General features: G+C 48.2%; 2 protein-coding genes across 2 annotated transcripts in view; both read right to left on the reverse strand.

The window, feature by feature from the left end:
* Positions 1 to 19,935: 19,935 nt before the first annotated feature.
* On the reverse strand, positions 19,936 to 57,800 carry LOC144943420 (uncharacterized). Its single transcript, XM_078870819.1, has 9 exons — positions 57,722 to 57,800; positions 45,865 to 46,293; positions 41,642 to 41,852; positions 38,276 to 38,504; positions 36,539 to 36,586; positions 35,764 to 35,864; positions 33,272 to 34,249; positions 30,388 to 30,540; positions 19,936 to 26,746 (listed from the first exon to the last, which is right to left on the reverse strand). Exons 2-9 carry the CDS (start codon positions 46,284 to 46,286, stop codon positions 26,720 to 26,722), a joined length of 2,169 nt encoding a protein of 722 aa, XP_078726945.1. The 5' UTR covers positions 46,287 to 46,293; positions 57,722 to 57,800; the 3' UTR covers positions 19,936 to 26,719.
* Positions 57,801 to 67,773: 9,973 nt separating this feature from the next.
* Positions 67,774 to 72,089, reverse strand: part of ZNF830 (zinc finger protein 830) — a 9,674-nt gene continuing 5,358 nt past the window's right edge. Inside the window, exons 7-10 of the mRNA XM_078870820.1 lie at positions 71,047 to 71,110; positions 69,655 to 69,735; positions 68,930 to 69,006; positions 67,774 to 68,110 (exon numbers count right to left, since the gene is read on the reverse strand). Coding sequence (XP_078726946.1) covers positions 67,942 to 68,110; positions 68,930 to 69,006; positions 69,655 to 69,735; positions 71,047 to 71,110 — 391 coding nt within the window. The 3' untranslated portion in view covers positions 67,774 to 67,941. The remainder of the gene's footprint in view (positions 68,111 to 68,929; positions 69,007 to 69,654; positions 69,736 to 71,046; positions 71,111 to 72,089) is intronic.

Genomic DNA, 72,089 nt, shown 5'->3' on the forward strand with positions numbered 1-72,089 from the left:
CAAAAGAATTCTCTCATCAAAACGCTATACCACAGAGCCCATGGAATTTCTGACCAACACCACCTGACTGATGAATTAAGACATGTACATCGGGCCCTCAGGATGAACGGATACTCTGACCGTACTATCCGCCAAGCTGTCTCTCCCACCACACAGAAACAACCACATGAAACTCCGACCAAAACTATCACGTTACCATACATAGCAGGCGTGACCAAAAAGATCTCCAAAATTCTAAACAAACATAAGATCCAAGTCCGATTCAGCACAGTGCATAAAATCCGTGATCTGATTCCATCTGTGAAGGATGTCGTTCCTGACTTACAGTATCCTGGAGTCTACAAATTGAGTTGCATTTGTGGTGATTGCTACATTGGAGAAACAAAACGTCATGTTGCTGATCGTGTCCGCGAGCACAAGTCAGATCTGAAACACGGCAGAACTGATTCTTCGGCCGTTGCCGATCATTGCTACAACTCGGCGGGCTCTCATGATATTGTCTTTTCCGAGACCAAGGTTCTCTGCAAGCCTCCTGGCTACCATCAAAGGTTTGTACACGAAGCCATACAAATATACAAACACAGACATAATTTCAACCGTGATGATGGGTACAAACTCAGTAATCACTGGAAAGATGTTATTAACCACGCAAAAAAGACTTAATTACACTTTTTGGACCATCTTATCTGACAGGCACTATTTTAATTTACTTCACCGAGTGTTAACATCCCCAGTTATTTTTAACAGTACTCTCTTCATTTTTCAGCCTGCATTGGTATAAACATGGGCATTTTCGTTCCTTTGTTCTATCATGTGTATCAGACCTCCCCTCCCCCCTTTCTGCCCATTGTGTTGGCGTGCGCAGCAGCCGCGTCCAAGCCGTCGCCAAATGTTTTGTTGGCTCCCTCCCCCTCCCACCCCCCCTCCCTCCCGATACGTTCCATTCATTGGCTACCACATTCTGATGAACTCCCCCCCCCTCTCCTCCCCCCCTTCAACTTGCTTATAAGGGATTACATTTTGAATCATTGCTTCACTTGATGCAGCTAATCTGGCTGTGACTGTCCCACCTGATGACGGAGACTTGTGTTGCCTCCGAAACGTCGTGAATTTTATTTTTATTTTTGTTTTGTTTTATTTTACTTTCATTACTTTTAATGTTTTACCTACGTGACTTTACCGAAAAAACCTGAGAATATGAATCATTGCAGTCACGAAAGCTTCAAATCTAGATTGGTAATTAGGTTGCATTTATGAATGATAGATGACTAAGGGATTTTTATGTATGTGTAGTGTAATAGCGCCGGCTGTAGGGCGGCAGCTGTGGTGGACAGACGGCACACACGCCGGTGAGGTTGAGCACGGTGCGTGTTGGCAGGGCGGAGGAACTGGGGCAAGGGTCACGGAGGACCCCGTCTGGAAGTCCCTGGAACTTGCTGGGAGGTTCGAGAAGGGGGCACGGTCAGGGCGGAGCCAGGCCACGCCGGGAGCATAAAAGGAGCCGAGAGCGGGGGGCTCAGGGCTGCCGGTGCTGGGAGTGGACTCGTCTCGTCGTTGTCTCGTCGTCGCTACACGTCTCCGCTAGACGCTGCGCTACGAAGGAAGAGTAGTTGGCTCTGTCAGTCGGCGCCGTCAGTGTTAGACGGCTAGTGTTGTGTACAGGCTGGGCTGAGCTACTGTGGAGAGTGTGTGGACGAGACCGTGAGAGTTGTTAATAAAGAAAGTGCCTCCTAGAAACTCTGTCTCTGAATCGTTTGACACCACACATGTGTATACAAGGTAAACTGAAACTCGGTGATACAGGATACAGTTATACAGAGGTGCAATATTTAATTGTTTAATTTGTGTAATACCAGACAAAAATACGCCCTTAGAAAGACAAGGGCATTTAACGGGCTTGTGGGCACTGTCAACAAGCGCCTCTGAAGGCCGACAAAGCACACGGCGGTGTGGGGGTAGAGGCCACGACGCCCGGCCGCCTTGTCTTCCCAGTCGTGACGTTTACACACCACACCGTGCACTCGTTGGAGGCTGAGTCGACCTAGGAGAGGCCCAGGACCGGCTGGGATAATCGTCACCGTGGTGTTGGCCGTGAGCGGGACTCGAGCTCGGGTTGCCGAGTTCGTAGCGCAGCGTAGCGCTGACCGCTACACCACCGCTCCCCGCAAGTGTTACAACACAGAGACAAAGGTCCTCTGTATAGCCTTAACAGACTGTTGGGGAAAGTGCTGTTAGCGAGCAACCCCCAAGCATTACAAAAGACAAAGACGCGCACTATTAGAAAAGATACGCACACGAACATCATCACTGTGCAGAGCTTCGGGTTCACGTGGCTTTGAGATTCATTCATTCATCCACGGAGCGGCGTTGGGGGTGGGTCGTGGGGGGTGCAGAGTGTGCACGCAGGGTGAGGACTGTGGGGGGGGAGGGTAGTGGGGGGTGCACAGTGGGCACCCAGGGTCCGAGCTGTGGTGGGGGGGTAGTGGGGGGTGCACAGTGGGCACCCAGGGTCCGGGCTGTGCGGGGGGGGGGGTAGTGGGGGGGGGGGTTCGTGGGGGGTGCACAGTGGGCACCCAGGGTCCGGGCCGTGTTCTCTCGGCCAAATGACACGTGACGTCATGCCTGCCCAGCCTCTGCACTCACGCACTGTAATAGCAGCATACATTACGCACGCAATTAGCAGTCTACGTTCCCGTGAGCGTGTGCAGGGCAGTCCAGATGTATTGTGACCCCCCCCACAATGAATTGACCCCGAACATTTGTTTCCCTTTGCATTTTAATTTCTGTTTTAAATAAACCTTACTTTTAAAATATGACGTTTCAGAGAATTCAATATGGGACACAAGACATCTGGGCCCGCCTGTGCACAGCCTAATAGATTCCAATGGCCCTTATAGGTATATATGTGTGTGTGTGTACGTATAAACAATGTTTACATACGAGATGCAGAGTGCAGTCATCACGTTACTAACGGGTCTGAAAGAACGCTGGCGAACAGACCTCCCGAATAAACACCTCCTCATTCAAGACCCAAACATCGCAACCGCGTGGATTTGACATTCATCGAAGACACCGCCGGTGTAACCCTCACTCGAAGACGCTGGTTGTAACACCAGCAGGCCGAGACGAACGTCTCCTTCGTCGGTTGTACAATTAAAGACACGAGCAGCAGCGGCGGTGCAAATTGTAGCCGTGCAAAACCCAAAACCGTGGAACGTGCAAATCGAACGACGTTTCGCTCTGTGCCCCCATCAACTGGAACGGCAAAACAACCACGAACTCCCCGCTCCCTCCCGAATCCCTCTCGCGTGCTAGCAGCAGGGGCCCTCGACGTTGGCACTCAGCTCCCAAGCGGGTCGCACATCGTGTGCACGAACTGAAGGGGGGCATCTCGTCCGCGACGCGTGCATCGTTGTTCGCCGGTTCCCACGTGGAGGCGGTGGGCCGCGAAGTTGCCGGTGGCGGCAACTGGCGCCGCAGGGCGCGGAACGGCAGCACTTGTCCCCGTGCTGAGGTCATTCGAATGGCACGAGCGACAAACCCGCACAGGCCCCCCCCCACCCCCCCCCGGGCGGGGTGGGGTGGGGATCACTGCCATCATCATAAGCGAAGTAAGTTCACGGCGTTCTTGATTGATGCATTGTTTGCTGTTGGGGATCATTTCTACGGTAACGACATCACAGGCACGAGACGCACGCACACCTGACAATCACAACATTTCGCATGACATCTTCCTGGATTGGCTTTGCTAATACTGTAGTTGGCTGGATGTTCTTTCACGGTGTGGGGTGACACACTCAATCTCACTTCGCTGTCACGCTCGCATCGCCCGTGTCAAATCCGGGACCGTGGATTCGTCAAGACAGTATATGTGTAGTGAGTTCAACCGAGTCGCAGACGTACTCTTGGAGGCAACACATTGATTTAACACCAACACACGGGCTAACTGCCCCTTAACAGAATAACAACCTCTGGTGGTGACCACCAGGCTAACTGCACTAATTACCACGTAACTGCTACTATGGACCGGGATCCTAGCTCGGGTCCAGGTCCACGTGTTGGAGACTCGGAGAACGTAGAGCGTAAACGAAGGTTTCTTCAGGATGAACAACAACGCAGGCCCCTCTAGGGGACCCGGCTTATATTCTCTGCAGCGTGGCCGGCTCAGCCCTTGGCCACGCCCACCTTCTAGAATCCTCGAGCAGGATCTCGACCCCGACCACGTGACCACCCCTAGCCCCCACTTGGGGCCCCTTTGTAGATGCAACTGGTCACGTGTCCACTCGGGTCAACCAGAGTGCCATGGCCTTTAGTAACCCCGTTCCTACCGCCGGCACTGCCACACCCTGTCCTGTAGGGGCTGGCACTGCACGCCAAGCGTGGTGCCACTCAGCACTCACCAGGCCCCGCTGAGGCCGGCACTGCACCCACACCACGTGGTGTCCGCGTTGTCGCTACACCGCACGCCGTGACCCTCTAGGGCCAGAATTACACAGTGACATCCCGCGATGACACTCCATATGTATACTATATACGTATACTGTAACAGTGTCAGCTACGTTGTTATGTATCCAAGGAATGCCTCCACGAGTCTCCAGGATCGTGCTCGCTGCACTGGGATGGCTGGTCAACAACGTTGTAAAGAATGTATCCCGTCATGTGTGACAACTCAGCGATACCCAGAGATGAACCCTCGCCTGGGAGAGGATAACACTCAAAGGCGCTCACAAATGGCCCCATGACCCCACTGCCCGTAATTCCATCTTCTGGGCAACTTATTGTACATCGCTTTTGTTTTACTCATATGCGGGGCTTAATTTCTCGCTGAAAATATTCCGATCGCTGGTAGACTGGAGAGAAAAAATCACGTGAATGGTAGCCACAGCCGTGGTGAGGGGTATACTGGACGTTGTGTGCCGGTTGCTGATAGATTCAAGAATATTGTTTTCGCACTACCATCTCCTGGCCACCTCCCTGATAGTTTCATCTGAGTACATTACTCACCAGGCTCTAAACGTCTTGCTTCTGGGATCTGACAGGACAATTTAGGTCACATGCAGGGTGATTTGGTCTCAGCGGAGTTCATAGGTTCCCGTCTGCTTTAACTGATGGCTGTGAATGAATTGTGGAATGATAGATAAATACGTGAATGAGTGTCGTATCAATGGATTAAGCGGGGAGGGCGGTGACACGGGTGAGCTTGCTCTATTTACACTCGCGGGATGGAGTGCGTGGAGCGTGACGCACAAGCTGTCACCACGTGGTGTTGGCTGCCCCCACGTGTGACTCGCCTCTACATGTGAGCGCGTGCGCCTTCAGGATCTGTCCATGGGTGCACGTACACACGCGCGCCGCACATACACACACACACAATGCCTAACCTATTACGCGCCTGCCAACCTGTAAAATGATATCATGGATACACCCTCCAGCCAATGACAACCCACTCACACGCGAGAGGGGGAAACACACACACACACACGCATAAATTCAACACCAGGGAAAAGTGAATAGTTATGGTGGTAAAGTCGTGAATATCATAGGAAGGAATGCGAGTAAAAACACAACACTACTGTTTACGACAGGGCGGTGACAAGGAACAGCAGTAGCTCGTTCGCCGCTCTTGGCAGAGGGTCACGGTTCGAGTCCAGCGGCTGCCCCCATTAACGCTGCGGATGTCGTAATACGAATAATACTGCTACGCGCTTCACAATGCGGGTTAAACATCCCCTGACATCATTTGCCAGAGTAGGATATCGTGTGCTTGCAGATACACAGCACAAATTTTCCAACATTCAAAAAATTACTCGCAAACAGCGCCCCCTACTGGCAAACGAATGCCCCGGGTCGTGCTTGCAAAATGAAGACTATTCTGGCCTCTTGAATTCTCAGCTCGTTAGCCAAAACAGTCTGGTAAACTAAAACACATTGCGTGATTTGATCATTGCTGCCCCATTTCGCGCTCGTGTAAAGCATGGAAAGGGGACGCAACTGCAGGGCCCAGTGGGAGCTCCAACGGCTGATTCGTGCAGCTCAGCTGGTCACCCGCATGCCTCGTTCTTCCGTCTCTTTTCCTCCAAAGGCTTTAACAAAATAAACCGACGAATCGCTCGGTCATCAGAGACGCAGCGAGTCAGGAATCAAGCACAGGCGCTTCTTGTTGTGAAGCACGTGTATGACGCCTGTGCCACCCTTCCGCCCTCCCAATCCCTAATTGTGGTGAAATGGTCTCTCCGCACACACACATCCGCAAACACTATGATTAAACACACGATCATTCTCCTCTCCAGAGCAGGTAAGAGCCCCTCTGGATGCATTGTTCTCGTTCTGCCGTGGGACGTCTGCAGCCAAGGAAGTGTGCGCGCGTGTCGAGGTAGTGGTGTGCGTGGGTTGCATGTCTTGCTCCGAGTGTCATTCAGCAGCCTACGTGCCTCTCTCCACGTAGCAGCAGTGGGAAGCGAGACCATGGTCGTGCTTTTGGCGCATGGTTCCAGCTCTTACCACCCAACCGCCCGTACCAAACTGCGCTAATCGGAGGTGCGGGGCAGGGACGACACACTTAACACACAAAAACTGTTCTAAAGAAATTAGTTTATGAAGCTGCTTAATCTAGACTAGTGGCACACCAGTTACGTGTCCTCAACAGCGCATTTAGAGTAAGTTTTTGCAGTTTTTTCCTGGATTTTTCTGTTTGCGCATAGTCACTTTAAGATGTTTTCTTGTTCATGTTTTTGTTTTTTGTTTGTTGCGGTTGCACCCGATTCTGGAGCCAAATGGCCCACAGGGCTCTACCAAATAAATGAAACTGAAAACGGAAACTGAAGTTAATGAGTTGAAAAGAACATTTCACAAGCAGTATCTTTGCGTGTTTTCATTGGTAGTTGAGCTGTGCTCATCAACTCACTCCAGAGTGCTTGAGTTGAGATGCTGCTTTAATCAAGAGACGACTGAAAATCCGGAATTGAACACACGACGACCTCAGCGCTGCTCGGCTCAGTGTCTCGAACCCCTGGGGTATTGTCCGACAAACATCATAGTTTCAAGACAGACTCTTGAAAAAATCCACATATTAATTTTAGTTAAAACACGGTGGATTGAAAAAGGTTGGGGCACCTACACATTAGCCCACCAGTACAAGCGAGTTGGACAGGACTGCCGCTGCATAAAGACATGTGACCAAAGTTATAAACACCCTGACTTTAAGTTGAACTTGGATGGATTCCATTTCGTGACAAGCACACCAACCGAGGTCTTGAATCCATCACGCAGGATGATATGAACTTTTAAAACACACATTTTACGTGTTGCTCACACCATGTTTGACTCATGATATTACAATTTTGGCTGTTAGCCAATTTCCTTGTGAGCAAACCACATGACAGCCATTCTATAAACATCAAAACACACGCGCATCGTCGGGTGCAATTTCTTTCTCAGGTGACTGCCGGCGGACGGACCTTCACTAAAAGGGAGCCCTATAGCGCTGCTCTACACGGTACATTGGCCTACTCTTCCACACTGGTCAAACGTCTTGCACAGGGTGGGAGTACCCACACCATCTCCCACCGCTGGGTAGACAGAGGTGCGGGATTGATAACAAAGCACTTGCAACATTGTTTTCACTGCCGTGCTCGAGTGACCGACCGACTCGTGGAACACTTTGGATTGGCTGCAGGCCACCAATCAGAGGGCTCCCCTCCCTTGGCCAGGTTGGTTGTGATGCTCTCACGACTTGACCACATGACCGAGGAAGTGAACTTAACGTTGCATAAGATGGCATTTGGACGGCTTAAGCTTTAAATTGGCCTGTCAAAAGCTCATAAAACCCCTGATGCAACCATTGGAGGTGCTCCTTAAAGGTCGCTCCAAACACAATAACGTCATCTAAAAAGATAAGGCCACACTCCCATTGTAAATCGGTAAGCACAAGTTCCTTGAGCCACTGAAAGGCGACTAGAGCTGTCTGCAAGCACATTGGAAGACAGTTGCATTCAGAGTGCCTGGAAGCCCGATTTGGGTCCACAAACAGTGTCAATCAGGTCGTGACAAAGTCCAGAGAGGAGATCTCGGGTGCTAAAAAAATGGCAGAAGAAAAGGGCATCAATAAAGATGTCAGTGCGGAGAAGTGGGTAAGCGTCGTCTACGATAGTAACCGCGTTTCCCGCACCTCCGATTAGCACGGTTGGCTACGTACGGTGCGATAGAAGTTCAACGTACATATGTCAAGGCGACAGAAATCAACGACAAAAAGTGCATGGAGCCGTCAATATTTTTCATGAGCACTACAGGCGGGCCCCACGGACTCGCATCCAGCATCGGCTGAACATTCCGCTGGATGCGAGCTTTTTCCGTCAAACGAAGGCGGTATGAATTTTGCCGAAGAGTTTGCGTGTCCCTCTCGTGGTTCCGTCGTCTAGGCGTGACACGATGCCACCAGATGTAAAGGGCTGAGGAGCACGAGGTATAGCAACTAAACTTGAATTACACTTACGTACAAATGACCTCACTCATCACTTCCATTCCAAGCTCAAGCCTCGAGCCACAGGGCTTCCCTTCTTTTAAACGTCCCGCTTTCACCCCCCATTTTCAAGGTTTCCTCTCTTTGCATTGCATTCTCCTTGTCCTGACCAACCTGCAACCTGCCTTCGTTTTAAACACAAACCGGCCTCTCACTCTATCTCTCCCACGGCGTGCATCGCGTGACGGCTTTTGACAGAGACTTGACTCCTACCCCTGGAATTGGAACTGACCACTCACGAGGCTCGCACAGCAGCTGTTGTTGTGGTGTGCATGAGAGTTGCAACATCAGAACAAGAATATGTATTTATACGGTAGGAGGAATCCGATGAGCTAAAAAGCTCTTTTTCACCGATGTCCAGTCGGGGCACGGGGTAAGAACGTTACAACAACAAACAGTACAACAACACGATAGGAGTGTAAAGTACAAGAAAGGTAAATAAATTACACAAACACAAACAAATATAACTAAACCATCCCCACCCTACCAGGCAAAGCCCACTGAGGCATTAACTGAGTTTTCAGAAGCGACCTGCTCACAAATGATAGCTCAACAAAGTGGCTCATCATTTGGACATTTATAGCACCAAAATAAGCTACATAATCTCAATGCAGATTTCTAGAGACACGCAAACTCCACAGATACAGACGCCAGGGTCGGGATCGAGTCCCCGACCTCCTGCATACCAGGCGAGCAAGATGACATCTCCTAGCCACCGTGGCGCCCCTTTAATAAATAAATAAACGGTACAACTTTTAATTGCATCACCAATTCCAAAGCTTGGGCAAGGCAGTAAAACAGCAGCAGCAAAACCAGTCACCGGCCTCGCCAACACAACGCACTGTCCCTCAATAAAAACATTCACTTTTCGATTTAAAGCTTTCGTGACTGCAGGGATTCATCTTCTTGGTTCTTTCGGTAAAGTCACGTAGAATGGAAATAATAAAATAATCAAAATACAACATAATATAATAATTCTCACGACGTTTCCACCTGAGGACGGCTACTTGCGTTGTGGCCGAAACGTCGTGAGAATTATTTTATTATGTTTAATTTTTATGCTTTTATTATTTCCATTCTACGTGACTTTACCGAAAGAACCGAGAAGAAAACAACATTAACATTGCAAAGCAACTCTCACCACTCAGCGCGCGCGTCTGGATTAACGGACACGTGCCATCAATTCGAGCTTTGACAACGGCCCACGAGAGCGTACAGGGAGGGTGGGGGTTCCATTACACATCTATTGATTCATAACCGTTCACGCCGTCGGGAAGATTGTATATGACATTACCAAAGTGACAGATAGTCACTTCGTAAGCCCAAACTATATCGATATTAAGTAAATTACACACAATTCACAAAAGGTCCAACTTCATTACGAATACATCAAACATGTTAGATACATACACAACACACAAACAAGGACAACGATCCCCTATAAAGTCTTACAAACTGTGTGGGCAATTGATATTACAGATGTCCTACTGGACAGATTTCCAGTATTTATAAATATTATTTCTATGCTGAGTGTCTGCTGCCGTGTCATGCACAGCGCTTTGAGATCCTTGATGAAAAGCGCCAGAAATCAATATTATTATTACTAGATATCTGTGAAAAAGAGCTTGATAGCTCATCGGATTCTTCCGGTATAAATACATACTCTCATTAACAAGTCCTCATTATTAAGACTTGCACAGATCTTGAAGGGCTGGTGTCTCCCCAGTGCTGGTGTTTCACACACGCCACTGAGTGACTCACTGCAGGCTGAGTGAACTTCAATAACACACACACGCATTCATGTTTGAATGTGCAATACAATTTGCATACATGTCACCTAAATTCAACGCGTATCAAGACCCCATACGGCAGAATTCAAACAGAACAAAACACAGCGGACGTTTGTTTTTATAGAGAGAGAAAAAAAGAAGCAGTGAGTGAGTCATGGGCAGAGTACAAACTCAGGTCCATCTTGAGCCTGGCACTTAAACACGGAGGGATTGACACTAAACGTTGACTACTACAGCGGCTATAAACCACTTGTAAATCACGCCCAAAAGTACAGTACACAAATATTTACGACGGTGATGATGATGATGATGGCAAAATAATAACAATTACAGTAGTACCCACTCACGAACATGACGTCAGCTCCTGTGTACGTGTGTGTTGTTGTCACCCCACCTCTGTGTGTCGCGTGATGGTCCTCACCTCTCTCGCTTCTCTCTCTTCGTCTCTGCCCACGTTGGTGGTGGTAGCCGGGGGGGGGGGGGGGGACAAGCCGCGCGTATTTGTGGACGTGAATCACACTTGGACGGTCGTTAAACTTAAGGAAGTGGTGATGTGTGCTGTGTTCTTGTTGACAAGTGGCTGCGTGTTGTGTGAGACCCGAGAAGGCACCCAGAACAACGGCACTGGTGCTCACTTTTGGATGAGTCAACTTCTATAACACACACACACCCCTATAACACACACGCACACCCCTATAACACACACGCACACCTATAACAAGAATGCCCTTTTAAGTGTTAACTACAGGTACTAAGACCTAATATCTATGTACATATAAACAGTTCTGAGTGCATTACATAATTTCCATCGTTGTTTTATAAGCCCTGGGAATCTGAAACGTTGGCATACTCACAGTGCAGGTTATGTGTGTAAGCAGGACACATACGACGGCCAACATTTTACAATATGCGACGTAACAAACATTTATGTAGAACTTTTTTGTTTGTTTGCATTCTGACCACAAGCATTGCGGTTAATGCAGACATGATTCCTTGTAAAAGGTTTCAGTTTGGTGTTTTAACATCTTAACACCGCTGTTTTGTTGCCAGAAAAAAGAGGAAAAACCTTTTATCACCTTTTCTGTGTTTGACCTTAGGGCCAGGTAAAATTGTATCCTGAAGTTTTCAAGGGTGCTGGATCCAAATATAAATTTCTTTCGTATTTTTTGGAAGTGTCATGCTAAAGGACAAAGACCATTCCTGGTTAATCATAAAACGTATCCAGTAGCCATCAAGCAGGGCAATTGATTGAAATGTTAGCCTACTTGATTTATTTCTGTTATAAGGTGATGCAGGTACATAATAAATCACGAACCCTATTGAACGGTTCAATTAAAACCACATCACAGGTCACCTACCCATTCACGTGAGCAAGCATTTGCTTAGATGCCCGGACATGCAGATGCCGAGACATGCACACACACACAGTGCCGGATTATCCTCGTAGCAAAAGTAGCTACAAATGCTACGGGCCCGCACTTTCAAGGGCCCCGCGCTAAATGCTTTCAAGCTATCCATTTTTCTGGTTCAGTCATTCTGCACTTGCTCTATTAATATAGTACTATACTGCCTTCACATTTAATGAACGACTGGGTGTTTAAGGTTAGCCATTTGTGGTATTATCTGGCTGTATAGCAAATGAAAAAATACAATTACTTTACTATGCAAGTTAAAAATGTGTGTGTTTTAATATGTATGTGTTTTTTTTATTTAGGGCTCATTTATAACATATGCTACAGGCCCCGCACTAGCTTAATCCGGCACTGCACACGCACATATATATTGTATATACGCTCTACACACATTCAGATACACATTAACGCGGACACTCCGATACGTAGGCATGCACCCACCCAGTTATTTAAACACACAGCTACTCAGATACTCAGAAACTCATCCAGTCCCCTAAGTCACACGGACACCCACAACCCTCAGACATCCAGACCTTGCAAACTCACATTGTTCTAACCACAGAGACATCCTGATCAGGACACACAGATAGCCATGTGTATGTGACACAGACGTAGACATTCAATCATTCAGGCACATAGATGGGTGCATGCCTCAGATACATACGCCCAACCACACAGCCACACAGACACAGAGACTCCCACAGACACCAACACACACAGACACCCAAAGACAGACACCCAGATGCAGACGCCCATACCCACACGGGCACGCATACAGACGCAGCCACCGAACATGCACTGAGTTTCCCAGACACAGGGCCACGCGGCTGTCGGGCTCAAGACACCGTCGTTTTGAGGCCTTGGTGGACCAGCTGCACTGGTTGCATAATACTCCCACGCCACTCTGGTCAAGACCAGGCCATTGTGTGCCAGTGGTGGACAGGTCACGTCCACACGAATCACTCGCTTTGAAGTCGTGACTCAGCCTTGTAAACCTGGTGCACGGAGCTCTGCGTGGACTTGCCCCAGCTGTGTTTTGTTTCAGTCTGCGTCCTCTGTCCAATCTGGTAAAATCAAGAAGAAATTCGTTCTCTCATTTTGGCCACAGTGATCCGCGTGATCCGTTCGAAAGACACGGCCACTGCAGTAATTTGTATGTTTACGTGAACAGCGGTCAAATTGACTTTGACGCGATGATTCTATGCCGCCAACTTTTGGGAATGGTGGAGCAGGATTTGAGTTGTCCAGTTTACCGCACGTGTTTCATTGAGTGCAGAATTATGGAGCTGTAATAGGGCTCGAACCACAAGCTCCATGTGAGTTGGCTCAACGGCAAAAATATAGATTCTTATATTTTCAGGAACACAATACCCTCAGGGGAATGTGAGATGGGCAGTTCATGTTGACAAATAAGACTCATAAATGCTTCTCATTTATCCATAAAACCCCCCGTTGAGTGTCAAGAGTCGTTGTCCAATTCCTTCGAAGTAGAGTTTGGACTTGTGGGAGGAAACCGGAGTACACAGAGACAAATCTGAGGAGGCAACATTTTAAGTTCCACACAGACTGGTTCCTCTGCTTCCAGCGCCGAAGTAACCTCTCAGCCTAGCGGACTTTGAGATGTTACACATTCATGCGATTCACTTACTCTTGCGATGTTTACACACCGCACCGGGTACTCATTTGAGGCTGAGTAGACCTAGGGGAGGCCCAGGACCGGTTCAGATAATCATCACTGGTGTTGACCGTGAGCGGGAATCGAACCCCGCTCGCCAGGTTTGTAGCGCACACACACACAGACACGCATACAGACACACGTACACACACACGTACACACACACACGTACACACACAGATACAGACACACACACAGACACACACATAGACACACACACAGACACACACGTACACACACACACGTACACACACACACGTACACACACAGATACAGACACACACATAGACACACACACAGACACACACACAGACACACACGTACACACACACACGTACACACACACACACGTACACACACAGATACAGACACACACATAGACACACACACAGACACACACACAGACACACACGTACACACACACACGTACACACACACACGTACACACACAGATACAGACACACACACAGACACACACATAGACACACACACAGACACACACACGTACACACACACAGTGTGTTTTTGTGATTTCGAGCCGCGCTCTCCTCCGCCTCCCATCCGAAGCGTATCCTCATTTTCCTTTCCAGAACAAGCCTTTACGTAACCACGTGCGTGCTTCACATTCCGCTTGTCCCCCCGGAGTACACTTAAAGCTGGCACGCTGTGTGCTCTGTAAGGCAGTGTGCGAGGCACGTGCTCTTGTTAAAAACAAAACACCCCAATCGGAGCCGCTCCAACTCCGCCGTGTGCTGAGCACACCGAGAGCAGCAGGGCGCGTCATGCCGCAGGCTGGCACGCCACGGGTGGTGCCAGTGCCCTCTGGGAAAAAAATGATCCTGCAATGACCCCGTAAAGAGAAGACAACAATTTTTTTAAATCGAATTTATTTGAATTATTGACTGCACAAGAAGCGTTCCCTTCGTCCTAAAAATAATAACAATACAACGGGCTGGCTTTCGAAGGAAGCAGATGCACACGGGTGCAGCAGCTGCGGCGAGTAGAAATGTGTCCATTGGACTTCTTTCGCACCGTACGTAGCCAACCGTGCTAATAGCCCATTCCATGTTTCCCAGGCGCAGGCCAGGCTTCCCGAGAAGATCTGCTCGGGGCTTCTGTAAACCCCGGCTTTGTTTGTTGGGTAATCGTTCAGCGACAGACTTTGGAGTGCTGTATTACACCTCAGCAGCGGATTTCAAGCGAGCACGTTTCACTACCTTCGCTCTCACCCCTTGGCTTGACCCCGAGGGCTGTGATTGAGTAGTGACGACCCCCACGGCTCAGTCTTTTGAATGGTTTGGCGGGGTGGGGAGGTGACAAGGCTAAGACACAATAGGAGAGTGCCCAAGCATTACCAAAAGTGTGAGAGTGTCCACCACTCATTCCATCGCAAGTCACTACAATGCTCATAATTTATACAGGAAGGCCTCACTGACTTAAAGCCCTTTTCAGGAGGGTCCTGCATTGTGGGATGTTTGGCCAATTCCCTCCATGCTTGTTTGGCTTCCGAGAGGACACCAGAGTGCCCAGAGGAAAGCCCCCAGGACGATGACAAGGTGCCGTGTCTGTGAGTCCCCCACTCGACGATGACAAGGTGCCGTGTCTGTGAGTCCCCCACTCGACGATGACAAGGTGCCGTGTCTGTGAGTCCTCCACTCGACGATGACAAGGTGCCGTGTCTGTGAATCCCCCAGGACGATGACAAGGTGCCGTGTCTGTGAGTCCCCCAGGACGATGACAAGGTGCCGTGTCTGTGAGTCCCCCAGGACGATGACAAGGTGCCGTGTCTGTGAGTCCCCCAGGACGATGACAAGGTGCCGTGTCTGTGAGTCCCCCAGGACGATGACAAGGTGCCGTGTCTGTGAGTCCCCCACTCGATGATGACAAGGTGCCGTGTCTGTGAGTCCCCCACTCGACGATGACAAGGTGCCGTGTCTGTGAGTCCCCCACTCGACGATGACAAGGTGCCGTGTCTGTGAGTCCTCCACTCGACAATCGGGGTGTTTGTGGTGGCAGCTTAAAAGCTGGTCATGGAGAAGGATGGGGGTGGGGTGGGGGCTTGACTCAACCCATCATCACTTTAGGGTGATAAAGTTAGTACACCTTTATGAGACGTCAGCAGTGGTTGTTGTATGAATTTACTGGATCCTTGATGTGCCAATGAGGAATTTACCACACCGGCTTGATAACTCGGCCCATTACTTACCCAGGCTGGCCTCAATGAGCTTCAAGACTCTTTCTCAGAAGGGGCCTGCAATTTGTATTTTGTGCTAATTCCGCTAATGACTGTTTGGCTTACCGTGGGAGTGAACCAGAGTACCTGGAGCGAGGCTTTCCCATGTCAACAATTGGCATTATTATTATGATTACCGTAAGTACGGCATTCATTCTAATCCCATCGGGTGAATTCGCTGCTCTCCTCCCAAGTTGAGGATGTCTTCTTCCTCCCCCTCCACACACAATACAGCGACGCAGTTTTTTTTTCCGCCAGTTTCCAGCGGATGGCTCCCCGATTGAAATCGTTCCCGCTGGACGCGTCAACTGTTTGACGCTATCTCGCACGCCCGCTCGAAGCGACACAACCGGGGCTTGTTCGTGGTCATTGACCCGGCTGGAGTGGTCAGGATGTGGCGTGTGAACGCGCACGCCTAATCTGAACATCGGTTTGGGCCCTGCTCCAGCTGCTCCACTGCGAGCACTTATCAGTGCTCTCTTGTTGGGCACTCATGCGAGCCCATGACGTCACCGCGGAGCTGATATTGCCCTGAGTTTTCGGATTTTTTTTTTGCTGACTGGTATATTCTACTTCTGCCGAAGCCCTTTGTTAAATCTGCCCGGCTGCAGCGCGTGGCCGTAGCGCAATCGGAAGGCTGCGGAGTTCAACTGACGATTGGAGGCTCCGGTCAGCTTTTTATTCCTTAACGCGTGAGAAAAACGAGTACAGTACCATTTTGTGGGAATTGAACAGCGGTTGTCCTTAACATATATATTTTTCCGGCCATAGGAATGTGGAATCTAATCAATGACTCAAGGGTAAAAACAAGAGATGAGAGTTTCCCCATGCTTATTGGAGCAGGAGGCCACTTTGGCGTCTGGCTCTTTTAATTTAATTTATTTAGAAAATAACAAAAGATCGTTCTTCACACAGATGTAGCAGCCTCAGTGGTTTCACCGAGACGTTTCATAACGGACGCCCGGACGTTGTAATCTCTCTCCGGCTCTCACGGTAGCAATGCTGGCCCATGCCTTTAACGCAGAGGCTTTAAGGAAGGGTTGGTGGATCACTCAGAGATGGGGTCTGATTGAGACAGCCACCAACACAGCAGCAGCAGGAGCCACGCCCTGATCGAGAATGTGGGACGGTGGGGCAGAGAAAGCTGCCTGTGACCCAAACGCACCGCACACCAACAGCCGAAGCGTGTTCAGTCAAGCTTGCCTTCTCGCAAGGTTAAGTTTCCACATTTGGCAAAGTGCCAATGAAACATGGGCAAAACATGTGTGTGCGCGCGCACGTGTACCCTGCATGTGTATGTGTGTGCGAAAGGTGTTTGAGTCCACATTCAGTACATGCACATTATTAAATGTGTACAATGTGTGTGTACGCGCGTGCGCGTGTGTGCACATGTGTGTAGATATACATGTGGGGAGCGGTAGTGTAGCTATCAGCCCGGCGACCCGTAGCGATTATCTGTACTGGTCTTGGGCCTCCCCGTAGATCGATTCAGCCTACGAGTATCTGCTGCGGTGTGTAAACATCACGTGGTGCTGGCCACCCACCACCTCGTGTGCCGTGCCAGTCTTCATACGTACTCGCTCACAGCACTTGCCCCAAAACTACGTTACGGCTATACGGGCGATCTTTGTATTTGTATGTATGCATGTAATAATAAAATGCCCAGATATGAACACAGAAAAACATCGCTGGGTCTCAAGACTCGTTTCAGCAGAGAGACCTGTTTACATTGAGGCGTATTGGCCAATACCAATCAATCATCGTTTGGCTTTGATTCAGACAGAATCCGGAGAAAACCCAGCATGCATGAGGGGCTAAAAAACGAAACACTTTTATCTCTTTGCCAGCCTTACACCGATAACATGGGGCAAGCCCTCGTGGTCACCCATCCAAGTACTCACCAGGATTAAACCTGGTTAGCTTACAAGATTTGAGGAGATTGAGCACATTTAGGTGTGTTTGTGAGTGCATGTGAGCGTGCGTGTGTTTGCGCACGCCTGCCAAGCACATGGCATTTATTAATGAACCACACTTGTGCCCTGGCAAAGCCGTGCATTTAATACAAGCCAACAATTCAACGTCAGCTGGCAGCATGGTTACCATTTACTGAATTAAAGCGGTTCCTTTATTTCGGGATACTCTATTCCTTTTACATGGTGCCGCGCACGGAAAAATACTGCTTGTAAAGACAACGCTGTAAACCTTTCCTGGAGCAAACAATTGACGACACACAAGAGGCACGAGGCTTCATTTCAATTATGAATTTTGCACAATAAATCACGGAATAGATTTCCATTTACTCGCGTCTCCCCGTCGCCGAACCTGGCAAACGCGTTTCAATTTCAGTACATCTCGTCTGGCTTCATGGCAGTCTTATCGGATTAATATAAATTATAACACCGTCAAGCGTGAGCCTGTGTGTGCAAAGTAAAAATTGGATTTGCGACACACACCAAAGGGCACTTCCAGGTGAACAAAAGGTGAAAAGAAAAGCAACAACGCCCGAACTCTCTCATCGTGGGACCTGGCAGCTTCATCAAGGGACCCTGGTGCGGAGAGAGGCTTTAGTGGCACAGGGCGGGGGGGGGAAGTAATTAACGACGTTACGACTGGAAATGAAATCCCTGGCGTTTGTCTTCAACCGACCAATCCCCCAAATGAAAGTCAGGTGAGAGCACGCCGCGTTACGGGATCTCCCCGGACACGGAGGGTTACGATTCCCGTTTTGTAAGAGAGAGGTTGGAGATCATTGCGACTGGGCGCGTCGCGGTCCGACTCATGCAGTCGTGGCAAACGCAACGACTTGGCAGGAGCAGCACCGCAAAGCGGGGATTGATGAAAGTCGTAAATCTGCCCTCAGCTCCGCGAGTCGTGGAGCTCAAATGAGAGTGTCCCTGCAAGAGCTTATTAGGTCAAATATTTAAGGCAAAACTTGGCACTTCAAATACAGACTTTGTGTACAGTCGGGCTGTTTGTTTTTTTTACTTAAAAAAAAGAGATATAAAGGATTATGATCTGGTAGAAAAGTGAACGGAGGGTCAGTACTGACCAACAAAACTACTTTGTAGCTTAACTGCAAATACGTTGCACCACCGGGCATTGGATAACATAATAGTAATATCATTTATATATCCAGCGAAATCTCAGCGAGTCTCAAGACCTTCAAGAGGATTCTGCATTTTGGATGTTTGGCAAATTTCATTCGGCATGCTTTGCATATGGCAGGAAACGAAGAGCACTCAGCTTGTGTATACGAGCAGTCAACACTGATGCATGATGGAGTTCATGAACCCACTTAAAGTACTGCCAACTCCCAGCCAGTGTGGGAGCCTCACAAATCCCGACGTGATCCACCCAACCCTTGCATTCAAATCGCCGGATCACAAGTGCGCTCCACTGTGCCCGGCTCAATCTCGATGTGCGTGAGCTCACGTCACATTTGAGCAAGTTAACAGCAAAGTCACAGTTCGTTAACTTTACGTGGCTGATCATTGCGGCGTAACTAATGGCTATTTTAAACTGGAGCAGTGTTACGCATCACGCGGCCTGGTCAGAACCTGCCAAACAACAATTATTGTAACGTGTAGCACCTTGAGCGTGGCAGATGTGATTTTTTTAAAGGCACATTTTTTTTTATTCTACCGGGCGATGCAGTGCGGTTGAGGCTGTTTCAGGGGTAAGGCGTTTCACGCGTCAGGAGTTCCGTGTCTGTGGGTAGAACGCAATGGCTACGTCACCGCCTCCACGGTTTCGCGGAAACGTCCAGAAGTTCAGTTCGGGGCTGGCTTGAGCAAACAACCCCACAACCCCACAAACAACCCCACAAACAACCCCACCAACCCACAAACCCCACAAACAACCCCACAACCCCACAAACAGCCCCACAAACAACCCCACAAACAACCCCACAGGCCCACAAACAACCCCACAGGCCCACAAACAACCCCACAAACAACCCCACAAACAACCCCACAAACAACCCCACAAACAACCCCACAAACAACCCCACAAACAACCCCACAAACAACCCCACAAACAACCCCACAAACAACCCCACAAACAGCCCCACAAACAACCCCACAAACAACCCCACAGGCCCACAAACAACCCCACAAACAACCCCACAAACAACCCCACAAACAACCCCACAAACAACCCCACAAACAACCCCACAAACAACCCCACAAACAACCCCACAAACAACCCCACAAACAGCCCCACAAACAACCCCACAAACAACCCCACAAACAACCCCACAAACAACCCCACAAACAACCCCACAAACAACCCCACAAACAACCCCACAAACAACCCCACAAACAACCCCACAGGCTCACACCTTTGCCCGTTACGAGACGGCATTGACAGCGACGACGGTGATTTTTTGCTTGGATACACAATCCCTTAATTACTCGTCCGGGTAGCTGTTGTGCATCTTGCATACGTAGATGTTTGAAACAAACCCACGTGAAACACACACATCAGAATAATAATGATGATGATGATGGTAATAATACACTTGCGGAGCAGAAGCGAATAGTGTTAACTAGTGTTAAACATTCATAAAAAAAATGATGAGTAGAAAAGAATAGTGTTAAATAGTGTTAAATATTCACTTGCACACATCCATTTAGTGTGGATGTGTGTGTCTGTATGCACGTGTGCGTAATAGCGATGTGCTCGCTAACAGCACTTGCCCCAACAGTTGCTTAAAGGCTATAGGGGGGATCTTTGTATTTGCTTGAAACATTCAGGCGGGCCTGCTTTCAATCCATCCCGGGTTTAACGAGACTGGATTATGTGAGGAGCTCACAGATCTTTAAAAGATCTGGACCATGTCTTATCAGTGAGCTCTTCCAGCAGGCCATACTGCGGGGGCTGCTTCTGTTTGTCTGGGTAGATGGGGGCGAAAGAAGACATGGGCTGAAGTGGTACAAGATGATGTGGAGCTGATTTGTACTTTTCAAACGATTGCTACCAGCGGTGTAAAGATATGCCTCCGTGGAAGAGCCTCGTGAAGGACTCTACTGGGCATTTGGAGGTAATTGCCCTCCAACAACAGAGGGCAGAGCAGCAAGTTGGCACAGTGGGAGCTAAGGTTGTGCATCAGCCAGTCATCTCATTCAGCCAACCCATAACACCTGGGTCTGTCCTGTGACCTCCTGCCAGCAAGCCTTTGACACTCACGTGGTCTCAAAGTGCACCTAGCCTGACACAAGCGCTGTGGTGGCATCTCCGTCCTTTCGTGGTGAATGGCGGTTGTTGTCTGTGTGTGTGTGGGGAGCGGTGCGCTACGAACCCAGTGACATGCGTTCGATTCCCGGCCATGGCTGACATCAGTGGCACCTTATATCAGACTTGTCCTGTGCCTCCCATAGGTCGACTTAGCCTGAAGTGAGTGCCTAGTGTAGTGTGGTAAACATCGGCATTGGGGACGATACAATGAGAGTTGGACGTGGTGTTGGTGTCCTGCTTGTTGCCGTGCGGGCTTTAATTGGTGCTCACGAAAGGCACTTCCGTGAACAGTCGACACGGCTCGAGCAGGAATCCGTGTCTTCGTGTGAATTTGCAACTAACACTTTTTCATTTAGTATATTTAAACGTATAAACTAAAATGAATTGTTTTACTATTCGGTGGTAATTGACGTTGGTCATCTCACTGGTTGGATGAGATGCAGGCGGACAAACGCAACAGTTGTCTCCCCATGAAGTGAGATGCCTTCACTCCAAAGTGCAATTGAAAGTATTAATCAACACACGGAAGAGATCGGCTGAGAACGGGAGTTTCACTTTCCTCTCGATCTGTACATTCGGTTTCGTATACAAAACATATTTGCTACGAACCTCAATGGACAGCCTGGACACCCAGGCAAACGAAATGTTCCGAAGAACAGGATTACCCAGGTGAAATGTCTACTTTCCTTCGTCCAACTCGCCTCTTTATTTCCCTCTCCTCTCCATTCATCGGCCGATACCCACATCTCTGCGACTGCCTTAAAACTGGGCATCGTTCGTCTCAACCTAAAATCTCTTCTTGTACAACCCTCACCGCTCAGCGTGTTGCGTTCACCAAGACTACCGCAGCGTGCACTCCGGATTTTCTGACTGAGCGGATTGGTTGGCGTGGAAGGCTGGAGATGCGGGGTTGCGAGGTGGGGGGCGGGGAGCCGCTGGGGATTGAGATCTGGATTTTAAGAGCCGAATGGGCTCATCTCTGCGTTTGGAGGAATGTTATTTTGCCCAAGATCCGATGTCCTAAAATGACTCTGGCGCAACAGCTGTGCGCATGCCTCGGAGCCACAGGGGAAGCGCTCGTTCGTCCCGACTTTTACAGCCCACGCCGCGATGCAATTATTCACGCTCCGCGCGTGATTGGCAATCGCCCTCGATCTTGTTGATGTCGCTTGCTTGCTACAGATCCACACGACACTCATCAGCGTCAATCTGTGAGGAGCAAGGAACTGTGGGACCGGGGAACCACTCTCCGCGCGTGCAACTGGGCTTGTGCTTGATGGTCACACTCTGCACCATCATATGTGGATGTTAAGTGGTTATACACATTGAGCCCTTCCGTCAATCCGCTGCTGGATGAGGCAGTCCTCATCACGAGGGCTACTTGACGGCATTTCACCACGCTGCTCAGTGCGGGTCGGTGAAGGTGGAGGGGGTAGACACGGAAGCATGTCGGTGCAGTACAACACATTGCCCCGCACAAGCCCTCTGACGACCTCTTTCTGGAAGGTGGTCGCCCATCCGAGCAACGTCAAGCCTTGACTCTGCTCAGTTTCGCAGCACTCACGTGGGCCAGGCGCTTTCCAGGTGATCTGCTGGTCACGGGGGTGTTACGATCATCAATGTTTAAATAACAAATCCAGGTCTGGTGTGGTAAAAGCCATTTAGTTGGAAGATCGCAACATTTACCACTGTCATCAGGCGTGCCCGTTTGACCTTATCTTGAAGCAGGGCTCAAGCAACTGCGGCATTCGTACGTACGGCAGATTTATCCTTGGTGTGCAGGCGAGTCAAGCCCAGGGACCTCCTTGCCTGCAGGACAAACACTCACGCCCCGCGCCATCCTTCCGTCTGCCGATTGATCAAGTGTGGGAACACACACGCGCAGCTGGGCCTGACCTTGACATCTCATCCTCCTGTATCAAGTGCGGTTCAAGTGGGGACGGGGGGGGGGTGATACTGTAGGACCAAAGCCTACATTAACGGGAGTGACAACCAAAATGGTCAGTGTGAAGTCGACTTTGGTCCGTGTTGAACCTACAAATGGTCAGGAATGAAATGAAGGTGTAGCTGTAACAGGTGTGTGTGTGTCCAGCTGCGTAGCTGCTGTAAGCGTTGCTCTGCATCGCGCAGCACGATACCTCGTGCTTGCATGAACGTAGGATGGAACGTGTGGTCAAACTAACTTTTGGGTTGTATCGAGTTTTGTTCGGAAATGTTGTCCTACGTTTGACTCAACGTTTAATTTCTTTAGAATGGCATTTTGTGTCTAATTTATTGTCCTTCCCCCGCACCTCCGGTTAGCACGGTTGGCTACGTACGGCGTGAAAGAAGTTCAAGCCACAATACGTACTTACAACGTGCTGGGGGAGCTTCTTCGATTGGGTTGCTGAAGAATCGCCCCGGCATGCGCAGAGAAACGTCGGATATCGTGCCGAACGACGCGCGGTACAACCCAAAAACACATCGGAAATCTGTGCGGCACAACAGCGACGAAACCCCAATCGCCTTGTCGCAGTTGCTTTACAACGTGCTGGATACACCAACACGAGAGCAGCCCTCTATAGGGACGGTGACTTTCTACAGACAATCCCCACCGAGCCCACTCTGACGTAGCCCGGGGGAAGAGTGGCAGTCGGAGGGAGGGGAACAATCGGCGTGGTTGCATCGCCAAAAGGGAGCACGCCCTGCCTGCCGAGATCTGTTGTTGGGTTCAGGCAAGGATTGGCTGTGTACACAAGACCCACGCGGCACGCCCATGCCAGGCGCCTGCATCATTGGAAACTCTCCGCTCATTCGGCGACTGCCAGTTCATCGTCGCTTATGGAACTTTCAGAAAATTCACCCCCGAGTCTGGCTGAGCACCTCCCACGCTCGTAACACTTCACGCTCATTCGCAGTGATCGGGCACAGACTTGCGTGAACTGCCCTGCCGTTCATCTGTCAGCCCGAATCGCCAGGGCTGTAGATCCACTTCGTGGAACGGGCTGATTGTTACAATGCATGTAGGGGATTATCGGTGTCAGTGGGGCTTGTGCTTCTAAGCAAAGGAAGAGAGGATCGGTATTTTCACTGCAGGTTTACGTGCCTGAGAACGGTGGAGTAAACGTGAGATGAGCACGGATGAGGGCACATGTGGAGGGATGTTGGGCGGATGAATATTACAAAACCAGGTTTGACTTGGGCCCAATCTTTGCAAGTGAATGTGTGGATGGATGGGAGAAAAGGGGCATAAATGCAGTAGACAGCAGCCTTACTTCACACATTGTGACCATGTTGACAATTATAATCGTGCGAAAAGGTTTTTTTCAGACAGCAAGTGCAGAAAAGGAAGTCCCAGCATGCTCTGCATGTCAAGATAACGCCACCATTGGTGTATATATTCAGCACGCTGCATACAGTATTTCACTATAAACTTTTCCGAACTTAACATTTTGTTTGTAGCCTACACACATTCCTCTGGGTTTTGATGATGATCATAAGGAGACACAAAACGCTTGAACTATATGGTAAGAAATTGCAAATTGTTTTTGTTTCATCTCTGAATAAAACGAACATTTCACTTCTCCTTTCACACGTCCTGTCATTATTGGAAGGCGCCGTGGCATGAATAACACGGTTGTTGCCAGCAAGCGCTGTGGGAACGATGCCCAAAGTTACCAGGTGAGTGGGGTGGCAATTCTGGCCACGGCGTCTGCACAACGTGGCCCAACCGGGGCACGCTGCGCCATGGCTCCGCTCCCTTCGCGAGCGCGCGGGGTACGGGATGTGCCTTCCCAAGGATTGTTCGTTTTCTTCACTTGTCCCACATGGCCTTTCGGTGAGGGCAGCCAAAATAACAGCCCCTTCGCCCCCCCCGCCTGAGAAACGGGGTTTGTCTATTTTAGGTACGTCATCAGCAGCCAGGCCAGTTGGAAACACCCCGTTGCTGTCTTGAAAAAAACATCTACCTGGTAACTTTTTACGTAAACTGAGGTCGTCTTTTTTTTCTTCCTTCCCACGACACAATTGCGCAAACAGCTTTGCGAGTGTGCAAACATTTACAGACATTTTACAATTTGTCCTCATTGATTTCATAAGCCGAAAGGACCGTCTACATGTTTACAAATGGAAATTATTAGAAACCCTTAGCACCGTTTAACGTTAAACATTTTCAAGAATTGTGGATGTTTTGTCACGGGACAACGTGACATGGTTCTTGCACAACAAAAACCTGCGGTATTGCATATAATGTATCTTCACATCCCGCACACATTTAACTTTATTGCATTTTTTGAGTCGGGTTAAAAATCTGGTTTTCTCTTTTTGTTTTGAAAATGAAAAACAATTGAGAAATATTTTCCAATTCCTTGCTAGAGGGAAAACGAGATCGTAAAAAAGTTAGATTATCATTAGAAGTTAAAAAAAAACGCTCAGGCGTTGCGACGTCTCATTGGAGCCTCGTCTGCGGTGGAAGTGGCCTGACATTTAAATGTAAAATCCACGCCTTTTGTTCCACGGGGTGGCGAGCGGGGGGGGGGGTTACAATAAAATTCCAGCTCTGCCCTTGTCACGGAGGGGAATCAAAGGGGCTCTGTTGAGGCTGCCAGCGAGCAGGGGAGCACACACACACACGCGCGCGCGGCCGTGTAGGGCGTTGTAAATGTCGAGTCAACTGGATTCACCGGGACCACTTACACAAATTCCGTACGCTTTTTGTACAGCGATCACAGGCAATACTTACATTTTTTTTTGGGTTCTGCATCGACTAAATGAAAATGTCTATACTGCAATTTCTTAACCAAAGCAAAGCTAAAAAGGACAGCAGATGCAATTCTATAAGATATGCCGAGTAATCATGATATAAAAATACTTTTCAGTCCTTGTGCCAATCCACTTGCTGTGTCGGTCATGGGGGTTGTTTGACCATACTTCACCACGCTGGTCACTGTGGGTTGGTGAACGGGGAGGGCCCGGAACCGGTTCAGAGATCACTCGCCACTGATGTTAGACGGGCCTTGTATTCTAACTGCAGCACCCGCTCGAAGCATAAGATATGCCTATGTTTGCTCTAGAAATGTAATCTTACATGCAAACTAATATATATAACTATATAGAAATGTAAAGTTGCAGTCATTATCATCAATGAATAAAACATCAGATATCCCTTAAAAAAAAAACCCAAAGCAACGTTGGGTTCTATACGAAATGTCTAAATAGAAATCCTGAAGGAATTCCACAGGATCCTCACACCATTTCATATTTTCATAGTCACCCGCCGGACTGGCTCATGCACCGGCTCGTGCCGTGCCCTGCTCGGCTGGACATGCGCCGTTTAGACTCCCAGCGCCGGCAGCTTCTTTAGGATACCGAATTGGCAAGCTCCCAGCAGGATGCGACTCACCGGGTCGAAACGTCGGACAACCCGAAAACACGCGGGGGCGGCCCGTAGACCATAACCCCACACACCTACACGCCCGCAGTGCGAGCCTCAGGGACGATTCCTGACGATACCGTACAGTATCATTTACACAACTGTGCTCAGTAAATGGCTTAAGCTTCTTTGGTTATGTAGCTGTATGCCCATTAAATAAAAAAAATAACAACGAAAAGCTTCACGAAAAGATATACACGTGAATGAGCTTGTGCGCGCCAAACGCACGGACGCGTCTATATGCGATGAAGCTGTCAGCGGCTGAAAAGGACAGTCGCATGCGGGAACCCGCTGCTAATCATCGCAATGAAATGTCACGTCACGACTTAATGTGAAATAAAGATGGGGGAAAAGGTGAGGAAAGAGTGATGGCTGCAACCGTCCACGGGCACCGGGGCTTCTCCCTTCAGGAACATCACTCTCGCCATGCTCGCCATCGCCAATTTTCAGCTCGCTTGATTGATGTCGAAGACCTGCAGAGAAACACTCAATTACGGTGATGCCGCAGAGTAATAGAAATATCACCAGCACACTGAAGTGTTGGCCCATGTCATTCTCTCATTGCCCTCTCTGCCCCCTCGCTCTGCTGCAACTGTGTACGTCAAGGTAAGGCACTTGCGTCTTATTTCTTGGCACGTATAATCCACTGGGCGGGGCGAGGCTATGACGAAGTGGATGATGTTTCACAGACAATTATCGCGCGCAGTAGTTTCACAGTAGGGGGCAAAGTTGCCCTGCGGTTTAACCCAATTGAGCCATTAGAGAGGAATTTTATACGTTCACAAATTTGGAGGGCGACTCCGACAAACGTGGGAAGCCCGTTTTCCGAATGACGCTGCAGATGTCGTTCACGGCCGCTGTGGAGCAGACGGCACGTAAACATTGTCCGGTCGATACACCCACCGGCGTATTGACCAGGGCGGCCGCAGGGGGCTCGAACCGCAACCCCCTGCAACAAGCGTCACCGCTCGGCCACGTCGCTGCCCCTCGAGTGCGATGAACATCGGAAGCGGCTGTTGTTGTTGTTGTTATTATAATTTAATTTCATTCCTGGAAAATCGTCCGTGTACTCACTCGACGTGGTTATTTTACTCACAAAGAAAACAGCAAATTACTCAGCCACTCGTGCTCGCTGTCGAGCGTGGGCTTCGTGATGAACCCAGCGAGACTCAAAGCCGCTGTTGTGCCGATAAACCCAACAACAAACACTGGACGCGCGGCTCAAGTGCGCGAATTCTCACACACGCACACACACGGGCACCGAGATCCCTCGCGAAACCACGCAGACCGACGGGGGGAAATCCTGTTGCTGAGTACCTATTAAGGGCGGTGCAGAGCACAATGCGCGATGTTGCTAGTGCCACACCTGGCCACCTTTGTTTCTCCAGTGCTGATATTTAAACGCTGCAACAGGTAGACATTTAAGGCTGAGTCAATCTTGAGGAGGCTCAGGACGGGTCTAGACACCGCTTCACCGATGAGTCTACGTCCGTGCGTGACCGGGAATCGAACACGGAGAGGTCACCGGGTTTGTAGCGCGGTGCGCAAACCACCGCGTCACCCCCCATCCCCCCACGCGCGCAGACAGGGTAGGGGGAGATGACGCAACACGAGTCAACGAGCACGTGCGCGTGTTCACACAATCTACCTGCGGCACAGGTGGTGACAAGGCAAGAAGTGGAATCGTCCGGTTCTAGTGTAGGTTTCAGTCACAACAGCACTGACGTGGGACTATCCACAAACCAAACATGACCTCGTGGTAGTTTGAACACACATGCTTTCAGAAAATCAATTGAGGCACCGTGGAATTCCATTTCCCATCACCGCCATCACCTATCCACTGCTTGATGGAGGTCTCCCCAAAGCCGTGGCCACGCGTCTTGGTCTTGAGATGAAACGGTCTATCTGGCTCCTGCACGAGAGAGCTGATGCCATCGCTCCATCTCCACAGTGTACGTGCAGTGACTCATGCATCCAGCTATGGCTGCATGAGTTTGGTGGTACATGTTGTTTACGTCGTTTATTGTGAAAATTCGGTCATAGTTCCTATGATCACTGTTTCATTGCTTTTATGGCTTTATTTTGGTGATTTCGAAAAGTTTTTTGGTTTGGCCATGTTTGTTTATTGTAGTACGGAGTGAGACTGATGGCCTTAATCTAAGTTGTCTTGTGGTTGTTGTTGTTTGACTTGCATCCCACTGGGATTTTTGCACACAGTGTTGGTGTACGGTGCTTTTTCTGCAATATTTTGCTGTCTTTTCTTGGATTTTCTGTTTGCACATAGTCACTTTCAGATGTTTTCTTGTTCATGTTTTTGTTTTTTTGTTTGTTGCGGTTGCACCCGATTCAAGAGCCGAATGGCTCACAGGGCTATACATAATAAATGAACTTGAAACTTGAGTATGGTCACTCCTTTGGCCGCAGCTCCACCGGCCCACGTCCCCTTCTAGAGATGTGTTCTGCGGAGACTCACGTGCTATTCCTAACGGTCAATATGACGTTCACCTTGAGTCTGTGTGTTCTGTGATCCACGTGTTGCTCTTTTTGGTCTCGAAGTTTAATCCAAACACGCACCTCGACATGCTTCTTTGTGCACTTTTGAGCTTTTAATCCATTTCCCATTGCCCAACTGGACGCTCCCGTCTGACGCAACCGCTCTCGCAGAAGCAGCCGCGTGAAATGCACCCCGAGCTCGAGAGCGTGCAGAGGTGCAATGGGGGACAATCGGCAGGAATTGTTGACCCCACTTCACCAACCTTCAAAATCCGAGGAGCTAATCGTTACCCATTGACCGCCCGCAGCAAAACCCTTCGCCCCGTCGCTCCTTCCGCGGCCCGCACGGCCCTCGCGACGTCGCGAGGGCCCCAACCGGCCCCAGCCGGCCCCAGCCGGCCCCAGCCAGCCCCAGCCAGCCCCAGCCAGCCACAGCCGGCCCCAACCGGCCCCAGCCGGCCCGCGCTTAGCAGAGCGGCGCTAAAGCAGCCGCTGCGCGGAGGAGACGGCCGAAATCGCGGCCGCACGTGGACCCCGGCGAATCGATATTCGCCCACTTTCACCGCGACATATTAAACCGATCGCCGTTCGCTTTCACCGAACATTCACCGGCGATAAATGCTGGTCGTCATGACGCACAGGTTAGGCCTTGCGGTTGGTGCGCGTGACATATCGAGACGAGTGCTGGCCGCGTTGGGAAGTGGGTAGAGCACGGACACAATCGGAAGGTTGTGAATACACATTGGAGATCAAACTCAGTCCTTCGTGCTTCTGCTGCTAATTAAGAGCAGACTAGTCTCCACAGTCAGGACGCGGGATCTCCACGACTGACTCAGGGCTGTAAATCGGAGGTGAGTCTCAAACTAATTTCGAGCGCAATCACTTAGACTTTGAACACAACGGTTCTTTTTAATGAGAGGCCACCCTGTGGGTTCGGGTTCGGTGCAGTGAACCAGCACCACTGAGAGCCTGGGATTGAGTCGGAGTCCCAGTCACCAGTGGACTATACTGCGTTCTCAAGTGTAGTCAGCCCATGGTCTCAATCTACTTGCTAATCGCTGCACATAAAACCCCATCATATAAAATTGTTTCATGGACATGCGATGACCACTACACGGCATGTACAACGGCGTGACACCAGCGTGGCGAGAGAAGCCGACTGCAGCGGAGCCGTTCTCTGACACAGGGTGATGCACTGCTAGCTGGAATGTGTTCGTCTCAACAGCGTGAAGTCGATAGCGCTATTGGGATATAGTGGTGAATTTAAAATAATTAACAAAAAATATTATTTTAAAAATCATTTTACCATCTTTTCCAGATCATTAGATACTCCGCCAACTAAGACATACCCCAAACAGCGTGTGACCAGTATAAATACAATTATACAAACACAGCAATCGGATTCTACAATGCACCCCCAACTCTCGCTTTATAATACAGGAATAACTGTGCGACATACAATCCGCAGCACACGATAATTCAGTTATATCATTTGGTTGTCCAGCACGGTGAGACAATTTTGTGCAATAGCCCCCCCCCCCACCCTTTAACAAATGAACTATAAAACGGTGGAGGGAGGGAGGCAGTGAGGGGGGTGTGCGGAATTGACCCGTGTCCTCACCGGGCGTGGGGGCCGGCCCTCGCTGGGTGGCGAGGAGGGAGACGCTGCTGGCCCCGCGGGTGCCCCCGCCGCCCGCCGCCCCCCTCCCGTCTCGCCGTCCTCCAGGGCCGGGCCGTGAGCCGAGATGCTGGGGAAAGCCTCGCTCAGCTCCTCCTGCAGCGGAGAGCGCACAGGTGAACACGACAGCATGCAGACACAGGCAAACAGAGAGGCAGGGGCAGGGGGGGGGAGAGAGAGAGACTGGCAAAACTGAGAGGCGGCGAGAGAAGGTAAACAAATAGGAAGGCAGGTGAGTTAACCGACAGACAGAGAGTCGCAGAGACAGACAGGCAGGCAGATAGACAGACAAACAGACAGGTCAACAGAGAGAGAGAGAGACAAGCACACATAGAGGCAGACAGGCAGACAGGCAGATGAACAGTCGCACATACTAAGATAGACCACGAGTAGTCAGGCAGGACAGGCAGAAAGATAAAAAGACGGGGAGTTAGTTAGATTGACAAAAAGACAGGGGGCAGAGAGACAGAAAATAAAATAAAAATGTGCAGCAGTGCTCATTGCCGCGGGTGATCTAAGCTGTGAATGCCACAGTCACACGATGCGAGCCAGTTTCACAATGGATAATATTGTTCAGCACAACTCCTGTTGATATTTCACCAAATGGTTACGGATTTTATTGACTGAGTAAAGAAGATGATGGGCTGCGCTAAACGCGAAAAATCTACTGCAACGCACTTGCGATTTTTTTTAATGCCCTTTAGAAATATTTTGAGATCTTGTTTCAGAGGATATATTGTTTTGTGTGTACACGTATTTAAACACAACTAACACATTCCTGCGGAGGGAGCTGGTATGAACGTTGGGTTGCTCGGTCAATGGCCAGGGTCAACGGTGGCGTGAGTAGGTTAAACGTTGAGTTTTATAAGGGCACCACGGGGTGACCAGCCCCTCCCCATCCTCCCCACCCAACCCCTACCCACCCTTCCCACCCAGCCCCTCCCTCCCCTCCCCTCCCCACCCAGCCCCTCCCCACCCAGCCCCTCCCCACCCTCCCCTCCCCACCCAACCCCTCCCTCCCCACCCAGCCCCTCCCTGCACGACGGACGGACACAATAATCCTCTGTGGGCTGGTGTAACCAGAGGTTCCTACCCGTATAAGGCCCTTACTCAACAGCTGATTGTCGTCTTGCTAAGGTGCGCCTCACTCTGGCTGCATGCAGCACTGCATTGCACCTCTGTGAACGATGAGGCTCCATCAATCGATTTAACAACAAAAAACCACGACTTTTCCGTTCTGGGTACACGCGTTGCATGGAGTGTGCGAGAATTGTGAGATTTGGCTGAAGTACTGTACAGTAAATTCAAACGTGAATACATCCGTATGAGATAATTATTTTAAATTAAACTCCCTCGCTCCAGACGTGAAGGCCATGCAGGCACGCACACAGCCAGTAAAACTCTGTATAGTATAGCATGATAATCACACGTCCTTTCAAACGGAATGTAATGTGTTGTAGAGTCATTAATTCTGGTGGTCACAATACGTGCATAACATTGCCGTCAAAGAATCGGTTACAATAAATGAAAATCGTATGCGAATTTAACGCTAACGTACTACAGCGCTATTATGTAAAAACACACGATCTAAATAATACAAACAAAACAATAACCCATCTTTTAAACGAATCGTGAACCCATATTGCGATGATTCATCAACTATCTGTGGGGATAAGCTGCTAGATGCCAACCCACCCTTGAATCGTGGACCCAAATTACAATCATTCCTCAAATCTCTGGGGTTAAATTGGTCCAAGTCTTGCCGCTGCATGTTCTAAAAACTTGAGACTCTTGAACGCGAGCAGTCGTCCCACACACGAGCTTGTGCCTCCACCTGCTGGTGGGAGCCGTGTGGCAGTGTTTAATGAATTCACGTTTTTCACTTCTTGGACGGTTTAAAAGGGGAGAGAGCGGACATCACCCAAACATCGTCCAGACCCCCCTTGCCTCTCACCGACACCATCCTGATCACAGCAGCCAAAGGCCGTGCGGAGTGAAGCCCAGGAAAAAATGCGACATTTATCGACTCACCGCCTCGGCAAGGTGATAAATTGTCAAGATTTTGGGTCACAATTCCATTTATAAAATGCTATTCTCATGTTTTTTTCGGTGCTACCTTGTTCGTGTTATTTTTCTCGCATGTTTCGTCTTTTTTGCTCTGTCTTGTTCTTTCGAATAGCCTAACGTGTACAATCACATACACACGTATATCAATCTTAAATCACCAGACTTTTAGACGCACAACTGTTACAAATTGAGAGCTGTTGTTGGTTTGGGATGTCACTTCCTGTCAATTCACACCCGTGGGCCTCCCTGGCTTGCTCGGGCATTGTAGAGAATCGTGGAGTGGAGTGGAGTAGTATCACAGACGCTGTCTCAGATTTACTTGCTTCTCCGTCGGAATTTGTGTAAATCTCGGAGCTCCCTTCCTTCCACTTTGAACCTCTCCTTTGTAATCGTTGGACCCCGAAAATAAAACGCTATAAAATAAACCACACGTTGGTTTTTCTATTCAATTAAATACATCAGAAGTCAGTGATGAGGCGGTCAGTGTCTGCAGAGTGTGCAGGGTGGAGCGGGTGGTCTGCGCGCCGCGCTATGAATCCAGCAACTGAAATACAATTCCTGGCCACGGCTGACATCGGTGGCGAGCGACGTCTGAACTGGCTGTTAGCCTCCACCAACCAATAGTCCAGAATGAGGAAGTATGACCAAACAGCCCCCCTGACTGACACACCATGGGGAGGGGGGGGCTACATCCACCGGCGGATCGATCATGGCTGATTGGCGATGAGAGAGAAAGCGACGTTGTTGTCGCCACACGAACCTGCTCGTAGCAGCTGTCGATGTACGGCAACGCCGCAACGGCCTCCGCCACCTTCACGTCCGCCCAGGTCACCGTGTGGCCGGCCCCTTTCTCCGGTGAACTCGGCACGACCCTCACCGGTACCACCCTCACTGGCGCCGCATCCCCTCCGGCCCCGGCACCACCGTCCGCCTGCGGACCGGCGTCGTCATCTCCTCCGCCGCCTGCCGCGCGCTCGCCGTGGCCGCACTCCGTCTTCTGCGCTTGTTCGTCATCGCCGCGGTCGCCCTCCTTGCACCGTCGTCGCTCGTCGGCCTCGCCGCACGCCTCGCCGTCGCAGCGGCCGCGCTTCTCCGGGTGCGAGTCCTTGATGACCGTCACCTCCAAGCCGCTGACGATCACCAGCTGCGTCCGAGGGTGAGCACGCCCCTTCGGCTGCCCGTGACGTTGATCCTGTGATTGAGGCTGGCCCTGTGGCTGTGGCTGCCCCTTTGGCTGCACCGTTGGCAGCACCTGCACCTGAGGCTGCTCATGAACTTTTGGCTGCACCTGAGGCTGCTCCTTTGGCTGCACCTGCACCTGAACCTGAGGCTGCTCATGAACTTTTGGCTGCACCTGAGGCTGCTCCTGTGGCTGCACCTGCACCTGAGGCAGCACCTGCACCTGAGGCAGCACCTGCGGCCGCTCCTTTGGCTGCCCCTGGGGCTGCGGGGCCGCCCTCTTTTTCTTCTTGGCGCCGCCGCCATCGGCGCCGCCGTCGCCGCTCGCCTCGGGCGCCACCGAGTCGGCCCCCGGGAGGGAGCGGCTGCGCGGCCGCTCGGGCCGGGCCGGCGCCGCGCGTGGCCGAGCGGAGGAGGCGGCGCGAGGCAGCGTGGCGGCGACCAGGGGCGGCGCCGGCGCGCGCCGCTTCTTGGGGGCGTCCGACTCGAGCGATCGTCTCCTGGGGGCCGCGGCGGCGGCGAGGACCGGGGCTGGAGACGCCGGCACCGAGTGGTGAACCTGCGGGCGGTAGCGGCGGCGACGACGTCAAAGACGCGGGGCGAAGCAAGTTCCGTCGGGGCGAGGCCGCGATCTCGCGGAACGTGGCTGCACGGCGCTGCCGATGCCACCGGTGAAATGTCGCAGGTTCACCTTTGCTGTGAGTCCCGCGGATTTCAAGATTCGATTCGGAAATGGATGTTAGAGTGGAATCTGTGAGGTGTCCAGTATCTGAGTTAATGATTCGTTGCTTAAAGTCAAGTCGATTTTGCTTAACCAGGAGAGAACTCAAGGGATTGACCTCACGGAGCAGGCATGTAATCGTGCTCGCAAGAATCGATTGTGGTATTTTTGATTGGCATACGTTGCATGTAATTGGTTTACATATTGCGTGTAGTTGTTTTTTACACGATGCAATTGAGCTGCAAGAGCTCCTGTAGAAACTAGTGACAAAAACGTAACTTCTTAGTGACTTGAACCTCGACCTCCACGAACTGTGACAAGTCATCCGGACAGAAGCGAACCCTCGTAAGCACGAGCCTCTAGAGCAGCGTTCTTCACTCATGTTCACAGGAGGGAGGGACACTTTGCCGATAAGACGTCGTCAGTATGAGAGCCGCCACGCCGCCGGCAAGGGTGTGTTGTCACGTGTTCCGTATTGTCGGGGGGGCTGCACTAAAGACCACCAGGGGCTACCAGTGGCCTTGCAATGGATAACGCTGCTCTAGAATCTACAGCACTCTGTAAAACCACTGCTGGATGAGAGCGCATCCACGCCTTGCCAATCACGGAGGCTGTCTGAACATACTTCACCACGCCGGTCAATTTGAGTTGGTGAATTAGCGGAGGCCAAGGACCGGTTACGATGTCACTCGTCGCTGATGTGAGCCCTGGTTGGGAATCGAACCAAGGTTGTCGGGGTTCATCGTGCGGTGTGTCACTGCGTCTCCGCTCTGCCCCGTAATGCTCCTCGTGCACAGGGTTTTTTCGCAGCCAATGTTAGGATTCATAATTGATTTTTTTCTTGGGCCACATTTATGTCCCACCCGACATAACCCAACAAATGTAATTGTTGCATTGGTGTACAAGCGTTTAACGCGCCAATTATTATCATTTCAGATCACTTACTGATAATGTAGAGAACAATCACAGCCAAATTAGGCAATTACATACAATTAGTATGAGAATTGTGCGTAACTAAGACACAGATCCCCGATATAGCCTTAACAGGCTGTTAGGGCAAGTGCTGTTAGCGAGTACCTATGAACACCAGCACGGCATACGATGGGGTGGGTAGTCAGCACCACGCCTGGCCGCCTTTGTCTCCCCAGTGGCGATGTTTACACATCGCACCAGGTACTGATTTGAGGCTGAGTCGACCTAGGGGAGGCCTGGAACCGTTTCAGATAATCGCCACTGGTGGTTGCCGTGAGCGGAAATCGAACTCGGGTCGCGCTAGCCGCTGCACATTTGTTCATAACACTCTCAGTATTTCATAAAATGGAAAACAAATCAGCAACGTGTGATAGACTCACCATTTTTTTCTTTCGGGGCCGAAGGCAGCTGAAGATGCCCGCGTTTTCCTTCCCAGCATGCTCTGTGACTCCAGGAGGGGGCGGTGGTTGTCTGCGGGCCCCTGTCCAACAAACGCATGGCCACTGGTGAGAGGATCGTTGTTTTCGCTGACAGGGCCCGGTTGGTACACGCGGTACCCTGGGCAGCCCCGAGGGAATGTCAGCCGGGGTTGCAAGTTACGGTGAACTCAATCTGCGTGTGTCTCTTGTCTCTGTGATTATGTTTGTCCCCCTCACTATGTCTCCCCCTATGTGTCTGTCTCTCCCCTGCGTGTCTCTATATTTATGCGTGTCGCTGCGTGTCTCTTTCTGTCTTGTGTATATCTCTGTTTCTTTCTCTCTCTGTGTGTCTCTACCTCTGTGTGTATCTATGTGTATTTGCGTTTCTCTCATTCTGTATCTGTCTATCTCTAATTGTGTCCTTTTCCATACCTGTCCCGCTGTATCGCTTTGTTACTGTTTGTGTAAAATGTTCTGCGTCTTGTGTATTTATTATTTGTATGCCTCTATGTTTCTGCGTCTATCTGTGTCTACCTCGATTCCCTTCTCTCTCTGTGGCAATGTTCCTGTCTGTCTATTTTTCTTCACCAATGTTCCTTGTTCGTCTCTCTTCGTGGCTCGCTACGTTTCTGCGCGTCTCTCTTTTCCGCGGTCTGGTTCCCGGCACCCAAGGTGCGTGGGCCGATGCTAGAGACGTCGCGGCAGTGCGAGGTTCAGGCGTGGGTGGGGTCCCTACCTGGGTAGGTGTGGGAGCCGTGCACGATGGGATGGCATCGCGCAGTCGCTGTCAACACACAGAACAAGAAGACGAAGTAGAGAGCTTGACGCCACTGACAATGCCGGTGTCAATTCTTACATCCTGGAGGGCCTCTTGTCACCCGTGTCGTCGTTCATCAATCATCGACCACACTGTGACCGGCCGAACAGCGATATCTGGCCAGGCGGTGTCATAGTTATCACTGTTTTAACATATGCTGCGTATGAGAACTTAAAATACAGGTAAAGAGCATTTCAAAAAGTGTGGCCGTTCATGATGGATGTGCAACAGATATCGGTGCGTTTGACTGTAACCTGTACTTCACTCACAAGGAAATAACCACGAGTTCGATTCTCGGAAGGGTTCCCAATCAGTCACACATCCTTCCTGGGTTTGATCAAAATAACGGGGTAAATGAACGCAACGTACAGCGCCCTTGTCAATTCACTGCTGGATGGAGGCCTTCCCCACGCCATGTCGGTACAAGGGGATTGTTTGACCATACGTCACCATGGGTTGGTGATGCCATGGCCAGGACTCGAACTCAGGTGGGCAGGTTCGTAGCGCGGTGTGTAAACTATTGCACCACGCGGATAAATGGATTACTGTCGACCTCGCTATGGAGAGGATGGATCCTGCCATAGAAATCTGGAATTTCAATGAAGAACTCAAAGATACCAACGTGCAGAGATGAGCGCTTGTTTGAATGGGGGAGGGGTAGGCGGGAGTGGGGTGTAAATAAGAAGTGTAAATAAGTACAGATAAACAAGCATTACATCTATATTACAAAAAAAATTTCACAAAAACGAGCGCAGGAAAACCTTCCCCGAGTGTGGTGACCCGTGCGCGTGCAGCTTGGCGTTGAGAATTCTCCGGGCACTCTGGTTTACTCCCACACTCAAAATAAATCCTGGAACACGGAGCCGGCCAAATATACCCAATGAAGAGAAGCTTGGGACTCGGTGTGCCTTTCCTTTCCCAAGTAAACAAATAAAGAAAAAATATTATTACAAAATACATACATATTTAAGCCGCGTGTGTCTGTTTTATCACTGAATAACATTACAATTACGTACATCTGGCAATGTGTCTTTTGGCCAAATGACAAAACCTCGACTAGTATTGTACTCTTCTGTATCTCATCTGCAGGGTCCATATCACAAATATTACTTGGTTTGGCTGGTGATCCAGGCAGGAGCTATCCAACAACACACTGCCACGCTCAATGCCACGCTCAAAAGAGTTCAGAAAAAAATATTTTCAATCGATGATGAAACTCATGGATGTCGATAGAAATCCAAGATTTGTGTTTATTTTGGGAACATTCGTCGATTCGGTAGACTAACTGAATTAAAAGTTAAATCAACTACTTTTTTTATGGTAGATTAATCTGGCTTCTTTTAAAATGGTGGCCGCTCCCCACATCCTACCTCCCGAAGTCTGGAAACCCTCTCGACGAGCCACGGCCACCAAAGCTCCGTCCGTCACCTCCCGTCCAGCAGCACAGAGGCGAGAGGCTTTCTTCCCAGCGAACGCCGTGCCCTCCGATTGCTCGCGTAATCGGACGAGCCCTCGAATCGGGCGAGCAAACCGTTGACTGAATAATCGGGATTACGACCCACGAGCTCGAATCGCAGCCTCCCGATAACACCGCGATAGGAGGAGGTCGTGGCGGCGGCGGAGGTCAGGGGGTCAAGGGGCGCGTGCCTCTCTCACCCTTGCTGGTGTCGACGACATAGAGCTCGCGGATGCCGAGCTCGGCGAGGGAGCACGCGAGGTCGACGCGCTCGGCCTGCGTCGCGTCACGGAACAGCAGCAGTGAGCGCGGCTCCAGGCCGCTCTTGGCCGCGATGGCCGGCAGCAGCACGCGCAGCGGCACGCGCCGGCTCACGCGCAGGAACTCCTTCTGCGTGCGCGAGAGGTTCACCACCAGCCGCACCGTCGGCTGTCCGCACGCACGCATGCGCGCAATCACAAACCAAATTACAACATGATGCAACGTGCCATTTTTATTTAGGTGTGACAAAATGATCAAAGTTTGTTTCTAGGTCTCGTATGGGCACTACGGCTGTGCTCATCACCCGTTTACAGCCCCGAGACAGTGGTGGAAGTTCCACAATCCTATGGCAGGGGTGGGTTGATACACATAATAAGGCAACCGCTGTTGTGGTATCCATGGGTGTTAATAAATGGACGGGTAAACAGACAAGGGTGTGTGGTGTGTTCGAGCTCTGTGTAGGCAGCCACCATTCGTGCTCTCGAGCTACGCGGCGTGTTTCTCGGGTTGTGTCGCCTGCTGAATTCAGTTCCTGAAGCAACCCCTGGCACGTGGAGCGAGACGTGGGGCAACATCGTCCCAAGCAACACGACGTAACAATGCCGGAGAGCCGGAGGAGTGCGTCTTGCTCCCGAGGAAACTACAACGATAGTCCATGAGCCGCTGGGCTTCCTGCACCACGGCTGAGAGGCCGACATTGTGGAACGCATCTGGGGAGGAAAACTGTTGGAGGTAGCACAAGTTACCGTGTTACAAGTTACGGTGTTGCGAGTTAGAGTGTCAAAATTATCACCATTCTTGAAATTGCTGTGGGACAGTGCTCATCTGTAGCGGTGGAAGTGAACATCAAGAACAGCTGTTGACTTCCACAGACTGGTAGAGGCCTCGTCTGGTTTTGTTTTTACAGCCACGAGGTTTTTGTTCATCAGGACGAAACATCGGTGCCAAGTCATTTGGCTCAGTGTTGCGCCGTCCAGGTAGAGACTCTGTTTGACCCAGACTGGAAGATAAATCCACACAGCAGCGCTAAACGTTTCACCTTCACAAGCCATCAAGTTAACACGGCCACATATCTCTGGACGGTACAGCCCGGAGCAGAGGGATATATTTCCTGCTCGTGACGCTCCTGCTTAATCTACAGCCACGGGACGCACAGGACGTCGTATCTCAAAGCGCCAGCATGCTCTTTTACTTATGACATTTAAAACAGCGCTTTAAATGCCTGGTTGATAACGGGTACTCGCTGCCGGGGTCGGAGAGCGGGGTTCTTTTGTTTTCTTGCCAAGAAAACCAGGAATGTGCTCAGATCGCGTCTTTGACGTGCGCGTGAATGAATGTGCGTGTGTTCTTACGAAGGGAACGGTAGCATAGTGGTTAGCGCACTTCTGCTCGTGGCTAATCCGTCCTTGGCCTCCCCTAGGTCGACTCAGCTTTAAACGAGTCTCTCTGGTGTGGCGTGTAAACATCAGCGCTGGGGAGACAGAGGTGGTCCTGGCCACACCACCCTGAGCAGTGCTCGCATATTATTTGCTCGCTAACGGCACTCTTCACAACAACCTGTGGAGGCTACATGGGGGAACTTTGTGTTTGTTACTCGTGTATGTGTGTTACTCTTGTGTGTGTGTGTGTTATTAGCCACGTGAGTCACCGCGTGATGGAATTCACTCACAGTGACCCAGCGTTCATAGCGGTATTTATAGGCCCATAAATGAGGCTCCAGTGGTCAGCAAACTGGGACCATTTGGGATGCCGTCATTAACAAAATTAACTGCATCGACTTAAACTAAAATAGAAAGTGCTGCAAGCACATTCATCAAGAATGAACTCGTTTGTAGTTGGTTTATCTCATCGAGTAATATTTTGAAATGTTATAATGAAATGGTCCTAAACTGCTCTATTTAGTCAGTAAACCGGTGGCAGCCAATAAAGATGGAAAATGAATTTTTCCTGCCAATTAAAAAAGAATTTAGTCTACAATTTTTTTTTCACGTAATGCTGGAGAATATCCGACACAGACAAGAGCTCCTGCTATGGGAATGTGGAATTTACACCACTGGCTCAGTGATGTAGATGAGGGCCGCTTATCACCCGAGCAGAGAGACTCTTTGACTGATTTTGACTTTGCAAACCAATCGTTCACAACGGGAATTATTTCGTGCCTCCTCCAAGACGGGGTGTAATCGATTAATCTGATCCATCCATAATCGTCTGCTCCCTTGCATAGACAAACGCTTAAAGATGCAGGCAATATTTAGAGAGAGAAAAAAAAAACATCCAGGAGAAAAACGAGATGACAAATGCTTCGATCCAGCTCTGTAACGCAATGTCCTGCCAGAGCCGCGTTCCAGAGCTCAGCAGAGTGCGCCATCTATTTATCATCTGCTTTCTGTGTGCGTGCTTTGCGACGTGTGTTTAGGCGTTAAACTGGGGAACCGCAAAAGCTGTCCCACGCCTCTGCGCCACGTGCAACTCTTGCCAGGCAGCGTGCCGCGCAACGGAAGCGGCTGTCAATTTGTTACCGACTCCGAAATGCGCGACGCGCAAGGGAACGCGACACGCGTGACTCTTTTGCGCCTCCGTCATCCCACGCCGAGTGTCCGGGATTTACCGTTACTTCTTTGCGGCCATCCATTCCGCTGCTGGATGGAAGCCGCCCCATACCATGACGTTCACGCGCAAGCCGCAAAGTTTCTTACTGGTTTGACAAATACCCAAAACTGAATGCACCACCACTGTCACCCCAGCGAGGATGAAAAAGTCAAAGTTTGTCCGTGTACTTCTGACACCACGGCATTTCATGAACATTTATCCCTTTTTAAGATAGGTGGAGACATTATTGATGATGATTCTCTGATGATGATATTGCTATTTCTGTCAATGCTGATGATTCTGCTTGTGATAATAATCACGCTTCTGCTGCTGCTCAAGACCACAATGCTGCGGCTGATGGTTTCCGTGGTGGTCGTGTCAGATGACAGCAGAGGTGGGACAAAGTCATTGTTATGCAAGTCCAAGTCGAGTCGCAAGTCATCAAATTCATGACTCGAGTCTGACTCGAGTCCAAGTCACATGACTCGAGTCCACACCTCTGGATGACAGTGCTGGTGATGCTGCTGTTGATGATGTTGAGGCTTCTGCTGCTACTGCCGATGAGTGGTGGTGATGTTGGGGCGGTCGCATCAGACGACGGCGCCACGGCCAACGATGAGGCTCTTGGGGAGGAGCTCACCTCGGGGGGCCTCATCTCGGGGGGGGGGGGCGGGGGAGCTCACCTAGGGGTGGAGGGGGAGGGGCCAGGATCTCACCTCGGGCGCGTTGGAGCGGTGGGCCCTGCGCGCGTCCAGCGGCTCGCGCTCGATGAGCCGCACGGCCCCCACGGGGAGGCTGCCGATGGCCGTGTTGGGCTTGAAGGGCAGCAGGCGGCCGTCCACGCGCGAGTACAGCTCCAGCGCGTGGCGCGCCGGGCTCAGACGGTACCACGCACACAGGCGCACCAGCACGTCCATGATGGGGATGCTGGTGGGAGCAAGCGTCATCAGACGATGCACAGGGAAGGGTCACGTGGATGAATCGAAGCCCCACGGCATTGTCCGTTACTGTCTATGGGCATTCCGTTTTCTTCATGTTAGCCAATGAGCATTCGTTTCTTTGTCATTTGGTATTGCCTGTCACATCATCTTTGATAGCTATATCACTGTCATTGCCCAGCAGGGTGGCGTCGTGGTAATAGTTGCCCCTCAGCTAGAAGGGCCTGGGTTTGGTTCCCGACGCAGGTGCCTTTCAGTGTGGGGTTTGTATGTTCTGTGTGGAGTTTGTATGTTCTGTGTGTGGAGTTTGTATGTTCTGTGTGTGGAATTTGTATGTTCTGTGTGTGGGGTTTGTATGTTCTGTGTGTGGAGTTTGTATGTTCTGTGTGTGGGGTTTGTATGTTCTGTGTGTGGAGTTTGCATGTTCTGTGTGTGGAGTTTGTATGTTCTGTGTGGAGTTTGTATGTTCTGTGTGTGGAGTGTGTATGTTCTGTGTGTGGGGTTTATATGTTCTGTGTGGGGTTTGTATGTTCTGTGTGGGGTTTGTATGTTCTGTGTGTGGGGTTTGTATGTTCTGTGTGTGGAGTTTGTATGTTCTGTGTGTGGAGTTTGTATGTTCTGTGTGTGGAGTTTGTATGTTCTGTGTGTGGAGGTTGTATGTTCTGTGTGGAGTTTGTATGTTCTGTGTGTGGGGTTTGTATGTTCTGTGTGTGGAGTTTGTATGTTCTGTGTGGAGTTTGTATGTTCTGTGTGTGGAGTTTGTATGTTCTGTGTGTGGGGTTTATATGTTCTGTGTGGGGTTTGTATGTTCTGTGTGGGGTTTGTATGTTCTGTGTGTGGAGTTTGTATGTTCTGTGTGTGGAGTTTGTATGTTCTGTGTGTGGGGTTTGTATGTTCTGTGTGTGGAGTTTGTATGTTCTGTGTGTGGGGTTTGTATGTTCTGTGTGTGGAGTTTGTATGTTCTGTGTGGAGTTTGTATGTTCTGTGTGTGGAGTTTGTATGTTCTGTGTGTGGGGTTTATATGTTCTGTGTGTGGAGTTTGTATGTTCTGTGTGTGGGGTTTGTATGTTCTGTGTGGGGTTTGTATGTTCTGTGTGGAGTTTGTATGTTCTGTGTGTGGAGTTTGTATGTTCTGTGTGTGGGGTTTGTATGTTCTGTGTGTTGTTTGTATGTTCTGTGTGTTGTTTGTATGTTCTCCGTCTATTCTGCATAGGTTTCCTCTGGGTTCTCCAGTTTTCTCCCACAGAGAAAAAAACACAACATGATAACTGGTATTGGCCAAACATCCCAATACTTGCAAATTACTCAGTTGGGATCACACACAGCAGCATCATCGCCCCCTACTGCGAAAACTTGACAGGACTCTCTGGATAAATCGCCTTGAGACTCAATGAGGCTTTCCTGTGAAAACAAGCATCATTGTCATCTGCATCAGCAGCAGCAGCATCAGCATCATAAATAAAATAACATAACTTTATTGGTACGTCTCCACGTCCGAAGACGTCCTGAGGCTCTGACAAGGCCATGAGGGAGGGGCGTGTGGCACAGCTTGACGGCAGCTATCACAGAGTGCGGTCGTGTCGCTACAGTTCTCTGCGGTGAGTACAAGGTCTTTAAAAACAACGGCGCTATGTCTCTCTCAATCAAATGAACGCTGAGCGCTGGAGCGTTCCGAGATTCAGCGGCGAACGGGACCCACCCTGCAACTTGCAGACATCTCGGAACGAGTAAGGGTTAACAGTCAGAACGATGCCTTTAACCGGACGTCTTTAACATGCGTGCGTTCTCTAAATGTGTTATTTGAGTTAAATCACAGGCAAAGAAATGAGCTGCACATTTCCTGCAGCCACAGCATCCCGCAATATTTCATGCACGTGACAAGGATGAATGGTGACCGGCTGGACAGGACAGCGACGGAGGGAACACTTGAAGGTGCTCAGGGAAGAGATCGGCCGCGGTCTGACCGGACGTCAAACATCAAACACTGGATGGGGATGGGAGCTCGCTCAGTTGAAATTCGCAGTGACGGACCGAGAGAAGTGGAGAGAGACCGCGGGAAGGAGGTATTGGTGAAGGAAACGGTCACGTGGCCCAATGGCTCAGAAGGCCAAGGAACTGGAGGAAGAAACAGAACAGCATTAGCAGCGATGCTGGGGAAGCTCCGTGGAAGATGATGCCCACGGCTCCACTCGTGCCACGAATGCAATTTGCTTCTCTCATCACCACCACCACACAAACGTTGATCTCCATGCTCTATGAAGAGCGATTTGGCAGCGTCAAATATCCGCTATTTATGTATACAATTTCAGCACTCGGCAAATAAAGCGCACAGCCACATGGGTACTACAGTGGCGGGCGTTTTGCGTCCATTATTGTCTGAGTGACAAGAGCCATTGACCGGCCACCACGGATATGATTTTTTTTTTTCCAAAACAGTCTGAGACGAGAGTCATGCAACTGCTATGTGGGACGAGAAATCCTGGGCTTGAAATAGCCTCGAGCAATGGTGACCTTGCACCAAAACGCCTTCGACCTCTGCGGTGCGAGGCCATGCAAGCGGTTTTGAGTTCTGCCAATGAAATCGATATTTATTTTTTCTGCGCACAGTTGCGCAGTGTCTCACTTGTTCATTAAAATTGTTTGTTCGGTCCTATCACGACGGAAAGCGCGATGTTTCACAGACTATCAAGAATGCCTCTGCGCACAACTCGTGCCAGACATTAGGTTGAGCCAATCACCCAGTAAACGATCAGGCGCAGACCTCAATGGACGAATATAACATAATGGCAGGGCTTTATTTACCCAGCAAAAGCCTCACTTAGTCTCTGGAAACTTTTCCGTGAGGGTTCTTTGTTGGAATTATTGGCCACTTCTTTAACGAGTTCTACAGTGTCCCTGCAGGAGGAAGCTGGAATATACCAAATAATTACCTCATCATATCAAAAATCCTACACATAGGCCGGCAGTGCGGGCTGGTTGAGGCAGGGAGCGTAGACAAGGGAGCGTAGAAGTACGGTACAACAATTCATTTTTCTGCACTGCCCGCTGCTACCCACAGCCCATAATAATGGCTAAGTAGCAAGATTACATGAATTAACTGCGAGAGAATAACCATGGGACTTTACCCAGGGCTTCATTTCTCACTGAACATGTTCAGGATTGGTGATAAACTGAAGTGGGTGGCACATGACTAGTAGCCACAGCCATAGTGAGATGTGGACTGGATGCGGTGTGCCGTGTGCGGACACATTTTCTGGGTCATTGACCCAAACAGACCTGGCTGAATTTAAGCCCTGGTTTGACATAATTCCCTTGTCATTCATGACACCTTCCACGCCTGTCCACTCAATGTACTCAACTCGAGACACTAAATAACAGCTCCCCTGTGGCTGAGCTGGGAATTCTCACTCCGCCCGATGTCGTATCTAACACGCAAAAGGCAATTCCAACGCCAGCGTTGACACCGTGTGCGAAGAACAAGCGTCTAATGCGGACTGGGCAGGCGAGACGCGTGGCCAGGGTCCCCGTTAGACATCAAATATCCCTTCTCTCCCTGTGGAATGCACCTTCGGTGCACGAGGTGAGAGCGCACAGGGTTCAAGGTGCACGTGCGCGAAAGTCAGCAGGGTCAGGGTGTAAAGGGTCGTGGAGTACAGGTTCAGGGTGCTTGGGGTCAAAATGAGGTCATAGTGTGCAGGGTCGCGATATACGGGGTCAAGGTGTGCAGGGTCGCGATATACGGGGTCAAGGTGTGCAGGGTTAAGGTGTGTGAGGTCACGGAGTGCAGGGTCACGATATACAGGGTCAAGGTGTGTGGGGTCAAGGTGTGTGGGGTCAAGGTGTGCGGGATCACGGTGTGTGGGGTCAAGGTGTGTGGGGTCAAGGTGTGTGGGGTCAAGGTGTGCGGGGTCACGGTGTGTGGGGTCAAGGTGTGTGGGGGTCAAGGTGTGTGGGGTCACGGAGTGCAGGGTCAAAGTGCGCGGGGTCACGGTGCTCCCCACCGCTTCTCAGACGTGGCGCTGTGCAGCTGTCCCGAGGGCAGGATGACGGAGAACTCCACCTCGCAGCACGACACATTCTGGCCCCTCGCCACCAGCGGGGGCTTGGGGGCGGCCGCCTTCCCCCGCGAAGGCGGCGTTCCTCCCTTGGCAAGCGACAGAGTTCCGCCCCGTTCCAGCGGCGGAGATCCCGCTTTCGTGGCGGGCAGCGTCGCGCCCTTCTCGGCGGGCGGCTTCCCGCTTGCCGCCTTGATGGCCGGCGGGGAATCGCTCTTCTCCGAAGACAGCGCCGCCGCCGCCACCGCCACCGCCTTGTCCGATGGAATCGCTCCGGCCCTGTCCGCCGAGGCGGGCTCAGCCTCGGGGGACCGAGGCGACCGAAGGGGAGCAACGCCCGGAGGGGGCGGAGGAGCCCGGTTCTTCATCCTGCGCCTGACACACGACAGGGGAACCCGTTCGGAGAGTGAGAACCTTCGGTGGAGGCGGCGGCTGTCTTAGTCGTGAAACCGACGGCGCACGTCGGCCCGTAAAAAAATGCTGCAACTCAGCGATGCGTTCAAAAAACATTAGTCGCGTTCGGGTCAGGAGGGGTTAAGACATTTCTAACACGTGTTATCTATCACCGTCGAGACAATCTGGTAAAGTGTAAAGCTATGCACCATGCACCTCCGATTAGCACGGTTGGCCTACGCTCAACATACATACCGCAGGCTGTATATACTTTACCACGGTCGTTATTAGCAATACCAGTACAGTACCTTAAACTTAAAAATACACAATAAGTTCAGGTTTTAGGTCACGGCCTCTGCTATATATATAATACAGCGACTGCCTGAAATAAGTCGAACAAGAGGAGACCAGCCCTCTTGCACGACGTCGTTTTCTCCGGGTGTTCCTCACGTCGTCCCATGTGCAAAGCCACCAAAACATAAAAACAACATCGCAAGCAGAGTCCTCCTGCAAAGAAGAGTCTGGAGACTCGGCCACACTTACTTGCCTCTGGTCGAGATTACCAACGATGAGCACACACTCGCACACACTCGCACCGTGATTGTAACTCTGTGCGTCTCGGTTGCTGCCCGCGTACGATTCTGCAGCAAGGCGTTCAAAGCGCCGGGCGCTGCTATAAAAAACGGCGACGCGCTGGAAAGAATTACGTCGAAAAACTCTGTAAACTTTGGCACAAACAGCGGCGCTCGCTTTCCCCTTGGACTGCGCTCAGCAGATGATTCAGATCAGATGGGAATAAGGAGTACAGTGTGCTGTACGGCGAGTCAAATCCTCGCCCCCCCCCACCTCCCATCCACCACGCAACAAAAATCAACCAAACGCACCCCATGGCTTTTCATGAAAAGTCCCACTGGATGAGACCAGGGGATTGACAGCAGACGTCCCTCGTGGCAGGGAGAGAACTGGATAGGATAGAACTACGTCGTAAGAGCGAATGGCTTCGGGTGCGACGAATGAAAGTCAAGATTTGACCGCCGTGAAGAAACGCGATTCTGTAGAGCAGCAAAATGAAACACACGGAGACAAGTAATAGGTTTTTACCCTTTCAACTGGTACAAAAACTGACACCTTTATACAAGGGATCATGTTTGCAATAACCACAACACAAGCAGTCAAAATGCAAACAAAAAGAAACAACTCTGATGATGATGATAATGATATGCACTGTCCTTGAAGTTGAAAGGGTAAAAACCTAATACTATATTTTGCCACTAGTAAAGGAGGTCTCATAGTGTAAACACACGGAGACAAGACGAACACCAAAACCCATCCTCCACGCTCACCTCCACCACAGCCAACGTGACAGATGCCTCCATTGACGTGCATAGGGACCGACCGTGTTGACTTTCAACACCAATTTTTTTTCAACCGAATAACTTGGTGACACTGCGTCCGATTGATCCCAAACGCGATGCAACGCGGGTGTTGATGCGTCAACTGTGTCCGCCCGTCTCTGACCGGGTGGGGGAAGTGTTCACGAACATTCTCGCCAAGTTGACCCAATATGAACACAACCTTAGGCAACACAACTTCAGACTAAAAGTTGTGTTGCTATTAGAGACGTTGACCTTGAGGAACCCGGCCGAGATTGATCAAAGGGTGAGCGCTCGCTCCCTCCCCAGGAAGAGCCGCTATCCGAGACTCATTGTTCATCGCTGCCTCGGGACGTACCTAAGCTTCCGGTGCATATGGTCTGAGCGCTACTGTTGCTATCGATAATTAATTAAAGACTTCCGATGACGAACACATGGTGGAAAGTATTAGTGATTCCAGGAATAGGCATGCGTTTATGTTCTTTGTTTGTTACCGTACTTGATACTAGTAAGCTTTATTGGTAAAACAAATTGTAGTTTGGTTAAGGAAAAGCCACAAACACCAATGCGCCTTGAAGTGGACACTTTTCAATCGATGCGTCTTGCCAGCTGTGACGTCGATCAGTAAACACGGAGGCTGACACAAATAACGCAACAACAACAACTGAAAACGCATGGAGGCATGCAACACTTGGAATTCTACTTAGAGACAGGGAGAAGGAATGCAGGTTTCAGAGAACAAATGTAAATGCCAAACGTGAGTGCACGTGCTGTTAGCGAGAGTAAAAGCGCGCTTGGCCATGCTGCACACGATGGCTACGAGAGGGGTGATGGTTGTCGGACGGGACTGGCGAGAGACCGGCAGAGCCGACAGCGGGAACAGTTGCACGTGTCAACACCCAACAGGAAGACCACCACGGGGATGGAGCACAGAGATAGTTAGAGGCGTAGGGATGATGATGATGATGATGTGGGGAGGCCTTCACCCAGCAGTGGAGTGAGCATGACTGACGACAAAGAGGAGTATGTGCTGTAGGGGGTGCAGCAACGCGAGCCGGTGAAACTCAAGAGTCCGCGGAGAGGGAGCGGAATGCAAGCGGCGCGTGTCTCGTACCAACCTTCATCGAGAACGTGTGGACAGAACAGGGTGCGACACAACGCACAGAACAGTCAGATGGCACGCACGTGTACAGGGCAGGCGCATTCACTGACCCAACGACCAGATTCCACCTGCACACCCACGCTTAGAGTGTGCGGAATGCCGCACGCCGACTCACGAACACAAAGATCCCCGTCGCGCTGCTAGCGAGCGCCTACGAAGGCCGGCACGGCACACGAAGTGACCGTCTTTGTCTCCCCAGTGGCGATGTTTACGCACGTCATTTGAGGCTGAGTCAACCTACAGGAGGCTTAACCAGTCCAGATAATCGCTAGTGTTGGCCATGAGCGGGATTTTGACTCGAGTCGTCGTGATCGTAGCACCCACTCTGACTCAAGCTCACACTGCAGCTCACTCAGCTCCCAAAAGTCCAGGACCTTTCGTCATACCGTGGGGGTCGTGGATGTTAATTGACCATACTTCACCACCCTGGTCAGTTAGGGATATGGGCGCATAGAAGAACACTACAACGATTGTGTGAATTTCCTACGTTGCCTCCTGCTGCCTGCCATCAAGGCCCGCTCAGTGGCCACACTTCCAAGCGCTCTGCAGGCTCGAACCCCGCTTGGGTTCTGAGATCCGATGAGATTGGGCGCATTGCGGACGATTTGGTCACGGGCAGTCGAACATTCCAGCACGCGTAGTGCCATGAGTGCAGCTGCATCTCAAGACGGTGGTCAGACAGTGGGACATCTCACACACGACACAGGCAGACAGATTCTTGATTTTTGCAGCGCGATTCGCAGAGAGCTGCAGGCCTATTTTGTTTAACCAGGTGAAGAATCAAGGGCTTATATAGTCACAGGCAGAACTCTCATGCCCCGTGAGAGTAGTCGTAATACAGTACTATGTTTCCAGCAGAGACCCGTTTGGAAAATTAAATACATCACTGCATAATTTTCCGAATGCCTAATAATGATCATCATTTACAGCCACTATGTCAATCAACTGCTGGATGAGCACCACCCCATGCTGTGTAAGTTCTGGGTGTTGTTTGACCATACTTCCCCATTCTGCACTGTGCGGGCTGGTGAATGGGGGACTAGTAACGGTTCGGAAATCACTCGACACCGATGCTATCCATGGCCAGGAATTGAACTCAGCTTTCCAGGTTCAAAGTGCAGTTCGCTAACCACCACTCGACTGCCACACCCCAGGCAGTAATCTGCAATCAATCTGTAACACGATGCTACAAATGTTACACAGATATGCAGTAAGCGTGAGGTTTTGCAACAGGACTTTTTTTTTTCCCCGGCAGTTGCAAATGCATGTGGAGCTCTTGACTGTAGATGACAAAAAAGTATTGCCCAGGCCACACCCTGTGAAATGTGGCACCAGAGAGATTCCAGGGAAGGCTCGCGAGAGATGGAGGGAGGAGAGGAATGGACATTCCTGCACCCATCGAGAGGAGTAACTCACGTCTATGATCCCGTCACTGCCCGCACACAATAGTTGGGCGTCCGGGGAACTGCCTGTTTGTGGATTTTGAGTCCCTGCCAAAGCAGCCCGATGGAATATTATTCTTTTCGTTACGATCCTCTAAACAAAACAACGGGTAGGAAAATAAATAAATGGAATTCCGCACAAAAATTTCAACGCCTAGATTTTTTTTCCATTCCGTGGCTCTTTTTTTGTGTTTTACAGTCCCCAAGGACGGCCGTAATTTCGGACGGATAATATTTCAGAGTTGTACGATCCGGGGCGATATGAATCTCTCTGGCCTGTTTGCGAAGACCCTGCCGGTGCATGGAAGGGCACGCGGTTAAAGTTGTCTTCCCCGCAGCCCGTGATATCACTCGAATAAACACACGCTTGGGACACACAGATTGTGTCCGATGAATATAAACAGCGATACGGTCCCTGGGAGGGAGAGGGGAAGAGAGAGGGAGATGAAAGGAAAAAGAGAGAGGGGAGAGAGAGAGTGGTTGTGGTTAAGGGAAGAGAGATAATGATAGAATGAAAAGAGTTAGGGAGAGAGGAGGGGGGGAGATGATGGAGAGGGGGTATAGAGAGAGTGATAAGAGAGAGCAGAGGGAGGATGGAATGAGATAAAGAGAAGAGGGAGAGAGAAATAGGGAGAAGAGAAATCAAGGAGAGAGGAGGTGGATAGGGGGGGGCAGATGAGAGAGATGGCAAGGTAATATAGAGATGAGAGAGGGGAGAGAGGGGAAGGAGAGGGGGGAGAGTGACGGTGCCAACAGCTTCGTGCCCTGGCCGACAGAGGCTGCAGTGATCTTCTCGAGCACGTGGTTTAAATGCTTGAGCGGCGCCTCTGACCGGCCGGGGTATTATAAGCAGGTGGTGAAATAATCTCATAAGCAGCTGTCAGTCTGCTCGGCAATTCCAAGGAAGGAGGAAAAGCAAATCTCAAAAGTTGAGAATCTGACGGCATGAGGATGTTATGTCAGTCATGTGATAATAACAATGCAGTGGTACGACTGCGAGATTGTTGTGAACAAAGATTACCGATCCGCGTAAAAGATGCTTCTGTTAGAGCAGTACATTTTTTTTCGAGTTCAAAATCCCATTTTGTGGGGGTTGACATGCACCATCATCCCTACGGCACCAATAAGATGAGTGTCACTGTTTTGGGAGGTCAACAGTCTCTGAGGAGACGGGTCCCCACTGGCTCACCGGTGGTGTTTAATGCTGCCCCACTTCTCATTCGAGCAGAGATTTTTTTAAAAATTAAATATTTTTTAAATAAATACTTCTATTTACCCACGAGAGCATGATTGAGTCCGAATACTCATTTTCTGGATGGCCCTGCAATGCAATGCATTGCCCAATTCCATTAAACACACAGATAGACTCAGGAATCCACTGCTGTATTGCCATAGCCTGGATCCCTCACAGCTACCGGGACTGTGACTTGAATACTCATGAGAGACACCACACTGGATGAATTGCACCGTTAGAAAGAGCTTGACAGGGATGGCACCAAGATTCATAAAAATAAAACAAAAAGCAGTGGCGTAGTGTGTGTGTGTGGCATGGGCCCTGGTGCACGGAGTGGGATGTGGGCCCCCTCTCCACCTGCCCGTCTCTTTGCAGCCGGGCTGTTTTACCTACGTGACTTTACCGAAAAAACCTAAGAATATGAATCCTTGCAGTCACGAAAGCTTCAAATCTAGAATTAATGCCCACTGCCCCCTGCGTTCGTCTCATCTCAGCCTCCACCGACCACAAAGCAACGCTGCCTCTTCACAGGCCGCCTTTGAATCCGAGCCAGTGCCAGAGACAATGAGAAGCCCGCTCGGCTGGCTTTTCTCAGAAGTCTGGCTTCCGCTACATTTCGTCTTGTTTTTTTTTAAAGCAGCAAGTTGCTTTACTGCGAGCCGATTTTTTGTTAAATGTCCACTCGTTTTAGCGCCGGTTGAGTTTAACAATTGATTCAAAAGTGAAAGTTTACGGTAAGGGGAATTCAGACACAAATTAATGAGGCCGGAGTATTTTTTGTTTAAGATACCCTTAAATTCAGAAGTTTTCTCTGCTCAAACTAACATTGGGAAATCGTCGTCTCTGTCGGTGACGCTGAGCCATGAACAGAAACTTCCCATTGTCAAGGTCAAGCCCATTGTTAAAGTCCAAATACTTCACAAGCCCTCTCTCGATCCACTACTGGATGAAAGCTTCCTCGTGCTGGACTGGGCATGGGGGTTGCTAAGCCATACTTCCCCATGCTGTTCAGTGAAGGACCAGGATCGGTTCAGGCATCAATCGACACCGTCGCGAGCCGGTGTCACCGTGTCGTAACGCGGCGCTGCAAACACTCCGACACTGCTCAGGGACGTGAAGAGAGGTCTGCAGACAGCTGCAATTTGTTGACTAGTCCGATGGCCGTTGCATTCTTATTACATGTATTGTACTATGTTGTATTGTACTATATTGTATTGTACTATGTTGTATTGTACTATGTTGTATTGTACTATATTGTATTGTACTTTAATGTATTGTACTATATTGTATTATACTATGTTGTATTGCACTATATTGTATTGTACTATGTTGTATTGTACTATAATGTATTGTACTATGTTGTATTGTACTATGTTGTATTGTATTATGTTGTATTGTACTATAATGTATTGTACTATGTTGTATTGTACTATAATGTATTGTACTATGTTGTATTGTACTATGTTGTATTGTACTATGTTGTATTGTACTATGTTGTATTGTATTATGTTGTATTGTACTATGTTGTATTGTATTATGTTGTATTGTACTATGTTGTATTGTACTATGTTGTATTGTACTATAATGTATTGTACTATGTTGTATTGTACTATGTTGTATTGTACTATGTTGTATTGTACTATAATGTATTGTACTATATTGTATTGTACTATATTGTATTGTACTATGTTGTATTGTACTATGTTGTATTGTACTATGTTGTATTGTACTATGTTGTATTGTACTATAATGTATTGTACTATTTTGTATTGTACTATATTGTATTGTACTATGTTGTATTGTACTATGTTGTATTGTACTATATTGTATTGTACTATAATGTATTGTACTATATTGTATTGTACTATGTTGTATTGTACTATGTTGTATTGTACTATATTGTATTGTACTATGTTGTATTGTACTATGTTGTATTGTACTATATTGTATTGTACTATGTTGTATTGTACTATGTTGTATTGTACTATATTGTATTGTACTATATTGTATTGTACTATATTGTATTGTACTATGTTGTATTGTACTATGTTGTATTGTACTATATTGTATTATGTTGTATTGTACTATATTGTATTGTACTATGTTGTATTGTACTATGTTGTATTGTACTATGTTGTATTGTACTATATTGTATTGTACTATGTTGTATTGTACTATAATGTATTGTACTATGTTGTATTGTACTATATTGTATTGTACTATGTTGTATTGGACTATATTGTATTGTACTATATTGTATTGTACTATAATGTATTGTACTATATTGTATTGTACTATGTTGTATTGTACTATGTTGTATTGTACTATATTGTATTATGTTGTATTGTACTATATTGTATTGTACTATGTTGTATTGTACTATGTTGTATTGTATTTCCAGCCAGCCCTGCCGAAGGATTTCCGCGCATTTTTCCACAATTAGTTCAGAAATCCGTTTGGCCGAGCCAGCGAGAGCCACACACAATACACTCCATCACCAACGAAGCGAGCAGTGGTAACACTCTCTCTCTCTTGGTGAGGACAAAGCGAGGAGTGGTATTGTGTCGCTGCAAAATGTCACGCACCGCCCGCTATGAAGGCAACACTCGCACAACGTGAACACTCGCTGACTCTACAACTCCACACACACACACGGGTTTTGCAAAACGGAGGTCACTGCTCTTAAAGGGCTGTGAAGCATCTTCTTGGTTCTTTCGGTAAAGTCACGTAGAAGGGAAGTAATAAAATAATAAAAATAAAACATAATAAAATTATTCTCACGACGTTTCGGCCGCAACGCAAGCAGCCGTCCTCAGGTGAAAACCAGGTCTGTCGGGGAGACAGACTTTACCGAAAGAACCAAGAAGATGAATCCCTGCAGTCACGAAAGCTTTAAATCGAAACTTGGCCGTGAAGCATCCAACATTTTACAAAATTTCATTTGCACACTGGTATGGGCAGATGCACTGATCGTGAATTCTCTTGGCACGTGAGCAGAGTTGTTCAGACTTTCGTTGTCATGAATATTAAAGTTTACAATGTTGTAAATCCTTGTGAGAGCCCATTGAGTGGACAGATCGCTTTTGCGATTTCACAAGTGAGGGAAATGCAAGTCAAAGTTACAAGTTTAACCTACAGATTTCACAAGAGGGCTCTACATTTTCTAAACAGATGTTAAAGGAGAAATAACGATCTCGCAATCAGCCAGATTTAGAAAACCAGACACCAATGCAATGATTCTTTGCAGCGGTATAAGAAATGCATCAATAAAACAAAACCTGGACAACTAAGGTTCACTAAAATAAACTCTTTATGCACTTAACGTTTAAGTTCTACTTATAATGAAACAAATCTAAGAAAATGTAACCAGATGGAAGAAACGTGGATTCAAGGTTTCCACAGCATTGACTACAATTAATAATCTAACCTTGTTGGAGCATGACTGCATCATCATACCCGAATACAATACATGGATTCAAGAAACCTTGGATTTGGAAACACTTGCTCAGCGATACATATTTGTTCAATGGTCCACATTATTGGGGTGGTGGGGGGGGGTGAGAGACTGCTGTGGCAGGCTTACAGGAGGACATCTTCACACAGCAACAGCAGCAGCAGCATGCGCTCACGCATGCACTGTACGGAGCAGATCTGGTGAGCGTGCCGCTTTAAAGATCTCAACGTGGCTCGCTCGCTCGCCAAGCCACCAAACGATGGACTGGCAAATAAAATAGACTCAAACGGGGGTGGCCAACAGTCGAGAACCAACTATTGCTAACTATTAACAAATGTTTTAAATTTTCAGAAGCGACCTGGCTTATGTGGAAATGTATAGCGGCCAAACAACTCTAAAGGCGTGTTGATTTTAAATGTGGAGTGGAAACTCGGGGGACCCGGAGAAAAACACGCAAAATCCAAATACACAGCAGCAGGCGTCAGGGTCGGGAACGAATCCACGACCTCCTGCACACCAGGCGAGGTAGTTAACATCTCACAGCCACCGTGGCGCTCCAACTGCTCTGCCGAGACGGGGCCATGCCCGACGGGGAGAGTTTAAACCATAAGTTCATGGTGATTTGCATTGCAGGTCACAACGATTTACTGCCCAAACGTGCATCGAGGTGTTGCTCATCTTCCGTTTACAGCCTTTCAGCCAGTTGTGTAAATTTCTCATTCCTTTGGCACGGGCGAGTCTCTCCGTAGGACATCCACCATCTAATGTTTCACAAAGCAGTACTACATTTATCGACTGTGGAGGGATGATGGGCTGCGTCAACACCCAACCAGGATTTGAACTCACAACCTTCCTGAATGCGAGCCGCTCGTTCTACCGCTCGTACTTGGCCATTTAACACTGCAAACTTTAGGAAATGTATGGAGTTAACTGCAGGCCCTGTTACGTGAACCTGGCAGCCACAGCTTGGCCACAGAACAGCAATTTATTAAATGCAGAGGTGACGCGCGGCATTGGGCGATGCGAGTGAGCCACAGGCCCCCAACGGTATCTGTCGTGACTTTCGGCCTGACGAACTGCAGAGGCATTTATATTTGGATGAGCGATCAGAGAAGAACTTCACTTGCACACGGCATGCCAACAAGGCCCTCCCAAGATAAAAAACAAACAGCATTAGTGGCAGCGTTCCAACATATTTCACACCAAGTTGTCTCTTATAAGCGTTCAATCGTAGCGAAATCAGCAGTGTATTGACAAATTAATACAACTTAGGACGAATAATATTTTTGAAATGTTACGCTTATGACAGCGGTGATGCCGAGGATTTTAAAATACAGTACAGTGCAGTGTGCATAAATGTGTTTTTCATTACACGACACAGGCGGAAAATATTTACGGAAATTCTGGAGTCAATGCTTTAAAGGTGCAGCGTTATGAATGCGTTTGTCTTATGACTCAGTAACGCCAACAGCGAGTTTCCATCCACGAGACGAAAAAAACAACACCATCACAACCACAAATACCATCATTAACAACCATTATCACCATCAAAACCATCACCATTACCACCGTGATAATCATCACCATCCCATACCACTACCATCACAATCATCATTAACTCAATGTACCCACAACCTCCATCACTATAATTTACCACAATCACCTTCACCACAATTATCAACTCACCACCACCACAACCACCATCATTACTATTATTATCCATACCAATTACATTATTAGCATCATATCACAATTTACCTTCATGTATTTCTCCTTTCACGGCAATGTCAGAGGATGTACATCTGTCACTGATAAAATAAACGCGCTATGTCTCTTCAAAAACTTTGGTTGTAGGGAATGCATTTATTTTTAAAACGCCTGTACACGTACTGAGGGTCTGAAGAGAACTTTGGCTGCCGAAGCCACCTGTCTAACACAGATTACGACCGTGTTAAGAAGTGAAATCAGCTGCTAAAATTCAAATGTGGAGGTTTGGCTGGCATATTCCCGAAAATCAAGTCAAACGGGACTTTATTTAAAGTTGACGATCATTGCTTATCGGTATCGAAAAAAAAAATGCGTGCCAATACTACGTCCACTCGGAATACTTTAACCTGCCCGGAATTAGTGCGTTTAAATTGTAAAATGGTTTATATGTACCCTTTATTGCATATGGCCTGTACTGATTATAAAACTCATGTGTAGACAGTCCATGTGGTGACGCCTGCGTTGGGTCCCGCTAAAACCTTTACTCAAACGATGCACAGCTACTTTTAAACTTCTTCTTTAAACGTATCCTCGTGAACAAATCCACCCCCCCCCCCCCCCGTTATTCAGCACCGTCAGAGAATCCACACAACAAATGTTGTGCACGTTCCCAAAAACGAATACAACCACACACAACTTCCACAAGCATACCCAACCAGCTACACGGGCAGTTTCCACACCTAAACCCTGCTTGCTGACCATCAAACTACGTGAACTGTCACTATCATCTTCTTGGTTCTTTCGGTAAAGTCATGTATGTTTTATTTTTATTATTTTATTAGTTCCATTCTACGTGACTTTACCGTAAGAACCAAGAAGATGAATCCCTGCAGTCACGAAAGAAGCTTTAAATCGAAATTTGTCACTATCATGTAATACGATTACAAAAAAGCCCCTACTATGTGGTTAATAAAACAAAAAAAACAACTTCACGCAAGGCTCGTGCGTTAACAGCCCACGGAGGATGTATCGGCGTACCTTTAAAGGGCTGCGCGCCGTTCAGATGTCCGCCGTGGGGCTTGTGGGGAGCGCTGGCAGACAACCACGCGGGCTGTGGATGGCAGCATGGACCGGCACGGCGCTGATATGGTGCGTTACAGTGCGTACGTCACACTCACGCCGAGCCTTAAGGACTCCCCCTTCTCCACGAGATTATCCTCAAAGGGGCTTTTACCACGAGTTGGTCTCCGCAGAGCCACGTGTGCGAGTCCGTGGCGTAAACAACAACAAAAACATCGACAACGCAAGCCCGTATTCGTCATCATTACTATCAGCAACCGGGGGCAATCCACTGCTGGATGAAAACCTCGCGAAGCTGTCACCGTCTCTCACCGATTTGTGCTTTGAATAGTCGTAGTAATTCTCTTAAGTTGAAAAGACTTTGGCGTAGAAAAAAACAAGCTTCTTCGATGCGTCAAAGCCTGAGAAGTAATATTCTGTGACAGGTCAGATGAGATTTTTTTGTACAAAGCAGATGAAAGGTATTACTATTGATAAGATAATATTGTTAAATTGCTAGCCGTGCGTGATATTATTATTGACTTACAAATGTTTCATTTCATCGTGACTACGTGCAGACGTCCTCGTGTTAACAGAAGAACATATTCATGTACCAGCTCTGACCGAAAAAAATGTATTCGACAAATAAATCGGTTTAGGCAGATTTTGTTATTTTGCGTCTCATGTAATATTTTTAATTTTAATTTGTTACACTAAATCAGCCTGTTTTTGTCACGTAGGACTACTGATTTGTTGCATATATAAATTAAAATAACCACCGCTAACATTCACGATCAAAACCGTCATTATCGCAGCTCAAGAATGCACATTGTTTACGCCATTTGTCACTTTAAAGCAAACAATCATGTTGGGCCCTCCATAGCTTCTCCGTTAACCATTCTGATTTTCCACCGAATTATTTGTTAGACAACATTGATACAAAAACGGTTAGGAAATAAAGAATAGCTGTTTCGGCTGGCTGTTTTTTTTTTTCGAAATATAAGTTTGTTCAACAGCAATGCCTCCCATGTTTAGCATCACAATAACGCATATGGTAGTAATTGTTTTATTTGCTTCACTGACCCTGCAACAATGTATTTGCCTCGCATATTTGCGGCATGCGATGGTGCTTCAGCCTTGAAAAGCCAGACCACATTTATGTGGCCCACATCAATACGCTGTTAACAATGTACACTCGCAAACAGCGCTTGTGATAAATGGTGTAAAGAGCGACACGGTGAGCCATTGCAAATGCGGATCAAGAAGTGTAAACACACAAACATCTGGCCTGGTTCATCATCTTCTTGGTTCTTTCGGTAAAGTCACGCAGAAGGGAAATAATAAAATAATAAAAATACAACATAATAAAATAAATGGTGAGAATTATTTTATTATGTTTAATTTTTATTATTTCATTATTTCCCTTCTACGTGACTTTACCGAAAGAACCAAGAAGATGAATCCCTGCAGTCACGAAAGCTTTGGTTCATCATCATCACCGCCACCCATGATACATCCACTGCTGGATGAAGGCCTTCAAAAAGGCACCACCAGCTCACAGTATTGCGAATCAACAATCCATCCAAGGTCATGCACACGAGCCCGATTTGCCCAAGGCCGCTGGCGATAATGAATGAAAACTTGAAACGCACGTGCCGTTTTTGGGCTTCACTTGCTGCTGGTGCTGCTAAGGCAGCAGCATCCTTAAGGCTGGGGTGGGTCTCACATGGCTCTCAACAGCATGCGTCTGGCCAGCAATGTTTTTGAAAGCAGCGGAGCTGTTTTTTTGTGAAGCGCGCTGCCCAACGCCCCTCCCCGACCACATTCGCCGCTGCGATGTCTCACACCCGCGCGATTTTTCGCAAGAAACTTTCCATCTATGTCTCTCAGAGTTACTCGAAAAACATTCGCTTCGGAGGGCGTTTTTAAAGTTCCGACCGATGTCAGAAAAAAAGAGCCTAAACTTCTTTCGTCTGGTATATGAAGTTCAAAACTTTCATGTTTGGTAAAGTGTGAAGTATGTCAATATATAAAACTACACATCTGCTCTATATCTTCTTGGTTCTTTTGGTAAAGTCACGTAGAAGGGAAATAATAAAATAATTTCAGACACTGTCTTTCCGACAGACCTGTTCTTCACCTGAGGACGGATGCTTGCGTTGTGGCCGAAACGTCGTGAGAATAATTTTATTATGTTTTATTTTTATTATTTTATTATTTCCCTTCTACGTGCCTTTACCGAAAGAACCAAGAAGATGAATCCCTGCAGTCACGAAAGGTTTAAATCAAAATCTGCTCCTTACTTTGCATGCCGCCGTGGTGTGAACGGACACACACTGGGCTTCCAATCCAGGGGAACGTCTTAACAATCCCTTTGCGTCTGTCCATCCAGCAGCATAAATGAGTGCACCAGATCGCCGATTGACAGTTCAAATGCGTTGGGGTAAACTGTGGGTAGTCCCACCTCCTCCAAAACGTGTGACCAGCATGGAAGCGTAGGCCAAACACCTCCTAGGAGGGCTTCACAATCGTTCCTTCCAGTGGAGGCCTTTCCCACAGCAGTAGCTTGCGCCTTTGCCCCTGGACTTCACACAGTAAATACATTTAGTTTAATATCCGTCAACTGTAAAGTCACTTTTTTTTAATATAACTCAACGTGACTTTAGAAAACAATATCACCAATTCAGCATGTTACGTGCGTTGTTGCTGCTATCATTTAAGCGATCGCGTGTTTGTTTTAGCATAGTGCTGCGCCGGCCACATGCCTGCCATACAATTAGAAGCACTGTTATAGGCCGGGGCGTGGTCCCAATGCCTCCATGGAGTCTGCATTGCTGCTGGTGTCAGCCTGGCTCAAGTCCAGCGGGGCATCTGGGAACCCAGTGTAACTCTCGCGGCCGGCCAGAGGCGTTGCTGCGTGGTGCAGCAACGCCGTTATTTACGTACTCATGGCATTTAATGAGCACAAGACCATGGTGACCGTGGCCATGTGTCCAGTGTTCACTGTGAACCGGGCCTGCCAGACTGTGCAAATTTGAGCACAATTGGGCTTTTTTATATATATGTATAAAGAGCTGGTGTGGAATGTGATATAGAAATAAAAAATACTTTCAAAATGTTTGCCCTTTTTCGGGCTACAACTCTGAAAAATTGAGGTGCTCTGGGCTCTTCTGTCTAGAGGGTGTGACATACCGTCTTAGTCAAAGAATTTGGCAGCCTCAAATGTGAAGGGCAATTACTCTGATTCTCACCATCTTGAGGTGGCTGTGTGGCTCACGGGTCAAAGTACTGAGTTGGCACCACCGAGATTCTGAAAAAAGAGATATACAGTATAGCTCAGTGGACCTGACCTCGTAATTTTAAAAAAAGTTGTAATAGTTTAGTTCCTACCACACATAGAAATCCTCTAAATCAGCGTTCTTCATTGCGAGGCCCGCGGGCCACCGGCTGCCCCTGGTGGCCTTTAGTGTGGCCCCTGACGTGTGGGCCCCGGATAAGAGACACATTTGAAAACACCCCCCATAATCGTGCTGCTGTCAAACCCCAATGGTTTCATGTGTGTGGCGGCCCTCACACTGATGATGTCTTATCGGCGAAAGTGCCCCCCCCCCTCTGAAAATTGGTGAAGAACACTGCTCTAAATATACATAACCAAACATCCATAGCAAGCACCTCCTGAAAATTATTCTTGACTCAGTTGATGCTTTCGGGAGTATAAAAAGGATTCATATTATTCTACCATTTCTAGCAGCTTACGCCTGCGTTGGTGTTGGATTAGAGTTGGAACGGTCATTCCTAAGATCAGCATTTTGACCGGACATCCCACATACTTGGTTGTGGATCAGCTTGTTTTTTTTGTCGTGGCCGTGTGTGACTTCTGCTGCCCGCATAGCCCAGGGATTAGGCTTTTTCCAAAGCAGCGCTATATATTATTATTTTCAGCTAATCGTACATTAAACAAATTGGACATCTATTCCATGACACAAAGCACGTTCCGGACAAACCGGAAAATTTGAAATGTCAAGCCACACTCTCTCAACACACTGCAGAGATTTATAGGAAGATATTTCCATTGTCAAACGAAAAAACGCCGCCCCAATTCCTTATGGAGCATGTCCTGCTGTCAACATTATTATTTCGGCCCTCACTTGCGCAGGCCAGCCTTGCTTAACCCCAAATAACATTCTCTCCTTCCTGCGTCCCATCAGCTTCACCTGATAAAACTCCCCCAGCGGCAAACAGTCACAAGCACTGTGTGTAAAAAAATCCAATATTCCTGCTAACATTCTTAATTTTAGAACTTTCGTGACTGCAGGAATTATTATTTGGTTCTTTCGGTTAAGTCACGTCTAAAGATAAAATAATAAATTAAATTAAATAATAGAATACGACGTTTCGATTGCAACACAAGCAATCATCATCAGGTATAAGGAAATAGCGACATAATATCTAACCAGAAAACTATAGACAGACATATTAGCAGACAGATATCACAAGATACATACATAGCGAGAGCAACACAGGTGACAGAGAGGGGTGATCGTCTCTGTGGGGTGGCCTTAAATAGACAGAGGGGGGGCGGAGGCAGAGAGAGGGAGGGGGGTTAGAAAAAATTTGCATATCAATGAGTGGTCCAAAAGAAAACGTGGTGCTGCGAGTACGATGGCACAGCAAGCAAGCCTGAAAATCAGGAGAAAGACGCACTAAAATTAAATAACCTAGTAAAATATCGAAATGTAATGTAATACAACACAGAGGGTCGGTCAACACACAATTAACGCATAGCCTGGTTGATTACGTATTTCAAAGATTGCTAAGTTAGAATTTAAGTGTGAACATTCTAAAGAGGACACAGGCAGAGAAAACAAGTCGCCAGAGAGAGAGAAAAAAGATAAGCTTAAAACTTCCCCGTAGAAGTGGTTCAATCTTAATTTTAGAACTTTCGTGACTGCAGGAATTATTATTTGGTTCTTTCGGTTAAGTCACGTCTAAAGATAAAATAATAAATTAAATTAAATAATAGAATACGACGTTTCGATTGCAACACAAGCAATCATCATCAGGTATAAGGAAATAGCGACATAATATCTAACCAGAAAACTATAGACAGACATATTAGCAGACAGATATCACAAGATACATACATAGCGAGAGCAACACAGGTGACAGAGAGGGGTGATCGTCTCTGTGGGGTGGCCTTAGATATTATGTCGCTATTTCCTTATACCTGATGATGATTGCTTGTGTTGCAATCGAAACGTCGTATTCTATTATTTAATTTAATTTATTATTTTATCTTTAGACGTGACTTAACCGAAAGAACCAAATAATAATTCCTGCAGTCACGAAAGTTCTAAAATTAAGATTGAACCACTTCTACGGGGAAGTTTTAAGCTTATCTTTTTTCTCTCTCTCTGGCGACTTGTTTTCTCTGCCTGTGTCCTCTTTAGAATGTTCACACTTAAATTCTAACTTAGCAATCTTTGAAATACGTAATCAACCAGGCTATGCGTTAATTGTGTGTTGACCGACCCTCTGTGTTGTATTACATTACATTTCGATATTTTACTAGGTTATTTAATTTTAGTGCGTCTTTCTCCTGATTTTCAGGCTTGCTTGCTGTGCCATCGTACTCGCAGCACCACGTTTTCTTTTGGACCACTCATTGATATGCAAATTTTTTCTAACCCCCCTCCCTCTCTCTGCCTCCGCCCCCCCTCTGTCTATTTAAGGCCACCCCACAGAGACGATCACCCCTCTCTGTCACCTGTGTTGCTCTCGCTATGTATGTATCTTGTGATATCTGTCTGCTAATATGTCCTGCTAACATATTTACAATATGTTATCTGTTTTTACAACTGCTAAAATTAGCACACATCGATTTAAACTAAACATTATTAAAGGAACTCGATGTTCAAAACAAACTATCCAGTGAACCCTGGAGTGGGGGAAGTGGCATGAAATCACTGCATTCCACTGTCGGAGGAAAATGTGTTCCGCATGAATACAAAAACGTGATTTCCACTCCTTAATAAAAGCTTATATAATACAACTGTTTTTGCAATAGATATTAAAGCATACATATCATATTTTTCAAATCACATGAAGTATACCCAACCACTTCAAATCTCAGACGCTAGGCAGGATTGGGCCTGCACCATGCTTAAGTGGGATAAAAGTTGTTATTGGCTAGAGGGCTAAGCAGTGCACAGCCGCAGCAAAGGACAGTGCAGAATAATCCATTGTTGTGCGGTTCTTCTATGCTCCCTGAGTTCATCAAACCGTGCCGTCCTGTGGGAAGTACAGTCAAATAACTCCCACGACCTGGGTGGCGTGGGAAGGCCCTCCTACAGTGGCTGATCACAGCATACAGGTTTCCGTCACTTTAAAAAGGACACAAAACAAAATCGGGTAGCTGTCACCCAACCCACAATGCACTTCGTAAGACAGATGCCTGTCAAGTAGCGCACACAGGAGCGTACAGTTCACACCACAATGTTGTTCCACGTCCGACCACACAGGCACATGAGTCAAATCAAACCACATTGAGATAATTTTGGGTAAAAGAGGTTAACCACACAGACATGAAATCTCACGAACCGAACCCCGCATGAAGTGAGGGAAACCTGGATGATAAAATAATCGGACATTTTTGGCCACAGCCCTCTCCCTTCACCAGGGGTGTCTTGCCACGAGTGTCCACGTGCAGTTTGTCCCAGGACCCAGGCGTGAAGTGGAAGCGATGATGTGAATAGCCTCGTTGTGTGGAGTCGCACATTCCTGTCCCTGCAACGCGTGGAAAATTTGACTTCGCCAGCAACAGCTGCCCATGTCTGCTCTCCAGTCATCTTTTTCACTCAATTGACTCTTTCATTCAATCCACGTTTTATTCTTCTCTTCGTTCGTTCGTTCGTGGATTCTAGCCGGCAACGTCTAGAACTCTAGAATAACGATGACTTTGTCGATTGTTAGCGTCTACGTTAATGCACAACCGTTGCCCGGCTTGGCCAGGAGATCGCGTGCACCGCATTCCCCACGCATGTGTCCTGACCCTGCAACGTGGCACATTTCGCGGAGTTCACATGGAAACGCGTCAACACTGGGAGGCTGGGAGCACCGAGCCTGAATTCCAACGTGTCACCGACGGGCAGTTACACGTAGGGCGGTCGGATTTGCATTCCGAAACCTTAAGTTGAGGAAAGCCTCACCGAGTCTTCAAGACACCGATTTCCAAGGTGGCTCAGGGAGTTGGAGCTCTGAGCTGCCACTGCAGAGGGCCTCCGTTTGAATCTGAGCAGCCGGCTGATGAAAGCGGGTTCTCAACTGTAGCAGGTTAATCGTCTCAGCCTGCTCCCCAATGACTGCACACCAAAAAAACATCGCATCCAATGCAGTTTTCCACTTAATTTGGCCTATTCCAAGTCAGTTAGACATGCAATGGGAAATATTCGCAGGAAATTAAAGGTGGGTCCCTAATATGGATAAAGCAATCGACTTAAGTGGCCTCTTAGGCAGTTCTGTAATGCCATCTTTCAGCGGTATCCTCCGAGAATTCCAATTTGAAACTTCTGTGTCGCGACATGACAGCAAGAGCACAATTTGAATGTAACTCAAAATATATTGAAGACAGTATTTTCTTTTTCAGTATTTTCATATTTCGTTCTGTTTGGGATGTTAAGACAAATATTTTTTTAGGGTTTCTGAGTATTCTTGTTTTCATTATGAGGAAAACAGGAGTGTCTAAAGAAAGCCCTTGTATATGATGGATCATGCAAAAAAGATAAGTGCCTCAGATAATGTTTTTGTATGGATTTCCATATAAAAACACACGCATGAATACCGGTAGGAGTGGAATTTCTCGGGCCCGCGAGGGAATTCATTCAAAAAACATTTACAAACAGTAAGGTTCTGTTGACCTGAGTTGGGGCACTCTGCGGTCGTTTATAATAACCACCACGCGTTCATATGAAAGCTCATGCCGACTACGATCAATTGAAAGCTCATGCCGACTACGATCAATCGTGCAACCTGCGTCAACGATTAAACCATCTATGCTCAACGCGCCAGATAATTATGCACGCATTAGATTAAAGATGCGTACATTTTCATTTGGGGGAAGCGGTGGCACGGTGTTTTTTCTGCACACTGCGCTGTGAACCTGGTGACCCAACTTTAATTTCTGGTCACTGATAACAACAATGGCGAGTGACATCCAAACCGGGCTTGGTTCTAAGCACAGCACAAACCTGCAGTGACCTACGCTGTAAAGTACAACGGGCAACCACCAATGGCCAAAAGGGTGTAGGGAGGCCTTGATAAAAAAAACGGCTATAAAGTTTCCACGTTCAGTTTTATATTAAAAACACATTTGCTCTGGAAATGCTTCCCGTAAAGATCTGCTGGCATGTATCTAGAATGCAATGTCATAGGCCATCATTTGCCATATTGTCTCAACAGGTGGCATCAGCCCTGTCACAACTCCTATGCGTGGCAAGCTCGTGTTGCAGCATGCCCAGATACCTTTCTAAAATTTACTCATAAGCTCATGGATCCAACAATAAAGTTATGTGTACTGTAACGAACGTACACAGTCTCTGGCGATCAATGGCACTTGGCTTTAAACAACAGAAATGTATTTCACAATTGGGCAGATGAGACAAACCCTTGTGAATTAATCTTTGAGTTGAAGAACTGATAACACACATGTTAAATCTTGACTTAAAAGCTTTCGCGTCTGCAGGAATTCATATTCTTTGGGTGTTTCGGTAAAGTAGCGTAGATAGGTTCGAAAAAAAATAATAAATTCCAGATGACGACCGCTTGTGTTGCGATCAAAACGTCATAGTTTTTTGCTATTTTCTTTGAACCTATCTACGTGACTTTACCGAAAGACCCAAAAAATATGAACACAAATATTGACAAAACGCACATGCAGGCACATATAAACACCTGGCTCAGCTCTGCCAAGTAACGTCTCTTTAACGATATAATCAGTCTTACCCTTCCGAAACGGAATTACGCCAGTAACGGTTATCCTGTTAGTGTGAACGAAATGGGACGAACAAAAATAAATACATGAAAGTCGACGAGCAGCAAGTCTTCCTGTGAGAGTTCACAGCACCGCCCAGCACGCACGCTATTTATAGCCAGCGTCATTCGTGTCCTGGCCATGGGCCACTGCAGAGCATCGCCATGCCGCATACTTTGGCCCAGGTCTTACCCCTGGAGCGGAGCAAGGTTGGCCGAATGTTAGCTGATCAGCACAGGGTTGCGATCCACAAGTATTAAGTGACTCGCCTTTTGCCCGTTGTCCAAGGACAGGTGTATTGCAGTAAATCTGAAACTTGCAAGTGAAAAGCAGACCGCGACGTGATATATTCATTGCATCAATGCGTGTGCACTTTGGCGGTGACACAGACCTATTTAATTTAAAGGTTATAATCCCTTGTTCATCACGACGTCCTTTTTACTTTGATATCTCAACAGCGTGACGGAGATCGCGTGATGTGAGGGTTCTGCCTTTGTAGTGAGGGTTGTGAGTTGACGCCGAGGAGGGGGTAGGAGGCACCTTGGCCCCCCATGTGGAGTGACGTCAGCTGCTAATTAATATGAAGGGGGGGGGGTGCCCATTGAAGGAAGTCACCTTATAATGATAATTAATGAGGGAGGCTGAATGATGTGGAGTGACGTCACCTGCTCATGATTATTGAGGGAGGGATCCATTTGGAGGACATAACCTGCTAATGATTAGTGAGGAGGGAGGGGGGGCAGTACTCCATATTGAGTGACGTCACCCGCTCATGATAATGAGGGGTGGGGGGGGTGTCCATTTGGAGGACGTCACCTGTGCATGAATATTAATAAGGGGGGCTGGTCGATGTGGAGTGACATCACGAGCGTTAAGGACAGACATTCCTGGGTGATTATAATCGGTATATCATGAACTACAACAATAATTACAACAGTACAAATAAGCGCTCACAAAGCAAACCGATGAAGGAAGAAAAAAAAAACTTGCACCAAGAAGATGATTACAAAATTCCATTTCTTCAACTTTATTATTTACATGGTTACAAACACATGATCAAAAGGGCAAGTAATCTCTTAGATGAACCATACTACACACCAGGTGAGCAACTGTCCTTTACACAGATCATATCACAAACTCAGAAATATTGTACAGCAATTGCACATGGACATCACAGCCACGTGCCTTTAGCCCTCCAATCACCAGACAAGAAGTTCCGTAGCTCCTCGTCATCATCGTCCTCTTCGTCTGCATTGTCCCGGTCCGCCAGCGTGTCCTTGAGCTTCTCTTTGAGCGAGTGGCGCTTGTCGAGCAGCATCTCGACGCGACGGTAGCACTCGCTGGCGCACAAAGCGGCGGGCACAGGGGCAGGGGGAGACATCGTCGGACTCTACAGCGGTGCAGCTCACAAGCAAGCCGCCACAACTACAGGTCACAATGTCCACGGTGGAAGGTGTGAGAAATACACAATAGACATTTGATAACTGCCTCTTCAAATGTCATTTAGAAAAGTTTGAAAGCTTAACTTTGCCATTGTTACTATTAAAACTATATTCTTTGGGTCTTTCGGTAAAGCCTCAGCAGCTCTCCCGCTATATTTTTCACCTGATGACGATTGCTTGTGTTGTGATCGAAACGTCGTGATATTATTATTATTTTGTATTATTTTTTAGATCTACGTGGCTTTCGCGAAAGACCCAAAGAATATGAATTCCTGCAGTCACAAAAGCTTTAAGTTACTATTAACAATAAACTCTTAAAATATTTTTATTTTACCAGGTAAGGCCCACTGAGCGCTGTAGCTCTTTTTCACAAACGACTTGGCCACAAATGATAACTCAATAGTGGCTTATCACAGGGAATTTTAGTTAAACCAGCCAAATACTCGAAATGCATGTTTCTCAATGTGGCGAGAAAAACTGGAGAACCCTGAGAAAAATACACACGACTATGGGGAGAACATACAAACTCGAAATATACAGAGGATGTCACGGTCGGGATCAAACCCACAACTTCCTGTATAATACCAGGCGAGGTAGTTGCCAATTTTAAAAGGGGGGATGATGATGTCTCCTTTTCCTAGTAAGTGCCACACCAGCCCGATTGCCGAGACACACAGGCACCCTGGATGTTCGTAACATGCGCTTGCTTGCACTCACATCTGCTCGTCTATCTCCTTAATCTGCCGCTCCACTCGGACCTCCTCGTCATCCTCCGCCTGCAGCGCCTCCGACACCTGTGGGCGCACAGCAGTCGCCGCATGGTGATGTCGCTCACGTGAGCAGCCGGGAAATCTTAACACGGCATTTCTATAGCGTCTAAATGCAATCTCATTTAAAAACACTTGATAAAAATGGAAGAACAAAAAATTACATTTTTATGGAAGGGCAAAAAGAGGGGCTCAGGGAAGGGAAACATGGGAGAGAGGAGAGAGCAACACCACGGCACAGCCTGGGAACAAACAACCGCGGCCCAGAACTAACAACGAGCCCCAGGTACAGCCGAGGCAGCCAGGGCAGCACCAACAATTCCGATGGCATGCTTTGAGGGGCCAGAGCCCTTCAGCAAAGAACCCCACAGGGCATCCGGCGAACAGCATCATCCACGTCACTAATTTGGGCACGACGGAAATCCTGGCTCCCAAGAATGAGGTGCCTGCATTTTTAGTGTAAACATTTATTTTGATGGAAAGGATATCCTTGTAAGAACATAGTAACAACAGTACTCATGTCAACACTATAGTTGTATATAAAAGCACACGTACATAAACAAAACATACACCGTCAACATGAGCACTACCATTGTTAGCCGCATGAAGGACACACATATAGACATAAGTGTGCACAAACAGGCACTTGGTAACACCATGCGGTGCAGTCCTCACCATGGTCTGCTGCCTCATCTCTTTCTGGAATTCTTCCCACTCCTTCTCCATCTGCTCTTTGGGGAGATTTACCTTCCGTACCTGCAAGACACGAACAAAGCACCGTCACCGGGGCAGCCACAAAGCAAGCGGAGTAACGGCAGAGTGACGTGGAGAAGGGACCATGTCAAGTGACACAGCCTTCGATCAAACTGCGACACAACGCGAACAATCGTATCCGTTTATGTAAAAAGCAAAACACGGACCCTTGTGATAAGGAATGAGACGACATTGATTATTTTATCATAAACATGTTTTAAAGTGTTTAGGAAAGCATGAACACAAGCCCGCCGCACGTCAGTGCATTTTCCCATTGCTTTATGGCTGTTGACACACACATGGAGAGTAATGGCAGTGGAGTGTTGCCTTTGCCATACTCACGAACAAACTATACTGTTCTTTGCATGGATGGGGTCTTGGAATTTTGCTTACACATCAATTCTGGCTATGTTACATACCGACTTCCCAAAAATGTACATGTAACTTAGTGTGATTCAACAAACTAAAGGTGGACCTATAAGACACAGCAAAATAAAGCAACCTCCAAAACAATTAAAATGATCCGTGTCTAATGCCCACACCTGTGCAGCATTCCAAAAGTGTACACAGGGCCATATGTTAGCAATGAAACTTTGGAGGAATCCAATTAGTCATGGGGGTGCAGAATTCTGTTTCACCCCCCCCATCTCACAAGCCCTCCTCTCCCCTGCTGTTAGTGGACGGAACTATGAAAACAGTGCAAGGCCCGCAACAGACTTAACAAAACGAAGCAGGTATTTATAGGAGTTACATACAACTTCTGAAAACAGCACTTTACCAACAGTACAGCATAAGTACATTCAATAGTATGTACCGGGAATGTAATTTATTATTCTGAAAAGAGAAACAAAAAATTGAGGGCTGTGAACACCGCACAAAGCAAGAGGGTCATGGTGACACATCAAATGGAATCTACACATAGCTGTACAAAAGATTAACATGAACGTAACATCCAACATTTGCTTGAGTTGGCTTAAGTGTGTGTAAACTATGCATGCAAATGAGTCGCTTGTCCATCTACTGCTGGATGACCAGTCTCATCCACATGTGGAGCCCATTACCTCTTGCCCTTGGCAGCTACAAAGTTCTGAGATTCAATCCTTATTTTTGGTGTCCTCTCATGGATACCAGATGCAGTGGTCATTGAATTTCACTCGGGTTCATGAGAAAAACAATACCGTTCAATAGCCTACATTGCCTACAAATCACGGGGATACTTCCAGAATACAGCGGCCATAATATGCATAAGCACCATTACATATTCAAGCATTACTCTGAAATGTATATGTGCTTATTAAATGTTCCAGCACTTACCTTCGCATCCATCACTGGATCATCAAAAAACCCTTCTGGTAATGCTTCAACGGTATTTTCTTTCCTAAGCCGCGTAAGCAATGGAGGGTAAGTTAAATGAACAATTCACGCGCAATTTCCTCTGCACTAAAAATTACATTTAATTATTACAAAGCAGCCCTGCCCCCGTTTTCCGCAGCACTTACTTTGCAGTTGCAACATGCAACAGAAATACTTTTAATAAGTAGAATATTTTTACTGTAATTGACCTTTATTACTACATTAAGTCAGACTTAAAATTCTGTAGTTCAAACTAATTGTATTAAGGTTCAGTTTTTTCTAGCTTCATCTCTTTCTTGCCTTTAAAACCCCAAGCGATTGACACCGCTACATTCCCCACTGCCTAAGCAAGAAAGGTCAACAAAATAATTCTCAACCACGCGGTTGTTAACTGATTAGAAACACTAAACATTAATGCATGTCCCAGCGGCACAAGACATTCTCCAGCCTTCTCTGGTATTTGTTACATGGGCAACAAGCCTCGAAAAATAATCCAAGAACGATTGCTGCAAGAATTGTCCACGCTGGAAGTTTGTTAAATATTGCATTTCAGTGTAGGAATGCAGAATTTTACTACGCAAAATCTGTATCAGTTGTTGCCAAGTATAACTGATGTTTAGCGGTAATGCCAAGAAAAACATTAACACTTTTGCAATTAGCCCTTTGCTGGGTTGAAAATTACCACCTGGGTGAGAATTTTATAGAAACCAGTGACCAAAATAAATGCATTTTTGGTCAAGTGCAACCACTTAAATCATTAATCAACTGCACTGTATACGAAGTTGATAAGAACATCGTTCGCTGCTCGTTTGTAAAGTTGTTTCTCACCAGCGTTGTTTACCAGCGTTGTTTACCAGGGTTGTTTACCAGTGTTGTTGCTGTGTTGCAGAATTTCAACGGGAGGCATTTAGAACGCGTGGCCAATATCATTCCATGAGAAATGTATCACTATCACATCGTTAATGAGATGCATATCGTTGTTAAAGCACTCTGGGATATGTGTT

This window comes from Lampetra fluviatilis, chromosome 31 (assembly GCF_964198595.1).
Source record: "Lampetra fluviatilis chromosome 31, kcLamFluv1.1, whole genome shotgun sequence".
NCBI classification, from domain to species: Eukaryota; Metazoa; Chordata; class Hyperoartia; order Petromyzontiformes; family Petromyzontidae; genus Lampetra; species Lampetra fluviatilis.

What these genes read in the sequence shown, in the direction of transcription:
- LOC144943420 (XM_078870819.1), bottom strand. Translation starts at nt 46,286, where the DNA reads ATGAAGAACCGGGCTCCTCCGCCCCCTCCGGGCGTTGCTCCCCTTCGG. An exon ending in CGGCTCCCACACCTACCCAG is followed by an intron (nt 35,865 to 36,538) that starts GTAGGGACCCCA and finishes TTTGTTGGACAG; the next exon opens with GGGCCCGCAGACAACCACCG. An exon ending in GGCCCCGAAAGAAAAAAATG is followed by an intron (nt 34,250 to 35,763) that starts GTGAGTCTATCA and finishes TACCGCCCGCAG; the next exon opens with GTTCACCACTCGGTGCCGGC.